A 72,089-nucleotide genomic window follows, 5' to 3' on the forward strand; every position below is an offset into this window, starting at 1 on the left:
GAGCACATACCACGCTGACGGCCCTGCCTGGCGGGAGGCTGGGGGCTCCTTCGCACTTGCTCGCCCTGCCTTCCGCATCTCTTCTACCTGGATCTTAACGAGGCGTCTCCAACTCTGCAGGCACAGCCTGCGCGACACTTGGCGCCGAGGAACGGGTGGCGGGTCGCAGCGCAGCCGAGCCGCCCCCCGCCGCCCCTCCGGCCGCCGGTGCGGGGCGCAGGGCTCGGCGCCCGCCCCCCGGGAGCGCCCGCCGCCGCCGGGGGCCGCAGGAGCCGCTCGGCCGGAGCCTGCGCGCGCCCCCGGGAGGCGGAGCCGCCGCGCGGGCGGGCGGGGGCGCGGGCGGGGTTCGGCGGCGCTGCGGCGAGCGGGACGGGCGGCCCGGGGAGGCTGCCGGCAGGCGGGAGGCGGCGGCTCGCCTGCCTGCTCCTCGGCCCGGCGGTTCCGCGGCGCTGCCGCCGCCGAAGCGAATGGGGAGGCGGCGCTGAGCGGGCTGCCCTCCGCGGGGGTCGGCCGCCGACGGCAGCGGCGCGGCGGGCGAGCGATGCCCCTCACTTTTCTGCTCGCGCTGCCCTTCCTCTTGCTCCGGCTCCTGGCTTTGAAGCTGTTGTTTTCCCCGGCCGCCGCGATGGCAGGAAACTTCCCGGAGGGTTGGGCTCAGGCCGGGCTTGTGCTGCGCTGGGCTCCGCAGGGCACCGGCCACGCCGTGAGGTGAGGCGAGGCGAGGCGGAGGCGTTGCGCCGCGGCCGGCGCTGGGTTCGCCGGCGGCAGTTCCGCGGCGCTGGGTGCAGCCGCCCCTGATCCGAGGGGGGCGGGGGTCCGGGCGGCAGGAGGGGGCACAGTTGCAGCGGGGACGGCTGAGAGCCCCGCACCGTCGCGCCGGTTCCCCCAGCCGGGGTCCCAGGGCCGGGAGGGAGCTGCATCCCCGGGGGGGACGCGGGGAGTCCGTGCCCGCGGGCTAGGCCGGTTCGGGGATCGGCGCCCCGCGCAGGCTGCGCGGGCCCAGGGCGGCCCGGCGCCCCCTCTCCCGGCGGCGGCGCTGCCGGAGCCCTTGGCGGGCAACGGTCAGCGGCGCGCGGGCTCCGCGGCGGCTGAGGGGAGGCGGCGGCGGGCGGGGCCCGGGGGCAGAGCGGGGCCCGGGGGCGGGAGCGCAGCCAGCCCCGCGGGAGCGCTTGGCCGCGTCCCCTGGCCGTGCGGCGGGCGGGGCCGCGGGGTGCCGGTGGCGGTGTCCTGCGGCGGCGGGGGGCCGGGGGCGGCGGGGGGGGCGGCTTCCGGGCTGCGCCTGACCCCCGCGAGCTGGCCCCGCTCCCCGGAGCGCCCCAGCCGAATTCCACCTCGCCCGTCACCGGCGCTGCGGGCGCCCCTCGCTCCCTGGGGCGGGACGCTCCGGTAGGGGGGTCTGGCAGCGCTCAGTCATCTGCTCCTCGGACTCCGAGTGTGCAAAACTCCCGGTCGGGGAGAACCTGCCGGTGCCTGGTGCGGTGTGCATGTGGCTCCTGATGTGCGGAGTCGCTCCTGGGAAGAAAGAAGTGCCTCACTTAAAAAATACCAGTTGTTTTTCACCTACTTAAACGAGTATGTAATTTTTATTTGGGTTTTCCACACGGTTTTCTTCACGCTCAGGTTTTAAAAGTAAGGTTGTACAATGCAGCCTAATATATATCACATATATGCTAAAAAAATCATGAAGTTTTCATTGTAAATCAGTGAAAACACTTTTCCAAGAAAACGGTGGATTTGCATAGATGGAAGCAACATACATATTTTAAACCTAGGTATAGCTAGCAAGTTAGATCTGTGCCCAAGTGGGTTGTTAAATAAAATTCTTTATCCTTACTGAAAACACGAATGCTTAAACAGTGCCAAATGGCTTTTGTAGAATGCATTTTCTGTGGGACATCTTATGCTTTCTAACACTACAGCAAAGGTGGCGGAGGCACTGGATTATGAAAGCGGAAGTTTTAAATGGCCATTTCTAGATATCTGAAACTGGAAAGAGATTTCAAAGGGTATGATAACACAGAATAGCCTTGTAGTGTCAGTTGTCAAATGTATTTTTACAGTTGTTTTTGCACAGTTATCTATTGTGAAAACGTATTTGCCAACATCGTTGTAGCTATGTTTCCAGGATAACATGAGACTTACTAGTAATTATATTCTTAGTCTACAGAAGCAGGTTTCGTACTTAGTAATAATTTCTAAATAACTAATTTGAAATATTTACTGCCAGATGATCAGCCCTTAAAAACTGAACTTCTTACACTATTTTGCATGACTCATTTATTAGAGTAGCCTTACTATAAAAGAGTATTATAAATCTATAGAAGATTTTTTTTTAGTGAGAAAATAAATGAGACTGTGAATATTAGTTGATGATATGCAAGGTCTGCCTGCTCAGAGGGAACAGGAAGAAGCCAAGAAGAGCTCTACTAATTTCTAATTTTCTTCTTGTATACTACATTGTGTAGATGACTTTTGTCAGGTGGTGCTGATCAGGCTATGCTTGTATGCTTCATTGCATTTGACACTTACAAAGTCTTTCTCTAAGAATAATAGCAGATAAAGCCTAGGAGAGGGTATGACCTCTTCTTTACCAGTTAATTAAATACACTCAAGACTGCTTTCTGGTCCTGAAGCCAACTGGCACGGATTAGCACTTGTCAGTGCTGCTAAACTCCTGCCTTCCAGAATGGGGTAGCTGAATACAAGCTCCTAGTTGGGACTGCCTCCTGGCCTGTGTTAAATGCAACATCGTGCCTCAGAATTGCATGGGAGAGCTGTAGCTGGCCTGGGTTAGAAGGATGTTGTGCCGGTCTGTAGCAGTTCAGCAGTCTGCGTGACTGCGTTTCGTTTCCCAGGAATGGCTTCTGGCATTGCTTGATTTACTAGTGCGAGCATAGTCTATCAGTAACAGTGTAAGTAGCCTCTTTTAACTCTGTGCTCAGTCATAGTGATCTAGTTTTCCTGCACTGGGTATCTCTGGCACTATAAAAAGCTGCTTTTCATAGTCAGCTGCTTAGAGTTGTCAGGGCTGCTTTCTTCTCCACTTGTGCAGGTGGGTGAAGAGGAAGTAGGTGAAGGCTTGGTGGCTCTCCCACTTGCCCATACGGGAGGGGTAAATAGGGAAAGGCTTACCTGACTTGTTCTGCTTGTCTGGGAATGTACTTCCAGAGCAGTGCATACCCATAACCGATGCTGATGGCTAGGTGTGAGCTCCATGGCCTGCATTCTCATGTTGTTTTGCTTTCTTAATTATTTTGCTCCAAGTAGCAAGTTGGGCAGAGCAAGTATTTTTTTTAGTGCCGTGAAGATTATTTACTTCTAGATGCCTGGAGAGGTTACTAGCCTGTTAAAATTATTAGAATAGATGTTTAAATCATTATGGACTGCCACCATCCTTACTGTCTTTTTTTTGTCACTTAAACTAATAAAGTCAGTGTACTTCGTAACATTTCTGGATGTGTGTGTTTTGGTTGACATTTTTGCAGTATCTCACTGTTCAGTTCAATAATGAAACTGTGCATGTGCATTGTACTTTATGCTGTGCTTGCATTTTGAGTATCAATATGTACAGCTAATCTCACATACTAGTCTCATAAATAAATTTTAAAGCAATTCTAGAAGATATCAGAATTAATTGTTACAGATGAGGGAACTGGGGCAAGAGGAAATGCAACGATCTAAGGAATCCTAGTTGTAGGATCCAGAAGTAAAATCTGAGATTGAAAATTGATCTGTTGGGTCGCACTGCCTCTCACAGACATGTAAAATACTTTAATAGAACGGTGTATTTTTTTCTCTATATTTGCTGGCAGCCAAAATTTTTCTAACCTAGCTAGCAGCACAGTTTGAACTGAAATAGAAAAGTTTAGTCACCTCATTTTCAGTTGAGGATAATGCTTAATACTTACCTAAACCTTATGTATATGATGGAACTTGGTAAAGGCTTTAAAGTACTTTTCTGAGCAGGCAGCTTGTATCAGTGAAATTCCAATCAATTTCATTTGAATAAAACCTCATGAAATACAAATCTTACACATTGAAATGTCTCAGTGTTACTTTAGCAGAAAGGTGAACTATCCTTTTCTTCTACCTGTATGTAAAAGCACTGATTCAGTAAGGTGTATTTACACTTAGGCACATGTCTGAGAAGTCCCGCTGGTTTGAATAGCACTTAGAAAACCCTCTTGCATAACTGTAACCTAATTTACCTCTATCTAGATGTGTATTATACACAAACTGTGTTTAAAAGAATATTAAGACCACATAAGCACAGAAGTGTCTGGAAATTTAAAGCTTTGAAGTGGTGATGGTGTGGCCTTTGGGAGCTGTGCTCTATACCATCTAGGATCTGCTTGGGTTTTTTTTCTTCAGAGCACTTAGCATCTCAAATTGGGCAACAAAAATTAGTAGATGGTTATGATTTTTGTGTCTCTCTTGATTTTTCTCCTCCTCGGAGTTACTAAAGCACTGTTTGAATTGTGTTGATTAAATATGACGTGGTGACACACAATAATTGTGGAGAAAGCAAGGTTTTGAACAGTTCGTTTTGGTGAGCAACGGGCCTTCTAAAGGAAGCTGGATTCTGTGTGGATAAGTAGTATTTAGTCATGTTGTTAAAGCCTATGTCATAGTGTTTAATTGCAGTTTTATAACTGCTACTTCTCAAGTCTTAAGAGCTTGACATTCAAACTTTAATAGCATTAGTTTTTTAATATAGTTTTTGGGTGTGTAACTTTCCCAGTGCATTTTTTTTATCCCTAAAGCAAATGGAAGCAAAATGAATATTTTTTTTTTCCCCTGAGGTATCTTTGATAATTTCTTAGGTCCTTAGCAGAGTTAGAACCTGTAAATACCAGTTGAGGCTATAACTGTCTGAGCTGTAGTAGTAGGTCATGATCCATAAACGGATTGACAGTGAAGGGAAAGGGAAATAGCATGCTTTATGCATGGATTATTGAATGACTCACATTATATTACATAAAAATTATGAGATAATATAGCTGACTTATGGAGGATGGGGAGACTTCAAGGCTTAGTTTCCATTCTGTTGTACACAGGCCAATGCTGTCTGGTGATGTTGTTTTCCCTGCAATATTTTACTGACCTGTTTCTTCTGGGCCGTCTTATTGCCCAGCTGCTTCCTGCATTTTTCTGCCAGATCCTTCTCGTAGTTGCTTTATGTATAATTTCTAGTTGCTGGTCATTTAGTTGGCCAGTTAGAATATTTTATCCTAACCTGGTTTGCAGCCCTCTAGTTGCATCAGTCAGATCAGCTAGCCAAGCAGATCAGGTCAAGAAAGCAAAGGGGAAAGAGGCTTTCAGATTCCCATGGTTGGATTTAACAGGCTGTGGTGAAGGAATAATCACTGTTGTAGCCAAAGTGGGCTGAGACGGGAGTGTAGAACTGCAGAATAATTGAGACTGGAAGCAACCTCAGGAGGTCACGTGGGCCATCACTCTGCTCAGCACTGAGCCAGACTGAAAGTTAAGTGAGGTTGCTCAGGGTCATGTCCACCTAAGTTTTGAATATCCTCAAGGATGGAGATTTGGCATCCTCTGTGACTAACCTGTTCCAGTGTTTGACTACTCTCACTATGAATTCTTTTTTCCTAAGGCTAAATCAGTTACCCATACTGTAGCTTGTGTGCATTGTCCTTCATCCTTTGCTGTGAACCTCCAAGAAGAATCATTCAAAACAGTGGATTTTTTTCAAATGCTTAATAACATGCTTTCTGTCAGGAATATATATAACTTTTGCCAAACATATAAAACCCAATTCTTTTCCAGCCAGTCTTGCATACCTTATTCAATATTATGCTGATCAAATCTGTTGAATAACTTTTTTTTTTTTTTAAATGTCTGCAAAATAAAAATATTTTGCTGGTCTTGCTTTTTGAAACAGGTAAGATGTTTGAAATTTCTCCTTTTTTTTCTCCCACATGATCATGCATTGTATTTTCCAGCAGGTGTCTGCCTTATTAGGTGCGATGAATGGATGCTGGTGATTTAGGAGGCAACTCTAAATCTTCAGTTTGAGCTTCTGAAAGCTAGCTATCTTGTCCTGTGATTTCATTTCTTCAACCTCATTAGGTGTATGGACCCCTGCATAGCAAATTTAAACCCGCTGGCAGCAGGCTACCTTTCAGGAATCTGTTAGAATAATCTCCAGAGGACTATGGTGACACGGAGGTATTCTCAACTAGCCCTCCAGGCACAGTCAATGAAGAAGAATAAGCTTGTCTGGAAAGTGGTTTATCCCACCTATAGCTGAATTACTTGCTTAGTAATTAGCAAACTCTCTGCTTTGTATCTAATGAGAGTCTCAATGGCTCTATTAGCTTTGCTATCCAGCTTTTAGGACAGCTACATTTAGGCAAGGTTAATCCATAGTGAGCACCTTTGCAGTCCTTTATTTTCTTGTCATTATTCAATATATGGTCACATGCTTTATTTACAATCCATTCTGAATGCTTAATAATTAACTTCAATGAGTGTTTCCTCTGTGGTTCTGTTCATCCCTATATCATCTCAGCTCTTTAGGGATGTTAAATATTTTCATTACCTTGCTATCTTGTACAAGATATCTTATAATTTTAAAAACAGGAAAAGGGAAAAAAGTGATAGGAAAAGGTCACAAACAAGAGGTGTCAGTTTGGATTGCTTTGAGCTCAAGGGGGAAACTTTGCAACAAAGTGGGAGAAAAAGCATGTATTTTTAATGCAAATTGCAAAACAGTAATTCTGTCTTTCTAAAGCTTAGTTAGACCTTTGAAACGTGATACTACTTAGAAGTGGTTATTGCTACAAGTTTTCTGCATGAGTAGCACAATTCACAAAATTATCCCTTTCAAAGGATTGTACAAGGTTCATTGTGTGTAATGATAGAAGAGTATGATATCTTGTGAAAAATAGAGATGACTTTTTTTTGTAACAAAGACTTGAAAAGCAGTTTGAAAACACATGATATTATAGGTTGATTAAATTCTTATCTTCAGTAGGTAATACTCTAACAATCCTTTTGTTACTTGATCATTTTGATTTAGACTTCTTTGTCAGTTGTCACTTCTGAATTTTCTCTAGGCATTTTTCTGGATTGTTACATGATATTTCTGGATGTGTTTAGAAATACATGTGTGTAAGGTATTAATGATATTTTGATTTCCTGTATCACTTAACTGTATGTGTATATGCTTTTGCATATATAAATTCCAAAGCAGAGATAATGATCTCAAATTGTATTTGTATCCAAATTTCCTGTGCTATGTCTTACTACCAAAACAATTTTAAGAAATAAAGTAAAAAAAATTCCAAACCAAAATCCAAACATCCCCCACCTAGCCAAAGATGTGCCATGAAATGTTGAAGGAATATGCGTGCTGTGTTTGCACTTCCATTCTCTCAACAATGTACACATGCACACCGGTACCCCAGACCTTTGTATGCTTGTGTTGAGTACTCTGGAAAGGTTTGTGTGTGGCCTGGAGAGGAACTACCTGTTTCTTTTTGGAGCAAAATCAACTGAGTACCAGTGGGGCCTCCCACCTCTTGCCTTATTTCTGATGTGAAGGGTTCATGAGTTGGTACAGTTGAGAAGTTAATTCCATCCTTCACGCTACTGAATTCATTCAGCATGTCTGCTCAGGCTCCAAGCGTGTCATTTATGATAAGGAGGTGACATTTGAAAGAAATTTGGCAATATTTAATACTGACTCATAAAGGCGCTGTTTTATAAACGCTGTTCAGAGTATTATAAAAGGGAGAGGCTGTACTATGCCTTACTGGTATCAGGACATCCGCATCTGCCATAAGAAATTTCCATTGCATTTATTATGAGGATAGGGACAGGGCTGAGTGCATTTGCTGACTGAGTTAAGCATCTTTTCCTTCCCCTTTCCCTTCATTTCGCTTAAATAAGAAGGCAAGTTCCGACTGAATTCATCTTTTCTGGAAATATGAAATCAAAGCATGAAATCTCAGGTAATGCCACTCTGCTGTTAAACTGCTAGATCCAAGTGAACTGGACTAAATGTATGTTTTCAAGGCCAGCACAGATGATAGACTTGAAAAAGCGTTTCCACAGTACACTGGCAATATGGTGATACACTTTGAGTGATTATCAGCAAGGCTGAAGATGTAATATCCCTTTTATATTCTCTCTGTTCTCTCCATTGTTTTCAAAGTCCACCTCTGTTCCTGGGTATGCAGCTATTCAAATAATTAATTGGATTCTTCTTTATGTGATGCCAATATAAATGAATACAAATTAGGCATTAGCTAAGGGGCTGACCAGTCACTTTGGTGATTTTTAAAGATGGTTCTAAAACAATGAGGTCTTCCTCAATTGGATGATCTCAATTCCATTATGGTGTTTCATGGCCTCCTGGCAAACTCCAGAGCATACTGAGGATCCCAGCATCTAACTCCAGGAAGAGGGGGGGCCTGGTGAATTTCTTCTGGGGTAGGTTGGTGTCAGGCATTGACAGGGCAATTTCTGTAGTTTTCTGAAACTACAGGATCGTGGAGTGCACTCGTAAAGCGTTATGCAGCTCTTACATAGAAGCAAGCATCTGACTGGATTGTTCAGGCAGTACAGACGTATGCCGTATAGATACGTAAAGGTGTGGAGTTGATATACAGTACTTTTAAGAAACAAAATAATGAAAATAGATATCTGAAACTGTTTAGATGAATTTCCTTTCCAGAAATGCATGTTCTGTCTGACTGCTGAGTAAGCTTATGTGATTACCTCAAAGCTGCGTTGAAATTAGGTGACATCAGTCTCAGTCCTAGTAGGAAGAAAGTGTGTGTGTGTGTGTAAAACCAGATGGTAATAAACAAACAGACTCCATTAAGGTCTTGAGTTGGGGCTTCATTTTGATGGGTATTTACTAGAGTTGCCAGACGTTGGCCGAAAGGCCTACCGAGTTCACTACTCAGCCAGTCTGGGGAGTGCAACACCACTGTCTTCCAAGTATTTCAAAGAGCTGTCATCTGCTTTATGAAAAAGATTAAACTCATTCTTTGAAAATGTTTTCCAAAATAGATGTATGTATCAGTTGATTAACAGCCTGTTCCCTGAGAACTTGCTGTGATCACCTATATAACATATGTATGGTTGAACGCAGAAGTGATTTTAGATTAGCATTTGTGAATTTGACCCATTTCTTCCTTCACCTGAAAGGAAAGACTTGAAAAATTGCTTCTTTCTGATATAGTCAGCCTGCTGCTTTCTTGGAACCAGCCATCACCATAGCATCTGAAAAATGTTGGTTGTAGTCGATGGCCAGGTGGGGCTTGTTTGAAGGAAGCATCAGGTGTCTAGAGTAAGCGCTACTGTATTAAGTAGTTCCTAAAGGGATGCTAGCCAGTGAATAGCAGTGAGAAACACTGCTTGATGCCTTGCCTGAGGAGACTCCTGATTTATGCAAGCTCAAATCTCTCTTCAGTTTCTATCAGCAAGTCAGGCAATACAGACTCATGTGCCACTGCTGTGCGGTGGAGTCAGGCAAAGCTATGTAGGTTTATCACTGAAACGGTTCACTGCATGGCAAAATCATTCTGTGGATTAAAGACTGGCTTGTTGTTGATGGATCTTTTGAGATGTAGGCGATGAGGAGGTTGCTCTGCTCTACACCAGCTGATTAATTCGCCTGTTGGATAAGAACTGAATTTCCTCCTGCCAGGTTGGAGTTGCCAAATTTGTGCAAAAAGGGTGTACGATTAAGATGCATTCTGGCATTTTACGTTGTATCCATTCATCCTGGTGGTACAGGGCCTGATTTTACCTAGTTTCATCTTAGCTTGGCTATGGCGTTGGGGAACTTCTAGTTAACCTTCCAGTCTCTGAACGGGCTTTCCTGAACGTTTTCAATTTGTGATTTTTATGCTCTTAACTATGTTTAGATGTTGCTGGTGGGGACTGGATTTTTATTTTAGTTTGCACAGACTATTTATAGTTTTAGATTAAAAAACCTGAAGAGTAAGTATTTTTAAGACAAGAGGCTCTACTTTGTAACATGATTAACTTTTGATGGGTGTTTCTGGCTGCCGTTAATAGTCTTGTATTTCCTGTCTTTCAAATAATTTCTCTTAGAAATGTCTTAAGAGAACAGATTGACCATGTGCAGTTCTGAAGGCTCCTTCAGCAGGGCATGGTGCAATAAACATGAGAGAAATGTTTTCATTTCTGAAACTCTTGGTGGAAGATGATATACAAGATCTCTCCCTCTCAGAGCCAGGACTTAGGTCTTCAGCAGCTTTACTTACAACTGTTACAAAAGCATTTCTTTCTTGACGCAACACGTAGAAGTTTAAAGTCCGTGTGCCATTCTCTGTACGTGAATCATATTCAAGCTAGAGCAGGGAGAGTTTGCGTGTGTGTGTAAGAACATTATTGCTTTTCCGGATTCATTTATACACTCACAAATTATGATGACTATATGCTGTTTAAAATATAAATGTTTTTGAGCCTGTTTCCGGTGTACAGGAGGATATGGTTTGGGAATTTAGGTTTCTGCAGCCAGATGGATTATAGTGTTGCTAAGGAAACAGACTATAAATGAAGTGGCAGCTAAGTGTCCTTAGAACATCAGACTGCTTGAAGCTGGTATTTTAAACTCGTTTAGGTGGGTAGATAAATTGATGATGCAATGAGAAGTTAATTTCCTGTATTTTATGGTTCATTAATTTTTATTGCTTTGTTAGTATTTACAAAGGGTACCTTAACTTCTCAACCAGACTACCTGGTATGTGGGTCACTGAACAAAAATTTGCTGTTAAAATTAGAAAATGGACAAAAGCTGTACAGTAAAACAGATACTAAAATAATCATTAAAGCTACCGCTCAGTGGATAAAGGTGTAACAAGGACCTGGCAGGAGTATGGTCCTACTGAAAAACTGGGACTAGGAAGCAAGCTGAGATTCTTCAAAGTACATGGGAAAGGATACAGCTGTTACGGACCTTGTGAAGTTACAGGTTTTGAACTTACTGTATAACCTGTTTAACGTCTGTGTTATACCTGTCTGATTTACATATGTGAAGTTGCTCAGAACAAGTGAATTGAATTGTGGTTTTGATAGTTGCTCTGCCCAAGAAGAGACTTTGGCTCTTTTTTCTAATGCTTTTGCTGAAAATGTATCGGGTTTCCAAACTAGGATTATTGATTGATATGCCAGGATTATTTTATCTGAGCCATTCTAGCTAAGCATGTGGCTATAGGGATCAAGACTTAAGTAAGCTGAGCCCAGAGGACAGACAGCAACCACTAGTGTTGGACTGACTGGATGGGACAAGGAGAAGGCAGGAAGGGTTCTGAATAGCCAGATTTACCTGCAGACCTCAGACTTTTAAAAGCATATGGATAGGATGTGGACCTTCTAAGTTCACCGATGCAAAAGTAACGTGCTTATTTCACACTGCTTGTTTTGCTTTTAAGTGCCTTGTGTTCCTGCAGTTAAAGTCCCTTTGCATCTTGATGGGCTTGGAAACTGAAATACCAAAGAAGGTAATGGTATCCATGTTCTCAGCATTGTGTGAGTTGTGGTTTAAGATAAGAGGAATGACTAGTCTGTATCTAGATATGGTATACTTAGAATGGCACCCACTTCCAAAAAAACCTGGTGGTAGCAGGTAGGTAGATAGTGAAGGGCAACGCAAAAACCCAACGCAGGAGTCTGCTCTGCTGTTTTGAAGTTGTATCCCATGCATACAAGAGTGTGAATTCAACCATACAGGCAAGCGGTTATAACTTTCTTCAGACATATTATTTGTGGGGCATATCTGCTCAGAATGACTGCCTTGGACTGAATACGCATGAGTTTCACAGGCTCTGTTTGCTTAAGAAGAAAAGGAGTAAAAGTGGGCTGGGAGGAAAACAGGCAACGGTTGAGCCTCTCGGAGCTTCATAGCTACTTCTGTAACAAAAAGGAGATCTGGAAAGGTCATTTGTAAGACTGCTTGGCAAGTTCTTACCATTTTCAAAGACAGGTTGTGAGCTAAATATGAAATGGAAGGCCAAAGAAGTATGTAATATAGAGAGAGTTGGTCAGTAGAATGGCCATTATGTGTTTTCTGAGTTGAAATTAAACTGTTTTCAGTAAAACATACTCTGGAAAATGAGTCATTGTTCTAGCAGCGTTAAACCTCTTCAACATGCAGTGTTTAAACTGTTCTTTAGAGTACATTGGAGAGAATTGTTTCTGGTCTTTTCAGCCAGGTAGGCAAAAGAGGTCGTTGTGGAGATGGCATTGTGCACTATAACGTTTCCCTCCATGTTTGTCCTATGACTGGATTTATTGCATTGATGTCAGAACTGTCAGTCTATATACAGATCAGGATCTGCCACTGCCTTGTCACTGGAAACGTTAGCCAGGAGCAGACTGTGGCTGTCACAGCGCGTACTTTCCATCTGTAATTGCGCCTTCGCTGAGAGACTTTAGGATTGAGCCATTTTAATTGTTGTGGTGGCTGTTTGCTCCCTGAAGGATGCCTTGCACTTTTCCTAAAAGTCACTTTCTCATCTTCTGACAAACTGTGAGCCTGTTATGTGGTGGAAGGAGCTATAGGACCCATGAGAAAGCTGGCAACAAAGATCATGCCCTAGATCAGATTAACCGTTGTTGCAGAGTGCCCATAGGGAAGGATAGTAGAAGGAAGACAGGAGCTGCATGAAAATGTTCTGAAGGATTCATTGTGGCTCTTGGACAATTGGTTGAGCCTGGATAAGAAATATTTGGAGGGAACTGAATTAAATGTACCATACCATAGCAATACTTGTTCCAGCACACCTGGCTAAAGTGCCTCTTTTTGTGTAAACAAAATAATAATAATGATGTAGAGGTTTTGCAGAAATATGTTAAATTCAACAAGTTTTTCAATGGAAAAAACAATAAGATTAGGTAGGCAAAAAATTCTATAGAAGTTATTTTCAGCAGCTCTGGGGAGTGTAAAGGAGCTGTTACCACAAGCTTGACTATTACAGCCAGAGTAGAAAAGTGGTATTGATAGAAATAAAGAGAAATTAACCTAAAGATTAGACAGAAATACTTAACTTTTCTGCCTTTCTTTGGGACTGATTTAAAGTTATATTTTTATTGACAATCAATATGTCTTTTGTAGTATCCTGATACAGGGTCCTTTAAAACTCTCTGCAAACCTTCCCCAGTTGTTTGAAATTCTTTTTTTAAACTTCTCTTTTTCTCCTGTCTTAGAAATACAGAAGCGTCACTTCTGATTTTGTAGGTGTTCTTTTTGCTGTCTTGTGCTGAATAATGTTAATTTCAACATCAATGGTATTTTAGGGTTTATAAAGAGATTTATAGAGAACACAGAGGCAAAGGCTTCATTTTCTGATCTCTCAAGGTGGACAGCGTTACGCTTGTTTTCCTATAAGTCTTGCTCATAAACTTTAAGTTGTTACTAGCTTTTTTGTGTGTCAGTATCTTAAAAAATGATACAAGTCTCTTGGTCTGAATTCTTAAGCAGCTGCTGAGTAGTTGCAATGAAATGAGAAATTATATGTTACCTTTGTTGTTCTGTTTAGTTATCCTGCATGCAGGATGATGCATTCCAGAAAGATCTCAGCATCAATTTCATATTGAAATTGAGACCAAATAAGCTTCTCTGTAACTGAAGAAACACTTTGATAGTATTTGCAAAATGAGTTAATTGAGAATACTTGAACAGCTTTCAGGTAAGTAGGGAAATATGACCTTGAGCTACCAAAGTGGCAGACAACACGAGTTAATGGGTGATTTCTTCTTGGTAAGGTAATGCTTCTCTTTGTAGGTTTGGGGCTGGTTTTTTTTGATATTTTTTGGTTTTGTTCTTTTTTTGGTGGAGGGGTTGGGGTTTGGTTAGGTTTTTTTGTTTTGTTTTGTGGGGTTTTGGGGTTGGGTTTTTTGGGGGGGTTGTATTATGGGTTGGTGGGTGTGTTTGTTTTTTAACATTAATTATTTTTTTTAAATAGTGTGAAAATCCCTGGCTTCTATTACTGAAGAAGCTTTTCCATGGTGACAAGCCTTTCTTAAATACGAGGTTTGTGAACTGGGAACTGCTATAAATCTTTCCATGTGAAATTTGATTTGGCCTACTATTTGTTTAATAGTTTCCAAGTAGCACAAAACCACTGAGTAGTGCAAAATCCCTTCAGTTAGCTGTCAAGTTATTAGTAACAGGGAATTACAAGGTACTTAAAGACTGTTCCTATGAAGGGTTTGAATCCTTCAGTTGATGCGCATTTGTTTGCTTTGCATTGTTATAAAAAAAACAACCAGGAAAAAAATTGAAATAGTACTCTCTTGTATTACATTAAAACAGAAGTGTGCTTTAAAAATCACCAGATTGACTCATTTAAATATTTTTGGCTTTTAAATTTAATCAATTTTTATCTGTTCACAATGTGTCTTCCAAGCCCTGCCTGTCATGTCTGTACAGAAATTGTTCATGCCTGTGTTGTGTAGGGTATGAATGTCTGTAATATGTCATCTCTCCCTAAGAATTGTCTGAAAGGGAACTGTCAATTTAACTGTTATTTTTTATCTCTAGTATGAATAGGTTTCTAACTAGGATTGTTTCTCAGAAACAGTTGCCATCTTGAAAGTGTTATTCCAGTTGGCTGGCGTGAGACAAAAATAATCCTGAAGCTGTTAAAACAATTAGAAGACATGGATAACTGTTAGGAAGTAGTTACTTTATTTAGTCTCAGTTTCTGTTATGAAAAATAGGTTACTATTGTAACATGTAGCGGATTTTTAATAGAGAATTTATACTAAGAACAAAGTATAGGGTAAATCTGGGGAAAAAAACAGATTTTAGATTATTTTGTTGCCTTAAACATGTTTATTTTTGACTGAATAGAGGTGCTAATAAGTATTGAAAATATACATAGAAATACAAGCATTAATGTGTATAAGAAAAGCATATATTACAAATACATAAATATATGTTTAAGGTAAATCTTACCCTTGCAGTCTTTAAGTACTCTCAGAGCAGGATGCTGCAAGCAGCCTCATTTCTGTTGCTGAAATAGTCACCTCATTTAACTTGCTACCAACATCTCTTCTCTGTGAACGAAGTCTGAAGAAGTAAGATCCATAACACCTGTATTAGAGCAGCAAGACTTTTGGGCAGCAGCAAAATTTGGCCGTAGCATGAGCTGAATCCCTGTAGGAAAAGCAGCATCAGGGCTGATCACTTTGCCCTGGGAGCTAAACCAAATCCCAGGAACATATTGTGGGCAGTACACTGTGTGAAAAGAGTACATATTCAACCATTCTAATCATTTTTTCCATTAGCATCCCTACATCTTTTCATAAGAAGATGAATTTTTTTTATTTTTTTTTTTTTTTCCAAAAAACAGGTATGTTTGTGGGAGAGGCAGTTTAGTAAGTTCCATTAATATAGAATGCTGTTGATGGTGGGGTTGCCACTTTTATGAGATGAATTTTGTAAGCCCTTGCATTTTGGTAGAAGACTGTGTGCTAATGGCTGTTGTCAAAACTAATGACAAATAAGAAAATTGATCTTTCCCTGTTTTTAGCAGAAAGCAGTGCAATAGTGTATGTTGGGTGTACTGGGCGCTACAAAGAAGGTAAGAGTTACGTAATACAAGGAGCCTTTAGATCTTTACCTTATGGTATGTGAAGGTGAAACATCTTCACAGAACTCGGTCTTCCATTAGACAATATACTAGAGAAGTTGCTCTAGTTGAAAAGCCAAAATAGCCTTATGACAACTCTGTTAAAGCTTTCTGACTTGAAGTAGGCTTTTTTACTTGCCTACTATTTTCTGATAGACTGACTTTTTGGTGCAGAATGGAAGCTTTCAGTATTTCAAGTCTATTTTTGCCCATGGTTTGACTCTAATATCCCAAAAAATGTTAAAAGAATTTGCTAAAAAATGGTGATGGACTAGGTAAAACTAGATGTAGAGGGCTGTTGGTGAAGTATGTAACAAAAGTTACGAGTCATTTGAAAAGCGATGGTGTGCTGAAAGCATTTAATATTTTTGAGATCTTCTCTTGCCTGTTGTGAAGATGTAATGTGATGTTTTTTTAAAATTTTTTTTTTTTTTTACTATTACAATAAAGTAATAAAGATTACTTTAATGTAATCTGAATGCTTCTGGGAAATATTTTTAAGTTTAATGGTGTCGAAGGTCTTTGTGATTTTAGTTCCACTATTTCAGTTCTGTGGAAAAGACAGTTCCTGGTTTGAGGAATCAAAATAGACAGAATAAGATGCAAATTCCTGTAAGATCATCAGTAATTCCAAGTTTTGCACTGTTCTTGTGTATAGCACAGCACTGTTTTGAATGTAAATACTTCTTAGTATATAGAAGCCAGATCTAGATCTTTTGCCTTGACTGGTGTACCCCAACATCTCACAGCTTCAGGTCAGAAATGTGAAGCTTTTAAATTTCCTTGCCAGGGTCTGTTTCAGTCCAGTCTCTTCTGCTTCAGGTCTGGGGAGCTGGGTTCAGGAACGAGTGAGTGAACGAGGAAGGGGTGAGGACTACCCTCTCAGTAGCTCTGCCAGCTCTAAGCTGATCTCATCAAGGCTGTAATCCCGCAAGTAGAACTCCTCACCAGTACAGGAATCCTTGCATTCAGATTTCATTGCAGAATTGTGAAGGGTTACAGAGCTTTCGCCCTCAGTTTTTACAAAAAAAAGCCTGACTAATCGTTTATAATGGTTAGGGAAAAAAGGAATGTCGTATGAGAACAGTATTAACCCCTGATTGCCAACAGAAAACTGTGTAAAGCAATCTTACCCAGTGCAAGAGAAAGCTCTGCAAGGTACTCAAATTTAGTAAAAATGTCAAGGTTTACTTTGAAAAAGTGCTTTTATTGTTTCCCTTCTTAGAGGCTTGAAGAACTTTCTAGTTTATGGTGATGTTTTGGATGCTTTTCTAAACTTATTTTAAAGATACTTTTAATGAGTTGGAAATACTTTCTATAAACGCATGAGTAGAGAGAAGAAATGGTTCTCATGTCAGGGAATGTGCTTGTCTGGTGGGAAGATCTGACAGGTTGTTGCTGTATTTAATCCGTCCTAGTCCCTGGCAGTTCTCTGACTGCTTGCAAACTTACTTGCTGCTTTGACACTTCAGAAGCCTAAGAGGGAAAGTTAACAGTTTATTAATACTTATCTCACTAAAGAGGGAACAAACCAAGTAGTGAAAGTCTGTAATAATCTAATGGCTACATTTTATCTCTTTTATACATAACAAAATCTGATACTTGTATTTTTGCTTCCTACCTTGTTCAGTGGAATAAATGTAAAGATTTTTGTGCTAATGGAAAACAATTTGTATTAATACGTTATCAGAAAAATCTTTCAGACACTGACATCCATTGTGGCTAGATAATGGGTTTGTTCTGCAGAAGGCAGATTTCTCAGCAGGCATCGGTCTGGCAGACTGGGTCTTATGTTTTGGGTGTTTGAAGTCTGTGTTAAGTTGGTTCTGGAAATTTCACACTGAAATGGTTGGAGGAAACGGGAGATTATGAGTGGTCTTAAAGTACAGTGTGTTCTTACTGATTGCCTTGTAGAAGGTTGTTGTAAACTCATTGGCTGGTTTGTCCTCCAACCTCTGTGTATGGCATTTTTTTAGAAACTTGCTCCTGAAGGATCCCAGCGTCTTTTCCTCTAGTGTGGAGGTGACTATTAGATGTTCCAAAAGCTGCTTCTGGCAGAAATTAAAAGTTGTGTAGCCTTTTAAAAACTGGCATGTGAAGGTGTCTGTGTCCCGTGTCTTTGTTCTTTTGATTTTTATATATAAACAATATTCATAAATAAATCAAGTCACTGGGATCTTTTAGTGTGACATAAACACGGCGTTCAAAGCTCAATGAAATTTTTGGGCTTCCTTCTGAGGCTATATTGAAAAGCTACACTGAAAATTTATGTTCTCTGTTAACGACAGGTATGTCATGCTGAAATATATAGCTTTTTAGCTATGTTAGCTAAAATGATTTCTGTAAACTGGGCCTACTTGAGGCATAATAGCGGTGTGCTGATGATTGATTGGGTGCAAGAGCACATAAAGGAAGTGCTGAGATCCTGCAGTGAAACTTTCACAGTTTATTCTTCCTCTTAAGACCCGTTTACTTGCCCTTTGTTTTTCTGATACTGTTATGCTGGTATCTTTGCCATTTGGGGAAAATTATTCAGCCTTTTTGTGATATTCAGTAGCACCCTGTGGATTTAAATGACATTTTTTTTGAGAGACTTTGGGGGTCTGAAGACCAGGATCCTGATGATAAAATACATACTAAGCACGTATTTTAATAGATCCAGTACGACTTAGGGAAGCTAACTCTGTGTGCTTGTCTACAGATTAAATAAATGGATATGAATGAGATCTAAAACAATATGTTACTCCAGTCCTGGCAAATGTGAATATTAAATGGTGAGATTCTTATGCTCCACAGGTGCGATAGCTGAGGATCTCTCTTGCTTGATGAAATGTTGATGCCTTAGTTGTGCCTAAAGTCTATACCTTCTGCAAGAAAGGGGCATGTGATCTGTCTTTTGTTAGGAAACATGGCATATTCTACCTCACCCAATAAAAATAAGGTTTTATTACAGGAAAAACTTCTGCGATTCTGGTCTTGTCCTCCCTTGTGTGTATGTCACCAACTTTTTTTGTTTTTTGACAGGTTATTTGGAAAGGTGCTGAACAGAACAGCACAAGATGACTTCTGATTCCTGCTTTTCATGGGAGCCTGTCTGGATTGGTATGCTATGCTTTTTTAATTATTTTTATTTGTCAAACTGAGGTAGTGATTGCATGTATAATCCAAAGGTCCACTTAAAATTTCAGAAGGCAAGCATTTAGGAAGCTTCCAGCTTGTATGTTAGTAATTAGGTGGAGACTATGAATTAAAAGAATGTGTTTTCAATTATGTTTTAAATAGTATTTTCAATGTTTACTGTTCTAGGTACTACAGTATTCAGTTAGCTCTTCAGCATGAATATGGTTAATGACCATTGAACAGTGAGAGAGTTAGAAGTAAGGGAGAATATTGTGACAGTACTAGAAATGAACCTAGAACTGCCTAAGTCCTTTCACATGATCTACAAATTGAGAACATGATTTTTCCAAGGAGCTAAGAAAATAGATTTATTCTTTACATTTTGCATATTTGTGGTTTAGAATAGTAATAATGGTTCCCATGGCTGACATTTCTCGACAGTTAATGGTGCTCTGAATTAAGGACAGAAAGAAATATACTCAAGAGGGCAATTAGTTGTACTTAATGACCCAAAGCAGAGGTGGCTGTTTCTGACAATACTTCCCTATGAAAATTGCCATAGTAGTGTTTATAGAGCGGAAAAAAGGAAAATTTCCTAAATTAAACTAATGCCTCTTGTGAATAGTTTTATGGGTCATCTACTCATGCAGTGTAGTTGATTAGTTTCAATTTAGGATATGTAAATAGGTATTAACACTGAAAACTGCTAGTTCCTTTTAGGAGGAACAGTTAGGTGAGTAAGAATGTTGTCCCTGCTGATTTATGCTCTGACTCATTCTTTGCACTGACTTTAGCAGAAAGGATTCCATTGCAATACATTCCTGCTTCTGCTTAATGGCAAAGGAAATGATGCTCAATTCATATTGAGGGGGGAGTATGTCCTGGACTGTTTTGAACAATAATGCGGTGTCAGAGAGCACATACTTGAGTATTTTCTATCAACACGTAATTTTTTTTGAAAACGAAATAAGTTCGTGGGCTTCATGTTTGTTGTTGATTTTATTATTTTCCCCTAAGCATATTTTGCTTTTTAAATGCTTTTTTATGTTGCAAAAATTGGTTTTGCCAAAGTTTACCTTCAAAATAAAACCATTGATAGTAGCTATAAAGCATGCAGAAGCTTCCCATTTGTGACCACTTAAAACATCCCCAAGAAATGCGATCACTGTACCAGGCATTGCTAGCTTCAGGTTTCTGAATAAGAATAATTTCTGTGTACTGAATACCAAATGTTGGTGCTGGGCAGTACTGAAAATATGCTTACTTCTAGCAGATCAGTTTAATAGATCATTAAACATTTTGGCAGCTGTTCATAGTGTGTTCTGATCTGCATTAAACATAACTGTTATTACAGCACTGTTTTGTTCCTTGTCTATGTTGGAGTTACTGGTTTTGACTGATGCCGGCTTTGCATCTAAGATGTGATCTTTTATTTCTGGTTGAGGTATCCAGATTTTGAATGGAAACCTTTTAGCTTCAAAAGCTGTTAAAACAGACACCTTAGTTCTAGCAATAATTATATTTGATGAATGAAATTTGTGTGTTACTTAGCTTTAAGTGTGTACTTCATTGAAATAATTGTGTCTATTACGTTCCATAAAAAGAAAGTTGCATATGAGTGATAACCTTGCTTGAGAGAAAATGTGCATACCCAGTAATTCTCAGCACTGAAATGGAAAAAAGTGATTGTGTGAAGCTTTTTTGCATCTGAAAAGAATCAGTGAAAGTACATGTTTCAAAAGTGAGAATGCTGTGACAAAAAGGTATCTGCCTCTTGCTTGAGTACTTTGACCATCAATAAGCTTACCTATTTAAACTATCAAAGCATGGTTGTCATTTACGAGCTATGTGATTGCCGTTAGGCAATGACTCTGGCTTTGGAATTACAAGATCTGTCTTTCTCAAAGAGCGAGGGAGGACTGGAAGGAAATTGCTGTGAAGTTATCTTATTGGCCCCCTTCTTTCAGTTCGTATTTCTATCCTTATGTAACTTTTAGGAAGCTGGAAGGATTGGTAGAAGGATTGAGGCACATGTTTAATAATCATGTGGATGCTAATGGTAGAAGCCCTTTAAGTAGGGGAAAAGGAAAAAGAAAAAGAAGGGGAAAAATGTGTATATGACTTCTCTTGAATTTATTGGCTGAATTGCCAATCACTTTTTTAAAAGATGATAGCCAAGAAAGGGTGTAATTAAGTTGCCTGCAGGTTAGATAATTGTAACTCCAAAACACATCTGAGAGTGCAGATTTAGTATGCGGTGCATGAAGATACTTCATACCTCGGAGTGATAAAGAGTACAAGGAAGGGTGCTACCTGGAAACTATCAGGAAGCAATAACCATGGTAGCTCAGTGAGAAACTCAGTGAGTTTCTTTCTACCCGGGTCGTAGCCTGCAGTCCTCTTACTAGGTTAGGTGGTATCTTTGCAACAGCTGGTCTCCGCTCACTCTTTCGTCCTTCTTGAAAAGAAGATATGACTGATGAATTATGCAACAGCCAAATGGCTGATGCTTGCTTCCCACTTTAAGCACTTGGCTATGTCCAGGAGCTTGCATGAAGTTATTCTTCTCTTAACACTGTACAGAAAAGCATACACGCTTCACAGAGAGGGGAGGAAACGTGAAATAGCAAGTAGGTATTCACTTAGAGAGCTGGGGTGGTGAGAGAGCATACATGAGATTATTTTTCTTAGTTGCTTTTTCTGGGTTTTATTAGGAATAGTCTATAGACACCTATAAGTCCTTTGTCCTTTGCTACATACTGGATGCTAACGGCTTGAGAAATGTAAGGTAGCACAATCTCTTTGACTAAATTAAGAGTGCAGAACACTTTTGTTCCTACTCCCCTTGTCTGGTTCCTTCTGTTTAGAAGGACAATTTGTGATAAATTTGTACTTTCTAAAACTTGAATTCTTTACCTTGGAACACTTGCAGTTGGTTTTTTGTGGTTTTTTGTTGGGTTTTGTTGGTGGTGTTTGGTTTTTTTTTTCTTTTGAGCTTTTATGATACACGTTATTATCTAAGGCTCTGCTGAGCTTCATACTGTAGAAAATTTTATGTCATAAATATGTTTAAAGAACTTTAAACTTAACCTAAGTGAGCAAATTCTGTTGTATATATTTAGTTAGTCAAGTAATTGCATGTATGTGCTCAAAATGTCATCAAATCAGATGGCCATGTACCCTTTGCGGTCAGCAGAGGGAGATAGGTGCTTCATGAGGGTGGTTTACCTCTTCCTGACATGGACATCTATATAAAGATCATGTGAAATACCTCCTAAGTTGCCTTCTAAATCCACAGAAGCTTTATTGCATCCACAGCATCCTGTGGCAAGTATTTTCACAATTAATTGTGAAATAATAATTTCCAGTTCTGGCTTCTGGGTTCGAGAGACATGAAGAGACATACTGGAGAGAGTCTAGTGAAGGGCTACAAAGATGATGTAGAGACTGGAGCATCTTTTCTGTGAGGAAAGGCTGAGAGAGCTAGGACTGTTCAGCCTGGAACAGAGAAGGCTCAGGGGGATCTTACTAATGCATAGACATATCTGAAGGGAGGGGGCAAAGAGGACAGAGCCAGGCTCTTTTCAGTGGAGCCCAGTGGCATGACCAGAGGTGATGGGCACAAACTGAAACACAGGAGGTTCCCTCTGAACATCAGGAAACACTTTTTTTCCCCCCTGTGAGGGTGACCAAGCATTGGCACAGGTTGCCCAGAGACATTGTGGAGTTTCCATCCTTGGAGATACTCAAAAGCCATCTAGACATGGTCCTGGGCAACTGACTCTCTGTGTTCCTGCTTGAGCAGGGGGTTGGACAAGATGACCTTTAGACCAACCTCAACTATTCTGTGATCTTGTGATTCCTTTGGCTTTTCCTATTCTTACGAAAGACAGCACTTTCCCTGAGCCACTAATAATTCTGTAGACCTCAATGATAGCTTTTTTTCAGTCAATTTTAAATAAAGAACAGGTGGAGCAGAACTGGACATACTACTGAAGATAACAGATGCCATGGATGTGTATTGTAGCAGGCAGCATATGTAAATATCCAGTGTATGTAGGTTTTCTTCTTGGTTTCTTTGCTAACGATTCTGAACACTTGGCTGATGTTTTCATAGAGCAGACTAAAAAAATGGATGGTAATCATTGGTTTAGCATCTGTTACTGTGCAGACAACTTTTTTTCTATACATGGACAGCTTTAACTCTAAACACCAAATTTTATCTGGCACTGTTAGCTTGTCGCTAACTGTCATGAGATCCCTCTGTACCTGTTTAGAGTTGACCTTTGTTTTTCTTAAATTGTTCTGAAAAACAGTTCATGTTCATCATCAGCAAATGTAGTGGTTTCACATTTCCCTCTTCTCCCCTATAGGTTGAAGATCGTGAACGACAGTATAGATTTTCATTGTAGGATCATTCCTAGTGACCTTTTTTCATGGCAAAACAAACTGCTCCTTTTGTTTCCTATTTTAAACTGATCATTGTTTGTGGGAGGGCTTTACATTTATCTAGTGGCAGATTAGGTTTTTTTAGAGCCTTGGTGAAGAGACCTTGTCAAAACCAATCAGAAATGCAAGTTACCTTTGCTGGCTTATTGCTTACAGAGCTCTAAAATATACTGCCCTGGGGATCTAATTTTCTGTACTTCATGATTTTAAATGCAGAATTATTTGTTGAATTAATGCTCTTTTTCAGTCCCTGCAGAACTCTACAGCTTCCTTCCCTCTTCAGTGTGCTTGGCTTGCAGAGTCATAAACCTTGGTGGAACTTTGGGTGAGATTTTCATGTTTGTTGTCTAAGTCCTTGTTTCTTTATCCTGGAAAGGTGTGTTAACCTTTCTGCTGTTGTTTACAGATCTTATTCTAACAGATATGTTAAGAAGACTAGTAACGGAAAGGTTTATAAAGACCAAAGAAAGAAGAGTTTTAGCTGCTCTATATGCTTTAGCCTGTAATTAACATTGAGGTTTCCTCTAGAAGAGTTACTGTAAAATAAAAATGAAAGGAAGAGAATGGAGAGAAAGTCTAGAAAAAGTTGACAGAAGTCAGCGTTTTTGCAAAATGTCAATGTACATAGCTTAGTATACTCTTGCTGAGTTTAACAATCTTTGAAATATAATAGGATAAAATAGAAAATTGTGACATTTCCTCCCATTTAAGCAGGAAGACCTCTAGAAAGTGGGTTTTGTATGACTGTTTTGGGTTTGCATGGCAGTTTCGGTGTGTGTGCATGTGCTACAGGGGTGTCTTCTAGGAGAAGCTGCTAGAAGCTTCTGCTGTGGCCAATAGACCCAGTTCTGTCCAGCTCCAAGATGGACCCACCACTGGCCAATGCTGAGCCCATCAGCGATGGTGGTGGCACCATGGGGATAACATATATAAGAAGGGGGAAAAGTTACCGCACAACAGCAATTGCAGCTGGAGAGAGGTGTGAGACCATGTGAGAGCAACAAGCCGCACACACCCGGGTCAGTGCAGAAGAAGGGAGGAGGTGCTGCAGGCTCCAGAGCAGAGATGCCCCTGCAGCCCATGGTGAAGCCCATGGTGAGGCAGGCTGTGTCCCTGCAGCCCATGGAGGTTAACGGTGGAACCCACCTGCAGCCCGTGGAGGACCCCAGACCAGAGCAGAGGGATGCCCAAAGGAGACTGTGACCCTGTGGGAAGCCCGTGCTGGAGCAGGCTCCTGGCAGGACTTGTGGCCCCCTGGGGAGAGCAGCCTGGGCTGGAGCAGTTTTGATGGCAGGACTTGTGACACCTGTGGAAGGGACCCATACTGAAGCAGTTTGTGAAGAGCTGCAGTCTGTGGGAAGGACTCGTGTTGGATGAGTTGATGGAGGACTGTCTCCTGTGGGAGGGACTCCACACTGGAGCAGGGGAAGAGTGTGAGGAATGCTGTCCTTGAGGAGGAAGGCGCAGCAGCAGCAGCAGTGTGTGATGAACAGGCTGCAACCCCCATTCCCCACCCCCCTGTGCTGCTGGGTGGGGAGCAGGTAGAGATTCTGGAGTAAAGTTATACCTGGGAAAAGGGGGTGGGGTGGGGGGAAGGTGGTTTTAAGATTGTATTTCTCATCATCCTACTCTGATTTGATTGGTAATAAATTGAATTAATTTCCTCCCGAGTTGAGTCTGTTTTGCCCATGAAAGTAATTGCTGAGTGATCTCTCCCTGTCCTTATCTTGACTCAAGAGGCTTTTGTTGTATTTTGTCTCCCCTGTCCACCTTAGGAGGGGAGTTATTGAGTGGCTTTGGTGGGCACCTGGCATCCAGCCAGGGTCAACCCACCACAGACTCGATATAATTAGGATATTTATTTATAATAATATCCCTTCATGATACCACTGAAAAGTAAAGGAGATGGAGCAGTTAATCCTTTTTCTCAGAAAAAATGCTGAAGGTGGTCTGGCACTGGGAAATCATCTACTGAGATTGAGCTTGCAGATGGGAAGGGAATAGCTGTGCTACGAAATGAGAGGAGCGGGTCATAATGCTGATGGTCCTCGATGAATCCCTGGCAGCAGCCTGAGCAGGCTTGCATTCTGATCGCTAGAAGTCCAAACAGGGGACGTAGGTTAGATTTTGTTGTCTTGCAGTTCATTTCTTCATTGAAGTATTAGCCAGGGAAGAGTAAACTTTTGATCCTTCACGAAGCACATGGTCCTTGTGTAAATTCATAAAAGCATTCCTTCCTTCCTTTACTTTTGTCCAATGTTGATATTAAACAGAACCTGCATAAATACTGCGGGCAGGATTTGTGTTACCAAACATAAGCTTCTCATTAGTAGCACAAGCTTGTCACCATGTGCTGAGATGGAGCGGATGGGTTGCCCTCTGAAGATGCCTGTATCCCTCTTGTGACTAAAAACATGGAAACAGCCTGAAGTGACTGTTACAGTGATCCAGAATGAATAAGGTGGATCTCACTTTATGTTTCTGGCTGTGGTGATCTGTTTTTTTAAAAGGGCATAGAATTCTGGTTTTCAGCTTGATCAGATGCCCCAGTAGTCTGGGAGTGTTTAACTTAATAGTCCAAGATAGAGGGGAGTAGCTAGGCACTTAAGAGGGGAGACAACTCTCAACTCCTTTGTGTTTTATAAATAAGAACAGCACGTGTGCTATTATTACATGTGGTATGTTATTACAAGAAGACAGTAAGTGTAAACTATAAAAACATTGTATCAGCATAACAATGAGGACGGGAGTTTCACAGAGCTTCTAAGCATTAGATTTACAAGGGAAAAGAGGGTGCACACGGTTAAGTTATGTGGGATACCAAGATGAATTAACAAAGACGTATCTAGACCAGTGAAAGCAGGAAAGCTTGCTGCAAGGGAAGTGTTGTAGTGACTAAAGAAGAATTAGTTGCCTGCACCTTGATATGAGTCAGTCACTAAATGAAACAAATTGAGAAATACTTTAGTCCTGTGGACGAGTTGTTTACTAATTAATAACAGGTTAGGATGTTTCACATGTTTTCCCTGAGGCATCTGCTGTTGCTGACTGATATGGAACCAAGGATTCTGTATTGTGTAGCATAGCTTAGATAATATCGCCTATCTGCCTGTTTGGTAAGCACTGAAAAGTCTACCTATTTAAGCTATTTGAAAATGTTATAAAAGTTTTCAGCCGTAGGCAATTTCAAAACAAAATCATGAAGTTAGTTTAAAGATTAGGACGTTTGAATGAAGATACTGATTTGATTTTTTTAACTCTTTATGCATAAAGTTTGTTTTCAAACACAAATGTGTTCCGGTCCTGGTTATAGTAGAAAAAGCTTGGTGAGTGAGAGTATTGTACAGTATCAGCAAGACTACAGGAACAATACCTATGAGAAAAAGACCACCTATGAGACTCCTGTGACTGGTGCTTAAGTAAATTGTGTCAGCCTGAAGTGTAATTATGTGTTCAGGATCCTTTTGTCATTAAGGAAAGAGAAGTGATCATTTGCTTCCCATTGGTTTCAAAGAGTCTTACTTTGTTTCTTTAAATTTCTTTCTTTTTCAGATGGAAATACTGACATGATTTTAAGAACTTTGATTTCAGACGCTGAATTTTGATTTGTTAAATGACCAGGAATAAGATACCGCCAGAACAAAATGAAATGCCTTGAAGACCTTTGGTTCTGCTTTCATTTTTCTTGAAGCAATGGTTTTCTCAGCAATGTTGACGCTGGCCCACTCTGGGACCTCAAATGCTACTTTTATTGTTTATGAAAATGCCTATACAAATTTTACCACTCCCCAGTTCTTGCTTCATAGTGGCACAACACAGCCATTGAGATATAGTTCAGGTGTGGTGCTCACCACTGAGAGAAGTACTTTCCTGGTAAACGCTACAGCTATCCTGCCATCTCAAGAAGTTTTCAGGAGCTTGAGTTTGCCACTCCAGATCATTCTTTCTGCTGCTATGATATTTATCCTTTTGGTTTCATTCCTTGGAAACTTTGTTGTCTGCCTCATGGTCTACCAGAAGGCAGCGATGCGATCTGCAATTAACATCCTCTTAGCAAGCCTGGCTTTTGCCGACATGCTGCTGGCAGTGCTGAACATGCCTTTTGCTTTGATAACAATCATTACCACTCAGTGGATTTTTGGGGATATATTTTGCAGAGTCTCTGCCATGTTCTTCTGGCTTTTTGTCATAGAAGGGGTAGCCATTCTTCTTATTATTAGTATTGATCGATTTCTTATCATAGTTCAGAGGCAAGATAAACTGAACCCTTACCGTGCAAAGATTCTCATTGCGATTTCCTGGGTGGTATCCTTTGTCGTTGCTTTTCCGTTATCAGTAGGGAATCCTAATCTGCAGATACCCTCGAGAGCACCTCAGTGTGTTTTTGGCTACTCTACAAGCCCAGGTTACCGAGCCTACGTAATAGTTATCTTGCTAATTTCTTTTTTTATTCCATTCCTGATAATGCTGTATTCTTTTATGGGCATACTCAACACCGTCCGCCACAATGCAGTTCGTATCCACAGCCACCCTGATAGCATATGCCTCAGCCAGGCCAGCAAACTTGGTCTCATGAGCTTACAGAGACCTTTTCAGATGAATATTGATATGAGCTTTAAAACTCGTGCCTTCACAACCATCTTGATTTTGTTCCTTGTCTTCATAGTCTGTTGGGCGCCCTTCACCACTTACAGCCTTATTGCCACATTCAACAGCCACTTCTACTACAAGCACAACTTTTTTGAGATAAGCACTTGGCTCCTTTGGCTCTGCTACCTCAAGTCTGCACTGAACCCGCTGATTTACTACTGGAGGATTAAGAAGTTTCATGATGCGTGCTTGGACTTGATGCCCAAATACTTCAAGTTTTTGCCACAGCTACCTGGCCATACAAGGCGGCGCATTCGACCCAGTGCCATCTATGTGTGTGGGGAGCATCGGTCAGTAGTATGAAGCTGCGGTTGTTTGACAATGATTGTTATTTTCTGGGTTTATTTGTTTTTAGGCTTTAGGTTGAATTTTCTTTTGTTTAGTGTGGCCTCTTCAGTGTGGCCATATTTTATAACTTGATTAAATTTTCCAGTTCTCTGTGCAATTTTGGGAGGAAAGACAGAGGGAGGGAAAGTGATTTGTTATAGTTAGGTTTACTACCAGAACACAATGTAAACAAAATAACAAATGTTACCTCTAGGATTCCATGGAAATCCATTCTTTTAAATGGAAACTGCATTTGTAACACTTTGTCAGGTTCATGCTTACTAGGCCTGCAATTGCATTGAATTGTAGGGACTTTTTATGCTGCTAAGATACAGTATATTTAGTTGGTGTAATTTTTCTGAAAAATGTTGCTGCTGTCTGCCAATATATTAGAGCCAAAAAGTCTCATTAGATTACTTCTATTTAATTTTAACAGAAGTTTTCATGGTAACACCAGAAAACTTTTTCCTTTTTTTTAATATTGCCATTAATATTTTTGTGCACTTTACAAAATTTACTATAGGCATTGTTCATTGGAATATTTTGTTCTGTATTGAAGGGGTATTATTATTATTATTAATATTTATTTGTTATATTGGTAAATTTCAATGAAAGACCCATGTAAGCTCTAGGAGGGCAATTTATGTTGGTATAACTACACGTACAGTCATAGATTTGCTTTTTTCTAACAATTGATCAGAAGTAATATTAACTGCTCAGTTATCAGGGGAGTTGGAAGGAGAAAATGGAGGAATGAAAGGGAAAGAAAGCAATGAAAATACCATGTCCTGAGTTTTAGGCTAACACAAGATTTAGAAAAATAGAGGTCACGTGAAAATTGTCACAGGGGGAAAGGGTGGCTGTAGCTCTTACTTTAGGCTGTTACAAGCTATCCAAACGTGATGGTGTGACTGAAGGCCTATCTGAAATTGTGACTTCAGACCTACAATTTACATTGTGTTGGTGTAATGGTGTTTCTGCTTGAGGCTTGTATAAGGCTAGATGTGCTCTACACTGCTGAAATCATGCTGTCAAGCATTCATTGGGATAGAATTAGAAATAGTAGGGTAAACCAGCAAACAAAAATAGCGCATGAATCATAGTTGGGTCTAGGACTTAGTCTATGTAGGATTTTTTTTTTTTTTCCTCCTGCAATTACTCAACTTGCTTGTTTTCCAGTTTAAGTATTAGACCAAAACCATAAACTGATAATCATAGAATCATAGAATGATTTGGGTTGGTAGGGACTTTAAAGATCATCTAGTTCCAACCCCCCTGCCACGGGCAGGGACACCTCCCACTAGACCAGGCTGCTCAAAGCCCCATCCAGCCTGGCCTTGGACATTCCAGGGATGGGGCATCCACAGCTTCTCTGGGCAACCTGTGCCACTGCCTCACACCCTCATAGTGAAGAATTTATTTGTTACATCTAATCTAAATCTATCCTTTTTCAGTTTAAAGCCGTTACCCCTTATAACAGTTGGCCAGCAGAATTTGCTAGATAAGTAAGGCAAATTCCCCTTTTCCTTCTGATACTACTTTACAGTGATTTTTTTTTTTTTGTTGCCCCTTTTCCCCTGTGGTGCCTGCTGCCTTAAGGGTTTACTTTGCTGTTCTCATCTATTAGGCATCTGCTTGTCTCTCTGAAATGCCAGACCACCTTTCTGATTAATGTTTATCTCAGCACCTGCCTGGAAAGCAGAAAGGCAAAGGTTTTCCTTGATGACTCAGATACTTTTATTTTATTTTTCAATCAGCTAAATGCATATTTAATGTGAGGTAAGTAAAATTAAGACTTAGGTTTGGGCTTTGAAGTGACATCTCCAGTTGCTCTTGGGCTGGGGGAGAATGCCCACAGAATTCGGGCATCCTTGCAGTGGGCTTTTTGAGGCTGTCTGTAACCAGGTACAGGAGGATTAATCTACAACAAACGTTATCAGCCAGGGCTAGGGTTTGGGCTTCTCTTGCTTCCATCTCCCCTTCAGTACCCAAAAGCACGGGGACCTCTTCATTGTTCTTGTACCTAAAAATAAAATAATATCAATTTTGTCTATTTCTATGTATCCACAGGGTATTTCCTTCATACACGTAGATAGGTGTATGAAGGAAATGGACTGTTCTGTATGGATATTGAGGGACTGCTTGCTTCCTGAGGCCAACTAAACATTTACACACCAGATTTTATTGAGGTCTTCAGCGAAGAACTTATTTAATAGTTACCTCTGTTGTTCTCATCAATAACTATCTGTAAAAATGTTGGCAATATTTAAATTTTAGGAGTATAAAAGGGACAGATTTTAATTTAGTAACTTCATTTTTTTTAAAAAAGCTGCTAGCTGAGATTGTGGGTTACATGTAAAGGCACCCAGGCAGTGACAATGTTACTGATGTCTGCTTTCCATTCCTTGTCAACTTCACTGATGCTTGTATGGATTTTTCTGAACAAAATGACAGACAGTAAAGGAGTTCCACTGTAAAAAAGTGTTTCAGCGTGTCTTTGCAGTACAGCTTTTATTTCTCAATTACATTTACATTGATAGCAGGACTACTGGTTAGTACATGTTTTCTGTTTCAGAGCTGTCATGCCGGTTTATCTCTGAAAGCAGCAAAATTGTGCTTAGAGCTAGTGTAATAGAGTGAGAGCATACACTGTCTCAGATGGCAGGAACAGGTATTTTTGCTGTCTTCCGGAGCTATAATGTAAGAGGTTTGAATGAACATCATAAAACATGGTAATTCGAGAAGGAAATAAGATGAGTAATACAGGAAAGTTAGTGAAATTACTTTCCTGAAGCGGGAGGGGAAAGCATTTTGTGGGGATTTCATAATCTCCAGTAAGTAAGTACTGGCTGCGAAGTAGAAAACTCAAACATCAAAATAAGTTAATTTGTCTTGATAATTTAGTTTGTTTACACTGACTGTAACAAGGTTTCTGCTCAGAGCTGCATCTACTGATACTTGGAGAAAAGAAACTCAAATTGTGTGGCCCAGACTCAGAGGTGACTTAGACGGTGTTACAATATTCACAGTTATCAGGCTTTAGCAGTGATGAGAGCGTACAGTGTACAAAGGAGCATTCAAAAAAAAAAAACCAAACCAACAAAAAACCAGAAACAAGGTGACATAAAGGTATCCCCACAGTAATTGTGTATTTACCAGAACCATTTGGGCTGTTGTGTCTAATATACTGTCTTTAGAGCAGTGCCTTGATAATGACAGCTGAAGTCCTAGGACCAAGTTGGAAGGCTGCTAAACTGCTCAGTCTTACTGTCTGTGATCTTGCCAAGATCAGCATAACCTTGCTAACATTTATAATGTTAAAACACATATGTGTTGGCAGGACTGGGGCTACTGAGGCATCTTACTGGGGTTGACTTTGAGCAAGACCAAGGATTTTACAAACTGAAATAGATCCTTCTTGATTCTACGGGGCAATTATAATTTTCTTCTTCTCCAGAAATGATACTTGTTACTAAAGTGTATCCCCTCGTGTTACATTTTCAGAAATCTTTGGTATGGAGGATTGAAATGAATGTATTTTGAATTATGTTGCAGTTTAATTCATTGTGTCAAAGCATGCTGCTTACACAAGTCTCATTTGTACAAATCTATTGCTAAAATGGTTCTTTTGTACTCAAAGTTGTGTATTTTTGACACTTGTTTCTCATGTAAGAATATTTATGTATATAGAGAAGAAAATTGTTTTACCTCTTACTGCTTTCTGTTATGATTTTTATTTTCCACTTATATGCTTAATGCTTTCATATTTTCTTTTATTTGGGCATATGCATAAACAACTGTAAGATTTCAGCAGTCTTTCTGCAACCGTTTGAGATTTGTAATTCTCAAGTCATTCAACAATGCCCTCCTTTAAAGAGAGTTTGATTTATTTTTGTGTGAAAAATAAAAATTCAGAGCACAAATTTGTTGTAGTTGGAATGGTGAAATTCTTAAGCCCAGTTTTCCAGGAGCCACTACTTTGCCATTATGAACTGGTTTGATCATTTTTTGAGGAGTAATCATTTTCTGATGTGGATAAACTTTGAATTACTGTTTGAAAACAAGGTGTTAAGTAGAATGGCATTGTCTCTTTTTTGTATATATTACACCTGTGAAAATACCTGAAAAACAAAAACAACAAAAAAAGAAAAAATAAACATGAACATTCTCAAAAAAAATGTAGCAAAAGTCTATAGAATTGCTCTATCTTTGTGCATTCGCAGGTTTCTTGGATTTAATGTCCAGCTTCATAGTTTCAAACACTTTGTTTATCTGTATATTAAATAACAAAGATTGTTTGCCTGATTTACATGGGTTTGTTTAATCCAAAATGTTTCTCATTTAAAGAATTTTTCAGAATGGTCTTTTCTGAGACATTGGGGTAGAGATGTGTCAGTATATCTAAATCAAAATGAAATAATATCCAGCAAAAGAGAGAGAAAGCCTAAAGAGAAAATAACTTTTCTAAAAATACTGCCTGAACTGGGTGTACTACCTTTTACCTAGGACTGAGTAATTAAGATCTTTTTTTGTATTGCACATCTTATTGTGCAATAAATAAAACAGGCAGTGCTACTGCATGGCATGATTCATTTCAACACAAGAAAGTGACCTTTATGATTCAAGTGCTGCATGTTTGTATGTGATGGATTATTCCCCATATTAGTAGAATGAAAAATGTTCAGCATCTTGGCTGTTTTGGGGAAGTTTTTCAGCTTGTTAATGATCTAGCAGAAATTCTGCTGGAGTAATTTCTTGAAATGAAAAAGAACCAAGACATGTCCTTAAAGAGCGCCTGAGAGGGAATGGGTATTTCCAGTTGGGAATGGCCTTGCTCCACTGCCCACCTGCCTCATCTTGAGACTCCTTTCCCATACCTCTGCAACAACCACTTTTTTTCTCCCTTCTCTTCTGGTCCCCCCCACCTTCACGAGGTAGCACCTTCTGTGCTGCTGTGTTGCAGCAGGCAGCGGTGGTGGAGGGGACACTGGTGCTGATGGCAGGAGGAGGTGGGGGTGCCTGGAGAAGCTGTGCGGCCCGCAAGCCTCTTGTACCTAGTGCCACTGCCTCCCACCTCGAGTGCAGTTGGGACTGCCTGAAGGGCCGAGGGGGAGTTTCACTGGCTTTGGTTAGAAGATAGGGGTGTGAGGGAAGAGCTGTTACAGGACCGTGTAGACTTGCCACTAGTGCAGGATTCTGGTTTTATCCCCAGTGGCATTACAGGTTTTATTCCACCTCCCTCTTTCAGCAACCGAAGTTACAACAGCCCATAGCTAATTCATGAGAATCCCTTAGCTGACTTGTGTCTCCCAGTCCCCTGGGCACAGGACCTGCCAGTGAGCATCCACCAGAACAAAAGTTCCTACAGCTTCCTCTCAAGCAAAAATGGCATTCGGGAAGGCAATCACAGCTCAGCTTGGGTAGGAGGTGGGAAAGAGCCCTAAGCCCGTGACTGCACTGTGTGGTGGAGGAAAGTGGGAGTTGTAACGGGTGATACTTCCTAAGCACCCCTTACAGAGCTGATGTTTGTTTTGAAAATGGAGTTATGGATGTTTTATGCACAGAATATTGGATTGTGCTGTCCTGCTTTATTGTGTGACAATGCAGTTTCATATCAAGTCCCTAACAGTATGGCAGATAAGTGACATAGTAGTCATAAATATCAAGTAGAACTTATTCCTGCTTTATTTTATTATCCTGTGTTGATAACTGGCTTTGCTGATGTGTGAGTGCAGAACATAGCAATAATGAGACGTACTCCTTGTTTAATTGGTGCTCTGCCTTAAATAGATTACTGTAATTCAAACCTCTGTGGTTGACCTGAAATAAAATTGAGCCTGTTCACCAACATGAGTAGGAATTCTGCTAACACTGCCCTGTCTGTTGAAAAAGGTCTAGTGAAATAAATGGCAATAATTCCTCCAAGAGTCAGTTAATCTGATCTCCAAAAGGGATGTAATCACAGCGGTGATCGTTAACCACGTCTCCTCTTGATGTACCAAGCCTAGGCTCTGTGTCAGAGGGAAGATTTTAGTAGCTGAGGGTGTTGCGTAAACACCTGGGATGCTAAGACAGAGCCACTGAAGCTTACAGGGAAATCTCAGTGCTAGAATAGTTTAATCCTCGCTGTTCTTTGGCGTGTCAGTGCTGTCTTTTTCTGAAAACGTAATTCCTTTCAAAGAAAAAGAGATGAAGCAGTGTTTCTTCCATCATCTTTTGCTTCTTTATTGGCACTTCAACTGTGAGAATAGTAAATTGGTTCCCTGGACTTGGATTTCCTTCTCATCCTCCCTGGAGGAGATTTGAAGCCGTCATGTATCAGCCTGTACACTGTGAGTGTTCTAGAGGAGACGGGAGGCACTGCCAGCCCTTCCTGTGGATTCCGACACCTAATACTCCTTGGGCCAGAGAAAAAGAGTAAGTGCCCTCACAAGAAACTGGGAGGCTGTGCTCCAGTCACCATTTGATACAGGGTGATACAGGGTGGTGTAGTTTCACCATTAGGCGGTGGGGAGAGCAGCAAGTGGAAGCAAGGTTCTTCCCATCACGTGCAGGAGCTACCCCAGACCAGGTGTCTCTCTCTTCCAGTGAATATTTAATTCTGTTCAAAGTCAAACAGCTTTTCCAGGAGTGAGTGAGAGTGCCCTTTCTGTTCTTACTTCAGATCAGTTAATTATCCACTGATTAAAGAATTCGCGAGAGACTGTTTAAAATCCTCTGGGATCCTGAGAGCAACTGAAATAACATCTCCTTTCTAAATATTTTCACTACTGAATTATTAGGTTAAGGGAGTGGTCTACCAAGACTTTTGGCTTAGTTTATGGAGTTTTCGCAGCCTTAGCTATTGGTTGAGCTCTGAAAATGCCTATGGGTGAACTTTCTCAGGTGATGTAGATAAGGTCAAGCCTATTTTGTAAATTCTAGTTTGAGACGGGCATTGCACTGTTCACTACTGTCAGTACTGCAGCACTGCTGGACATATGCAGAAGCAGATGTATGTGATGGAGTATATCTGTGATGCTGTAGCTATCTGTAGCATGGGCAGCTCCACTGATCACTTGAGGCTCCTTTGCAGTCAGCGGAGACGAGTGGATATTTTCAGGTATGATTTACAGGAGTTATTTTGGAAATTTACCTTTCAAAAGGAGTGAGGGAAACAGCCCAGAAGAGCTGGTGTCTCCCCACTGATTAACAAGGAAACCTGGAACTTTAAGTTGAGAGATAGGTGTTCGAAGTCAATGAGGTTAATTTCACCCCAGACCATTTAAGGAATTTTAATGCAGAAACTTAGGCACCTACGGACATTAGGGTCACATGCAGATGAGCAGGGCTTTAAGGCTCTACCTTTTGACTTTCTAAAGCATCTGAATCTTCCAGTAGTCTTTTTTTTGATTTCTGGTGATAACTGCACTGGAAAAAAGACAGTGCATTTTAGAACCTGATTCACTTCTCCCATGCTTTGTAGACAGGAAGCCTGGTCTCCAGGCACCAGCACCTTACTCATTCCTGTGCCCCACGTTCTGGCTCCGCAAAGCTTTTGCTGCTTTTTGCACCGAGCTGTGGCTCCCAGGTGAGTGGTGGGAGAGGCAGTCAGACCTCACTCAGACTCTTCAGCAGCACATGCTAACTGTCAGGCTAAGAGGCCAGTCCTTGAAGCACACCCAAAGGGCTGTGCTTTAATGGAGATGAGTTCTTTTTAGTGAGGTCCCTGCCTTCCACCAAATGGAGATGTAGGATTTCAGGTAGGTGCACAGCGGGATGGAAGCCAGGATTTCTGCAGGAAGGTGTCAGTCCTGTGAAGCATTTCCACTGAGCAGCTCTGCAGCTGCTTTCCTGTCGTGTGGGTGACCTGAGGCAGCCGCAGAGGTGGCAGCCTTCCTCTGCTGACAGCGCAGAGGGTGTAGGTCCCCATCTCTGACCCTCTCAAATGGGAGTCTGCAGCTCTTCTGGTGCCTCTCTGCTCCATAGCCCCCTTTCTTATCAAGCTACGGGGGTTCTTTTAACTTAAGCAGGCCTTTAAGGAAAAAGAAAAATTCGAAAAGCATTTTATATTTGATTTTTTTTTTTTAAGAGGAGGTGCTTTTGTTAGGTCAATAATTAACTCATGGTTTATATGACACAGGAGGCCAGACCATATGACCACAGTAATTCTTTCTGGCTTTATTATGTTTGAGAGGCTGATTCCACTGACATAAAACTTTACATTATTAGTGCCATTGTCAAGGTGAGCCTGGGTATTGGTAGAAAGAATCTCAAACATAATTTAAGGGGTACAAAGAGATGGCCCTTTCTACAGGGTAATTCATCTCAGGTCAACATCGGCGGTACTTGATTCTGGAAGGCTGGCTTTTCTAATCAACATTCTCAGAGGAATTCATTATCTGGAAACCTGTGACTAATGAAAGATGTTTTGTTCTTTTGAAGTTCAAGCTAATTTCCATGAAGGTTACTATTACTAAGCAACAGATTCTGTGGAGTGTCTCCTGAGGGGCTCAAACTACAGTACGTACGAAAGTAAAACAAAACACAGTGAAAAAATGATGAAATATTGTCCCCAGACAGAGAGGCCACAAACAGCACCGTGTACAGGGCCTGCTTTGGACTCTTCTTCCTTGAAAGCTGTTGTTTGAACAATGGAAAAGCTCCTGTGGGAGCAAAAGATCAGCATAAACTGTAGCACCACCTACTGTGAATGTAAAGCAGGATTCGGCCTCTGCTCAAACGCAGAGATACACCACAGCATGCCTAAGGAAAAAAAAAGAAAAAAGTCCGAAATATAATTCAGTATATTCAATTCTTCTGAGAAAAGCAATCATGTGCAATATATGTTAGCCGTATTAAAAGAAGAAGGGTTATTCTAGTTGTGAGGACAGAGTGAAATGAAATACAGGAGTGCTTCCTTAAGTCACAAAAGTTGGTATCATCTTTTCTTCTGTGCAGCTTTGTATCAGAGTAGAAATATATATTTGCACCTTGCTTAAGTAAAAAGCCACACCTGGATATTCGGCTTCTTGAGGAAAGAGATGTCACTCTGTCCACTTACTTTGGCCTTAGCCACTGGCTTTGCTAAATACAACCTATAAATGAGAGAAAATAAAGGGAAAAAACCACCAAAACTCACTATTACTTTCAATAATCTTTGAGTGTTTGAATAAGTTCCTTTGGTCTTGTCCTTTTCCTTTTTGTGTTCTGTTTGGGTAACTGTTCAAGTGATGCGGTTTTCTAGCATAAAATTTGCATGTGATGAATTTCAGTATTTGTTCAATAGAGTTTACAAACCTTACAGTAATAAAAATATTAATGTCATACAACTTAACTCACTAATCATAGTATGTATAGGATATGTACAATCTGGAAATAAGTAAAATATTCTAAATATTTGAATGAAATATTAAATGTATCTGTTCATTAATGTCAGACTCCCAAAGGTAAGGATAGAATGTCCAAAATCATTATTAGCATAGAAATCTCCCTACCTCTCCAAATATTTTTTATTTGTTCTGATTATTCTAGTCACATTCTCTTTAACAGTTTTGGGGTTTTTTTCCCCAAAATATACATACCTTCTGACACTACAAAGAAAAGATGTATTATTATTCAAATTTTTATGAAGTGAGAAATGAGACACGAGAGACATTACTTTAAAAAAAACAAAACAAAACCCTCCAAAAAAGAATTAGCAAACGAAATCTCTAGTCTGATGCTTCCCTGTCCCTGGAGGTGCTGGGGGCCAGCAGGTGTCTGCACATCCAAGCTACATGAGGTCTGTTTGTTGGGCATGCCCAGAAGCAGCGGTGTCCTCATCTTGCTGTGCTGTAGATGCCTTTGTCACACCAAAGCCCTATCAGTGTCCAGGCATTTCACACGGCTCTTGCCTGCAGAGCTAATACTGTAATCTCACGCTCACCCTTTGCCTCAAGAACCCAGGACTTTTAACAAAACACATGTATTCATTCAACAAGGACTTGAATTCAGGCCTCTCCTTTCCTAAAGAAAGCTGCTATAGCCATCACACCTGGGAGCAATGGTTGGTTTTGGACTAGCAGGTATCTTAGTGCTATGGAGTGAGTATCTGAACACCGTCTAGTACTGCCCCAGGAATCCTCTGCAGCTCGTGGTGGGGAGGTTGTTCCTCTATCCTGTGAGGACGATGTCATCACCGTGAAGCACTGTCTCAATACTCAAACAGATAAATAAATTGAAAATAGAATTGGACTGACCTGGAATTGCAGATAAGGATTATGTTCAACTCCAGGTCTATACTCAGTTCAGACCTTTTCCAGCGCACACTGTATCTCAAACGTAAACTTTGTGTGCTGGATTTTTTCCCAGGTGACTGATTCTGAATGCTAAACCTTACCTAATTTAAAGGGATCTAGCAATTTTAGAGAGGCCAAAGACCCCTTTCTTTAGAGTCAGTTTCCCCATGATTTCTTGGCCAGGATAAATGAAATAAAAATAGTGGGGGGAAAGTTCCTGGGAATCTGAACCCCTCGTATCTCTCATGTCCAGAGCTGTGTAGGAACTTTGCAGCTGAGTTTAAAGATCACCACTGTCTCTGTTGGATCTGCTTACATTACATGTATCAAGTGACTGGATGGCTTTAAAAAATTAATATCCTCTTAGAAATAGGTTCTCTTCTTTGATTATATCCTCATTTTATGTTGCAAGCTCTAAACCATTTAAGCAGGAGTTTGGAATAAATAAATTGCAGGAAGTCTGATTAATTGATTGCAGAAAGTATTGCTTTCAGTCTTGCAGCAATTAAGATTTTATGGTGTTGCCATAGGCCAATTACATATCTGGATTGATAGTTTTATTTCAGGGAGTTGAATCATAAACTTTCAGAAAATTACTGGGTTTGAAAATTTTGATACTAGCACTACTTTAAAATTTTGTGTTAGATTGACATACAACAGTTCCTGTTTGTACTGGCTTTTTTTTTTTACATCCCAAACTATAAGAAAGATAAGTTGAACAAAGGGAGATGTGTCGTTATTGTGGGTGAAGGTGTACAAATATGTATCATCTGTAAACTGGGAAGCCAGGATTCCTTAGTTCTTCTACTGTTGGAATAATTCATATTATTCAATTTGGCATTGAAAATTTCAGGTTATGTTTCTGCAGTAGGTCTGAGCCGGCAGAGGCCCACAGCTGGGTGCAGCAAAGACACCGGGAAAATCTAGAGAAAAATCTGAGTCTCAAAGTTTGGATCCCGTATGTGGAACTCCTGTATTGGCTTAAGGTGGATTGAAATTGTTCAGACGTAGAGATTGTCAAAGCCTAGATTTCCCTTCTGTGGGAAATTCTGGCAATTGAGAGTGTTTTGATTTTGATTAAGAGGGCAAGTTAAAGGTTTCAAAATTCTCTCCACAAACAAAGAAACAATTCCTTTAGAAAAACAGAAGGCTTCCATTTTGATATTTCTCACACAAAATGCTGCTGTGGATCTCTGTTTCAGAGGCTTCTGGACTACCAGTATCCCATGCAACCTCCAGAGAGTCAGACCGGGATGTGGAGATGTCTCATGGTAACAAGGAACATCAGGAGGCTTAAAATCTTAAACTTCCAACTCCCTAAATGCAAAGCCCTAGCCAAGCAGTCAAATCCCGGGTAAGCTGGAGCTCCAGAGACATGAAGCCTTTTATCTGTATATTAGGGAAGCTGAAGACCCAATATCCTTCGCCTCACAGCACCTTGCGTCAGGGCCACCTAAAGCTGAAGAGCATGAACACCTTAGGTCTCCTACCCCTGGACGCGGTGAGGGAGCTGTAGGCTTCAAGGCGATGCCTGCACTGCTAAATGGGCCATGGCATAGTCGGGACAACACAGCTGAACAAAATCTTTGCAGTTAAGTATTTAACCTGCCTAATTTTTTATGAACTAATAAACCACCTCCCAGGCGTGGCTCGCAGGTTAGTACAGGGCCTATGCTATTTAACAGTTTGGGTATGGATATTATATTTTAAAGGGGGACCTTAACTGGGTGAATATGTGCAGAGCCACGCCATTTGATCTGAGAAAGAAATTCCTGGCTTGTCTCATTTGCTTGTTTCATTCCTGACTCACGCAGGGATTTAGGAATTCCTACTAATTCCTGCCATCTAGGGCAAGTTCTCCCCTGCCAGCCCTTTTTTTGGGAATTGAGGGAAGCATTACAATTTTTCATCCACTTAATGATCTATTTGCAGCTTATCCATTGACATTTGAAGACATGATATGCAGAAATGATGTTTTCTTAAAAAAGCATGGACATAACATCATTATTTTCCCTTAAGCAATCATAAGGCATTTGAAAAACTACCTTTTCTCTAAGGTATACATTACCTGCCATGTTTTGATACAAATACAAAACTATATGTATTTAGAAAAGATGGCTTACAAACATGATAAGAAAAGATACTCATCTTGCTTATGTGTTTAAATTATTCATTCCAGGTCATTCTATAGTACCTCAGTCAATTTTTGTATGCTGCTGGTGCTGCATGAAAAACATCTTGGAAATGTTTCATATGTTTAAAAGTTATTGGACCGTCTTTCCCATATCTTCACTTCCAAGGCTGGACCAGCTTCATTACAGGGGGCTAATTTTATCTCTCATTATAGCAATTGTAAATGTGAAATAAATCCATTCATCTCAATAAGGCTGCTCACAACAGACTGTAATGTGATCCTGCAGTATTTGGCTCCACCAGATCAGTACAGAACAGATCTCTGAAGGAGAAAGAGATTAAATTAAGATGCTCTTTAAAATTAATATTAAACTTGCATGATCTGTGTCCATTGTTCCAAGTGCTCTCATTTTGAAGTTTGGGGTAGACGCAAATTCTGTGCATTCAGTTGAAGAGCAGGTATGCATTAGGTTTTTTCCTGGGCTTTAGCAGACACCAGTATTTACGGTATGAAACTCTCCTTTGTCCAGAATTAAATATTTTTTTGGATGAGTGTACTTTTAGGAGTACACATACACCATGTGTGTATGTGTACTTACATGTTGTTATCATCATCATTATCATCATCCACGTATACTTACAGACCCATCCACAAAGCTCCATATAATGAATGGTATAATTTGGAATTGGTCTTCAATAGTAGATGCAACCACAGCAGAAAAGTTGCTGCTATACATTTCTTTTTGCATTTTGAATACGTAAAAATGACAAGATCACTATAGCCCTTTGTACTGGCCTTCTTCCCTGTTGGAGTGGTAAATGACAAAGCTGTCATTTGTGGTGATGGAAAATGTGTATCTTGCCCAAACAAGGTGGTACCATTCTCGAATGACCAGTTTTGCAATACTCAGTTATTTTGGGGTGGAGGGTGAAGAGTCTAATCATTATATCAATCATTATCGTACAATATTATGATACAGACACTGCTCTTTGAGCCATAGAGCTGGTCTTCTGATTGAGGGCTAACCTAGACAGAGGGGGAAAAAGAAGCATGCTTACAATATAAACCTGGGTAAATATTTGCTGTGGTTTGACCCCAGCCGGCAATAGAGGAATAAAACCCAAAGGAAAAAAACAAAACCAACAATTGATGCACAAAACAATTGCCCACTACCTGCTGACTGATGCCCAGCCAGTGCCTGAACAGCGACTGGCAGCCCCCGGCCAACTCCCCCCGGTTTATATACCAACCATGGCATTCTATGGTATGGAACACCCCTTTGGCCGGTTCGGGTCAGCTGTCCTGGCCCTGCTCCCTCCGGCTTCTCGTGCCCCCGCTCACTGGCAGAGCATGGGAAACTGGAAAGTCCTTGACTTAGGGTAAGCACTACTGAGCAACAACTGAAACATCGGTGTGTTACCAACATTATTCTCATGCTAAATCCAAAACACAGCACTGTACCAGCGACCAGGAATAAAATTAACTCTATCCCAGCTGAAACCAGACAGTGTTTCAGACAAGAAAGTATAATGGCTTTTGTAGAGCACCAAGCCATCGTATTTGTAATGCACTGATAACCCATATGTCATTTTTCTTATCCAGAATTCATTAAAATTGCTTAGCGAGCAAGTCTTGAGAAATCAAATTTTGACATTTTTTTCCAATGAACTTATCCAAGCCAGTGTTTTTTTAATTTAACTTATTTCGAATCAGGAATATTTAATCGTAGTCTTCCATATGAGCTGTGCCTTAAAGGATAAGGTACCCCGCTGAGCTCATGGTGCAATAGAAAAACTTTGGTTTACTTGACTCAAAACAAGTGTGTGCACGTGTATAGTAAACTCTGGTTTTATATTGCTTTTCTGACCCTTTCATTCAATACTAGCAGTGCAATCATTCACTACAAATGCAGAGGAAGTGCAATTATGGCTTAGTCAGTAATGTGCTTAAACCTCTGAAAAAAGAAACTATTTTCTAAATACGCCTGTCAGAACATGTCGTTGCCCAGAGTTTCATGCTATTTCCTAATATTCCCTTGTGTCTGAGGAAATAGTTAAAATGTGTTTGCCAGAAATCGGAATTATTCTCTTTCAAGGGAATATTAAAAATAACAAATGTGTGATTTTTTGACCTGGCTGATCATTCCTTGCCACCAGGACTAGTATAGCACGAGGGCTGCGGCAGTCTCTCGCCGGCTGTTCATTCACTCCTGTCCCACTGAAAGAGTTGCGTGGCTGTGTGGGCTGAAACCTCTTCCAGCTGAAGAAATAATTGGAGACATATTACTATGAAATATCCTCATGTGAAAGTAATACAGAGGATGCTTCATTTTGAGAGTAATGGTCCATTACTTCCAGTTTCTATGTATCGTACGCTGAGATGTTGTAGAAAAAAAGGCACTCTAGCTGCAATCAGGATTAGGAACTGGGAAACATCTACCATTGTGCAACCTGCAGGAGGTATATCCAGTTCTACCATGCTGAAACAGCTGTTTAACAAGGCAGTGAATTGAGCCTGGGTTTTGTTTGTTTTGGTTTGGTGTTGTCTGGGGTTTTTTTGGGGTGTTGGTTTTTTTTTTTGTTTGTTTGTTTGGGTTTTTTTGTCTCCAGTCAATATAGGCTGGTGGGTTATAAAGGAAACAGGCTGGATGGTTTTTAATGTTCTTAGTGTCAGTGTCGTGGATCAGCATGATTTTGTGTGGGTTTTTTATGTCTTACAGTGAAATGCACATTGCTTTAACAGGTTTGTATTTGAAAGGTAGTAATGGGCCCCATTATGACTTCCTGAACGTAACTATGCTTCAAGATCACTTTGTGTCTCCTTGCTGTAATAGCGATGTGAGAAATAAAAGGAACAGTAAAATGGTACTTTGTACTGCACTTACCTGCTTGGTACATGTCTTTTAATGGCATTTGCTTTGAATTATGTCAAGAATAAACTGTAACTATTTGTCAGCTTTTGAAAAGCGATATAAGTCTCACAAAGTGAGGCAGATTCATGCACCTTCTGTTGTAATTTTTTTTTTTCCTGGATTCTGAGAAATATCAGATAGTTACTGTATTAGAGATTCATTTTGCCTAAATTTCAGCACCAATAAATTAGACATCTAATGTAAGCTACTCTCATGTGCTCTCTAGGTACCTTCAGGTGGTGAATCACCCCTTCTATCCAAGAAACTTTAGGAGGATGAGTCATTCTCCAGAAATGCCCACCTACTTCCAGTGACTCTGGAGGAGGGTAAGCTTAGACTGGGGGGCTAACTTTTGCATCTCTAAAGTGTGGTAAGATGAAGCTCATTTTTTCCTTCCCTTTCCAGCTGTGACTTATTTATTACCATGGTCATGCTTGTTTTAGAAAGAAAGAAGCACAGAATCACACCATAATTATTCTGTGGTACTTATTCTCTAGTTTTGCTGAATCAAATCCTATGTGGGCAGTGAAATGAGGTATCTCATATAGCATTCCTGCTGTGTTTTGAATATCTGCAACAATCCTCTCTACTCAGAGGTATAAAGAGGCAGTAGATTGCTTTAGTTCAAATTTTGACTGACCAGTGTTGTCTCATTTTGCTTCTCTCTTGCTTCTGGTTGAGCACGTAAGCAACAGAAATAGAGCACCTTGTTCCTTTCCTGTATGACATTGCTTAAAACTCACAAATGACCCCCAGGTGACAGTTCTCAGACTCTCCAGTGTCATTCTCATGACAGGCCTTGCCAGCACTGACCCTCACCCTTTTTTCAGGACTAATCACCTTTTACTTTCTTTCAGTAACTTGCTCCATTAATTTTGCCTGTAGCTAACTTACTGTATGTATCATTACCATGAGGTTTTGACTTTCAATTGTTAAAAAAAAAGTCCAAGTTTTTGTTAAGGCATATATGCCATTCTTTCTTCTTCTTCTTCTTTTTCTTCTTCTTCTTCATTATTATTATTATTATTAATGTTGCTATCATCAAATCCTGAATCTAGTACTTGCATTGTTAGTTATATTTAGTTACTATTAGACTGTTCTATACCACTCCCTGTTATGGTACAGGTATATGATATCATTTAAATTGATGTTATTTTTTAAAATGAATAATATAAAGTACAGCACAGATAAAAGCTTGCCTAAAGGTTTTTCTCTTAGCTCCAAGCTGTGTCCAGGAGAATTTCTCTCTTTCATCCGTCTTCTCTGAGGATATTTTTAATATCTTCAGCAAATCATCCTTTCAATTCCACCTACAGAGAGTTGTCCTCACAATCTGGGACCTAAATATAGGTACAACAGAGCTTATAATGTACTATGGTACATGATTACTGTAATAGTCACTGTAATGTACTATGGGACTGTGGTACACCGTCCAGGTTGCTTTAACCTAGTGCTGCGTTAAACAGGCAGAAGAAATACTGTCAGAAGTCATGATGGTGTTCCCAGTGAGTCTGTAGGGTAGGTGATATGAATTTCTAAGAGCGTCTAAGAGCTCTTTCCAAGCCTTAACAAGCTGCTATCAACACTGGTGCTAATTGGCATTCATGTTTGCAGCCTCGTCAGAAGGATTTTCTGCAGTCTGTCCAGGGCACTAAACTAGTTCCTTTTGATCCTGTCTGTTGATTACAGGTCAAAATGGGGGTCGCTAAATGGGCAGGGACTTCTTTGCTAGAGATGCTACAGGACTAACCACTTTTAGCCCTTGCAAGAACTGCTAAATTTGTTTGAAAACTGTTGGAGCTGCAAAAAGACAATTGTTTTGAAAACTGCTTCTGTGTAAGGAGGCGTTTGTTATCTGTCAAGGTAGCTTTACTGCCAGAGTAAAGGTAAAAGTGCAAATGGACAGAAATACAAACAAATATTATGTCACCCTGTTGTATGGATCACAGTAGAAAGGATTACTGTGTTTCTGTGGTCACAGTCCTATTAATGAATGTCAGCCATGGGAACATGTAGGCAAACTCATTTGTGCTCAGATATCGCTGCGTAACTCCCACTGAAGCCAGCGAAGTCACGCAGCTGAATTCATACCCCCAGCTGTAGGAATGCAGTGAGGAAAGTTTTGCTAAATTCCTTAGCAAACAATTACATCTGAGTAAAATCCTTGCCAGCACCCCATCCAGGGTCTGCTGTGTTTCCAGAGGGAGAGAAAAAATGAAGGGCATCTGCTGTAAGGCAGCAGGCTGAGTCAGGGAAAGAGCCGTCGCCCGTGACCAGCCAGGGGAGCCGGGCTGGCTACTGCAGGGAGCTCAGCTTGCCTCTGGGCAGGTAGCTCACCCCAGAAACAGCAAGACAGCAAGAAAAGGAGAGATGTCTCAGCTACCTTTCCATGCATTCCACTTCTTCATAAGACCATCTTTCTGTTTCTTCATAAGGTAGGGTGCCAATGGCTTCTTCGAAAACTTCTTCAGCAGCTCTTTCCTTATCCTAGCTAATAACCTCACCTGGCCTAAACAACCGGTGTTGGAAACATAAGGATAGACGCGAAGTATTTTACTTGTCATTCATTTTGCTTCTAGGTATGAGGAACCAAAACACCTCATTAGTCAACCCCGCTGCCATTCTAACTCACTTTTTACACTGGCTCATTGTATACATTTCCATTGGTTATAGTTTCATCAGTAAATGGTGACTGTCCTTCTGTATGCTTGAAATAATCAGGCTTAAAAAAATTTAATAATTTTCAAATGAACTGGAGTGGATTTGTTTCATGGTTTCAAAGTAGATTTCTAAAGTTATCATATAACAGGTGGTTCTTCAGAAATTTACATCAATCCGTATTTGATATTCAATTTATATATTGCTTTTTTTAGCCAAGTAGAAAATACAGCAGTGAACTTGAGATGTACTCATTTACTACAAATGCAGCAGTTTTATTTTAACATTAAAATTGTCATTGCCTTTGAGAAATCCTGGAAGTTTTGGAGAGTGACCAAAACTCTAATCAGGATTACAGTTTTGAATCCATGCTGATCATTTTGATTAGAGGCACTGAAGTCCAAGATTAGGAGGGCCTCCAGCAACCACTGAGATACTATAGATAGTAATATCGAACTAATCTTATCAGAAAAATCCTCAAATGGAGCTTTTCTAGGGTTTTTCTCAGAACTTGATGCGGGCAACAGAATCAACTCATACTGTTACCACCCTTTAATGTGTTTCTCTAAGTAACATACTCATCACAGGCTTTGCCTGGAGACTGCAGATGATCACAGATTCTTTAGCTGTACCATAAGGTCTCTCAACATTATTATACTCGCAGTCTCCATTGAGCACAAGAAGTGCAGAGCTTTCTGTACCCTGCCATGTAGCACACCATCATTTGACATCTTGCCTTTTGAATCCTTGTGGAAAAGTATAAATGAGGGAGGGAAGAGTTTGGACTGAAAGTTTTTATCTTTCGCCGAGTTGTAATATCATTCCTTGTCTTTAGTTAACAACTTCTGTTCAAATTGAGAACAGAGCTGCTTGTTGCCTTACTGGGAATGTACTGGGCCATCTTTGAGATGGGAATAAAGAAGTTTTACAGAATTTTGAAAAAAAAAGTGGAGGGGGCAGGCAAAATTTTGTCCTTAGGCTTTGTGCAGGAAAAGACCTCCCTTCTTTCAAATTGTCCAGGCAAATTTACCCTAATGTCCACACTTGTTGGCAACTCTGTGAATCAAAGCACTATCTGCCAGTATGGAGGAATGTAGCAAGCTCACTCCAGATATTCTCAGAAGATGGGTGAAACGTTTTCTTAAGCATTTCTTCTTGATAAAACCTGATACGTAGTGCAGATCTGATGTGGGGTTTCACATGCTTACAAAGCCAGCTGAGTTGAGGCACAAGGTGGACTGATTTGAAGTGAAGAAGCAGGGCTTTTAGAAAAATCTGTCAAGGTTTGCACTTCAGGGAAAATATTCAGTCAATGTGCCATGAGGACGCTAGAAACATGCAGATTCACAAGACTGATGTAACCTTAACTCTATATCTCTCAGATGTTGTATTTTCTGATTAGAGTTATTAATAGGTATGATAGATAAATGATAGAGAACAGATATTAAAGAAGTCCTTAATTTTTTTTCTATGTATTCAACAGACTGTGGCATTGTGTGATGCTTTTCTAAATGATGATACCTTAAAGCAGTTTGCCCAGCAGTTAAACAGAGGACAGAGTGTTTACACTTATCTGCCAAACAATGACTCAAACACTACTGTAGACAAGGAGCAATATTTTTTCAGAAGTATTAGGTAGGGCTCTAGGGAAATTTTTTCAGAAGTATTAAGTAGGGCTGCAGGGAGATTTTCTACTCTTTCCGAGAGCTGCCAAACAGGAAACAAATTTTATGCTATATTAAACCTGAAGTGAATACATTACTGTCAAAGTAGCTATTACTGGTTTACCTCAGTGTACTTCTGAGCAGAAATTGGCACTATAGATTCTGTCTGGGTGGGTGCTAAAGATGAACAGATGGACGCTTTTTGCCACATTTTATCTTAAGCATTGAATAAAATGTTAATGACGTATTTGACTACGACAATTTCTCTAACTGGAAGTCTCAGAAACAAAAAAAATGTTAAATCAGTGCATATCTCTTCCTAATTTATAAGCTATTCTGGTTTCCCTCTTGATGACTGGACTTTTCTGCTTTACATGCAACTCTAAATTTACTTGTTATTAATATCACCACCTAAGCTAGACTTGGAAAGGACTATTTATTCCTCTGCCTGAAACCACAGGCTATGGTTGGCATTATGCTGGAGTGATTTCTCTCTCTGAGATTAAATTGCATACTCTGGGTGAACACTGGATTGTCATGAGCATCCCAATCAAATAAGCAGCCATGCTGTTCTGAAAGTTGGTGGGGTTTTGTGGGTTTTGTTTGTTTGTTGGTTTTTAATAACAAGTGAGAGTACAGAACTTCCCAGTGCAGGAATGAGAAAACCAGATGCTGCCCTGATAGGGAAACATTAAGTGAAATTTCAGGAAGGCTGAGCAACTTTTAAATTGGATGAAACTTTTCTCTGTTAAAGATTGTTATGCATAAAAGACTTTCCAGTGCCTCATTTGCTTATTTTTTTATAGCGTTGTCTTCTAATAAAGCAAATTAATGATAAAGTAAAACTATACAAATTCTTAGTCTGTTATAGTTTTTCCCTAAAATTGAATTCATTATTAAGTATGGCTGCCATCAATTTTTGATGATGTCTATTTATGTAATCTTTTATGATAATATTCATTAGGTAGCCTTTAATGGTTGGCTTCCTGTACAGTCAGGAGTGTACACAGCACAACAGTTGGATTACCAGCACAGTCTCTGTATACACTGTGTGTCAAAGTGTCAGACAGATGATACAGATGATGCAAATTGTGCAAAAACTGTGAAGCTACAAAATTAGCTAACCTCTGCTCTTGGTATTTTTATCTTCCATGTGTCGCATTTTTTAAAGAGGTTACTAGTCTTGTTAGAATTGGCAATGACAGAGGGTGACACCATCACTGAAATAGAGGCGGTGAAAAATATCTGCTTATTTTAGCTATCTGACTATGTTTTTTTCTTTTGACGTCCATCTGCTACCACTGGCTCAGAAATCTGATTTAGATGCACCACAATGCCCTCCCATTCCAGAAACTGCATAAATGCAGTAGTGAATCACAACCTTAAATCTAAGTGGGTGGAAAGCGCATTTCATTACACTACAGCTTGAATTCTTCAATTACCTTTCCCTTAGCTTCTGGGAAGCTCGAGTGCTTTACTATCCTAGCAGTGGGAATAGACATAAACCTTAAAAAGCCTTCTTTCATTGAAGGGGGCACTGTGGGTTGTCTGGCTTTAGCTTTGGTCCCCACTTGCTTTAGACACAGCCATTCATCTCCAGCTTGCTTCAGCTGAGTGCAAGATTTGGCAGAAGTAAATTCCATCTTGCTGTGTCACCGGCTTTTCGTGTCTCACCAGCATTGGTTTCTCTGCCCACGCTTCTCCCCCAGCTTGTCTGCATCACCTCTCTGACACTTCTTGTATCAACTCTGCCTGCTCTTGCTGGCAAGGATTGCAAAATCCTGTCATCTTTGACACACCGCTTAGGGGGCTGGTACCCAGCTACAAGGCAAAAAAGCTAATGGGCATCCTTGGGGCATCCGTTCAGATTTCCAGGGGCCTGCCCTTATTGTCTGGAGCTCAGTGTCTGTCCCCTCAGGGTAAGGAAAAGAGTTGTCCTACAAAGTTTCTGTAGATGACCAAGGGCCACAGGTGCCAGTACACACCAGTCTCCTCTGGTGGGTGGGTGCCTCAATCATGCCAGCAGAAAGAGCTGCTATGACAGTGCTACCACAGGAGCTGGGGGAGCATCAGGATCAGCTTGCTTATGAGTACTCAAATCCTTTGGCCAAACACGAGAGTTCCATCTTTGCAGATTCAGTGCCAGATTAACGACCTCAGTTTAACTACCAGCAGAGGCTCACCAATAAAGCCAGGCTACCAGCTTGTGATGCCTCATACTTCCCCATTCCTCTTCCCTAGTTTCCTGTTATAACAATAAGGGGTCCGCAGGCTCCCTGGGTATCAGCTCCTCAGTGCGGAATATGCATTTGGATGCTTACTTGCTGTTTGGAGGTTTTTCCTTAATGTCCTGGATGCCTGGCCACCCTGAGCATTACACAGGCCACCGCAGAACCAGCCCACAGGCACAGGGCGCCCTGTAATGTCAGTATCCCATGAGGGTCCTTTATCATAGAAACACAGAATCATTTGGGCAAGGTTATTCTCTTGTCCTTGCTCCCAGAACCAGTACTGGCTGTTATCACAGATAGCGGTACCACAAGGCAGAGCTACAGCCTGGGCCACAGCAGAGGTCTGTGCAGGAGGGCTGGTGGAAGCAGACAGCTGGCCCCTTCTGTGAATCTCAGGGAGAGTGAGCTTTGCTGGCATCCGGAGGGGCTGCAGTGACCAAAACCTGGCTCTCTAGGAAGAGTTTTAAAGGGAGCTTGTAACTGAGAGAGGTAAATACAATGTGCAACCTCAGAATGGGAAATGTATTCCTAGCCCTTGAGATAGGAGTATTGATTTTTTTTACAAATTAAATCCCCTTTGCTGCTCTGTCCTGGTGTGCCCTACCTGGATTTATCCCAGATGTGACCTCATACTGCTTTCCAGTCACTTTCTGAGCAGGAAAAAATATGTTCTTGATGGATTCCTTGTTGGCAACTGGAAAATAAATGTGTTACTCTGTGGCTCTCCTCAAGTGGCAGGGACCTGGGACCAAGTAAGTGTGAAACCCTGGAATTCGCTGGAGCCAGCTCAGGACATTTGGGTGCTGACACCTCCCCTTTGTTTGAAGTGTCCGGTCTAAATGCCACCCAGGAGTATCCTGGCTAAGCTGGAGCTGTGCATGGGAGCTGCTACCAGCCCATAAAATGTAACACATCTGAGCTCTCCTAGTCACCTTTTCAGTGGGGTCTCTTTTTCTGGGTTTCTTTATAGCATATCTCAGTGCTTTGCAATATTTTAAGTCTAATTTGAGTGCTTCTTCCTAAAAAAGCCCTTCACATAGTGAATATAATCTGACAGATCGTGTAACAGATTTTCTGACATAAAATGCTGATGCTGACTAAAGCCAGCCTAATCCTTCCCAGCAAAAGTATTATTCATGAAGTTTACCCCAAACAAATGGTGCTTGCCCAGTTGCTGTTTCAGTTCAGGCAGCTAACTGGTTTAATTAGAAACTGAAAGATTGCGGTAACAAAAGAAGATTGTCAATTTAAAGGCTGTGTCCTCCCACAAACATTTAAAAACACTAAACCAACACCTTTGTGGGTGGAAATGAAAATAAACATGGCTTCTTCATGGAAGAAGTCCACTAGAGAGATGACCAGTCTGAAGAATTAGTCGATTAGAGTTTGAAAGCAATTGAGAAAATCTTTTAAATATATGCCTGAGTTCATCCAGCCTCTCTGAGAAGCAGAAGACAGTGACTGTGGCAAAAGGCCACCAGACTAATTATTTGCATTTCCCCTGTGCTCTTCTGAAAATCAGAGGCATGGGCCCATGGCCTCCTTCAATTTATCTCCAGCTCAGTCTTTCATACTTTTTTCTGGTCCTCACCTTCCTGTGAAATGAGAGCAGGTGAAATTACAGATGCTGTACAGTAAGTCCAAAGATAAATTGTGATTCACTTTCTGTTATAATTCTGGCTGCTTCATCCCCATTCAATCAACAAATGAATGCCTTTTTTTTTATTCTTCTTTTTAAAAACCTTTCCCATGTGAAATTGGCAGGTAGAGTTGAGCTGTAACCAGAAGTACATTTTCCTGGAAAAGTTTCAACATAATTGGACAATGTCACTTTTGTAGACAAGGGCCTCTAAAAAAACTTAGGTGTTTCATTTTTTGAAATGCCTTGTGATATTTTCTATAAAAATCTTATCTCAGAACCAGCTTGACCTAGAAATGTCAGCATTTTGGAGATCCTTGCTAGTGTGGATTTTGGCAGTCCAGAGTGTCTCAGCAGGCTTTAACAGCATTGCCAAAAGTCCTGTGGAGAAAATGAATCTCTAGCAGAGCCAAGTTGCTGCAGAAAATAAACCAGATGATTTGCTTAGATGATTTGCCACCATGAAACATCTTCAGCAATTATAGATAACCTGCCTTTCTCCCTCTCTCATGCCTTTCTGGCTGTGTACCTGACTCAAGAATTCTTTCCTAGGTCTGGAAACCCATGCCACCATCATGTCTCTTGTATGGCTGAGCAGGTGGCAGGAGGTAAGACCATGAAGATTTTTGGTTGATAGGACAGCTTTCACTACAGCAAGGTTACAAAACCAGGCAGCCAGCTTTTATCATTTTGTGAACTTCCTACAGTAAAAACGGAAAGGAAGAAATGTAGGTCCTGTTTGCCATCACTGGGCTTAGGGAGTAAGGCTGAGCAAGTCAGTAGTAAACAAATGGGGTATGTGGCAAGACAACAGGTGGCTCTATCAGCAAGAATATACGCGACCTTCTGTTGTTCCTCCAAGCTTCAGTTTCACAGAAAGCTCTAATCCTTTTGGGTAAATAGAGCTATAAGCTACAGATAGACAAAAAGGCATAAGAAGGAAATTATTCAGTGGCCAGAGAAAGCAAGCGTGCTCTCTTCAGCATTTTTTCCATCTGTTGGTCTCCATTGAAAAACGGAAAAGGCAGCTGCTGGGGAGTCCTGATCCACTGGCAATCCAAACTGATTATTTGATTTGCTTTCACACAGTTGCAGTGCTGAATCTCTGTTCCAGCAGGAGCTGGGCTTATTTTTTCAAGGCTTTTTTAGCCTTCACAGCCATTGGTTTTCTCCCAAGGCTTTAGTTTTCCAAATATGCTGTAATCTAACATAGTGTAAATCTAAAGATAATCCAAATATAGATAACTTCAAGCTTCAGTGGGGGAGGAGAATGATACAGCAGTTTTCAGTTTGTGCTAGTTTTTTGTAGCTTTGAGTTGCAGGAATAATAACAGCCTTTAAAGGAGTCAGCAAGGGGCTGTATTAAGAACACCTTTCATGGCTGTGAACATGCTGTCCATGTAGCGTTGTGTGTGGTTCATTCGAATTCACCATGTGAGGCATTTTTGTCCTTATATTTGTTACAGTTTGCAACTGTTCTTTGTGTCAGAGAAATCCACATATTTACTTCTCCTGAGGCCCTCATTTCTGTGGACCTCTAATATAGAGTTGAGGCAGACCAAGATGATCTGATGGATGTTAATTTGAACTTTCTATGCCCATTTCTTACACTGTAGTACTTACAACACAACCCCATCACACACGCCAAGCAAAGGCATATGAAAGAGAGCCACTTAGAAGGAAAATATTGCCTCCCTCTCCAAGGGATGTCTTATCTCCTGGATTCATACTCTTCAAAATCGGAATGAGAACAGAAGCAAATACTGCCCTCATTTTCACTGATAATATGTGCAAGTCTCCAGAATTCATACTAGAGGTCACTGATGTCTTGGGGGACCTCCCATCAAGCTGATGCAAACATCTCAAGCCTCAATGTTTTCTGAAGACTTTTTGAGGTACAGGTGACTGCCACAGCACCTACCTGATCCTGCCTCTGACTCTGCCCCCAATACCTGAACCTGAAGTCAATATGCAGATGTCCAACATGTGGGATGAGCTGTATCACTTTGAACAGATTATCTTGCTGTTAAGGCAATGACTGACCAGGACAATCCAGGGCAACAGGCAATGGCTATAATGCTGGATTATTGTTGATATACACCTTTTGAAGATAAGCAAAGAAAGAATAGAAACTTGAGAAATAGGTAAAAAAAGGGGAAAAAAGCTAAGGAAAAGGTTGTTGCAAATACATGCAGTACATTTTCAGGCCAGCATATCATTCCTTTTAGAATCCACAGATTCTGCCAAGCAAGCTGGAAAAAGAAAAACGGAGGAGTCGTACTGACAGATGTTTAAAGTTGCAATAACGTGTATAGTATAAATATTTTAATAGCACAAAATACAGTAGGGATATCACTTATGGACCAAAGATTCTTCTACTTCTGTATTTTCCTCATGGTCGGGACACTGAAACCAGTGCTTCAGCTAAATATATTGTCTTTTTCAAGGCAGATATGAAAAGAAAGCAATGTGAAAAATGAATAAATAAAATATTTCAAGCTTTTCTCTGAAAGTGAAAATCTGTGGTTTTTTAAATGTACACTAATATATTGTGAAAGGAATTCAGTCACCAAATTAAGCGGCTTTGGTGTCAGCATGATCAGCAGTGTAATGCTCCAATGTGGTGCACGAGGGGTTTCCCAAACCACGGGAGCCTCGAGGGGAGCTGAGGGAGCCACTGGGAGCCCCCAGCTCATGCCACAGCAGCTGACGGGACCTGGGTAGCGCCAGGAGCAACGGTGGCCAAGCCCCCGCCCCCGCATAAAACAAGCCCTTAGGGAGCACTGCACACCAGGGTGGGCAAACAGGGCATGATGTGGCAGTGGGCACAGAAGAGCAAGCGGGAAGGGTGCTGAAGCCCTGCCAGCTCGACCAGGGAGAAATGGTGTCCACCCAGTAGCAAGCCCCGGCCTCGCTATACTCTGCACCCACCACGACTGATGCAACTGCCCAGGCAGAGCTCCAGTGGGAACACAGTGCCAGCCAGGTGCCAGGTTGCAGTCTGTGCCCCGCTCTTATGCCGGTACCAGATCGCAGCAGTGACCACAGCTGTGAGGCCAAATAGAGGAACTCCTCCGCGTGGTGATGGAGCTCCGGGAGGAGGTGAGTAGGTTGAAGAGTATCAAAGAGTACAAGAGAGAGATTGACTACAGAATTGCAGGAGCGGGCTGGAAACTGGGACCATGCGTGGCAATCAGTTAGCTGAGGGGAATGTGCTCCAGCTTGTCTGGACAGCAATTAACATGATGGGGCATGTTTGCAGAGCACGGGGGAGTGGGAGACGGATGGCGCCAAGGAAAGGTAACACCTTGTGGTTAATTGATGGTGGTTGACCACCAGTCAGGGATTGCCTGGTGTGCAGTGCTTGGCTTCAAAAGCCAATTAGTTTGAAGCGCGCAGCTTCTGAAGGTGTATGGAGGCGCGTGCTTCTGTACAATAAATTGACATTTGCTTGCATCAAGCTGCGTCCCATCTCTTCATTCGCCGCAAGAATTGCACCCTACCTTCCCTGGGACAGGCCTGACAGGCTGACAGGCTGCACGATACAGAGGACTCCCTGTCCTCTCTCTGCTTGGCTGAACACAGCGACTTAAGGGACAGGGGCAATGGGGACAAGCTCCTGCCTGGCGCAGCATGTGCATCCCCTCTGTGACTACCCTGCCTCCCCGGGTGCCCGGGCATCCTAGGTCTGAGGCTCGGCAAGTGGAACCGAACAATAACGAGGATGATGTTTCATTTAGCATGGAGGTGTGGCCGAGGTTAAGTTGGCCTATGCCCTGCATCAAAACTGCTTCCATGAAGAAAAAAAAACGTGAAGACAAACCTTCCTACCCCGGAACAGCCCTTCAGGTTATTATCCATTATTGATTTTTCAGGTAGTCAGCAATGAAGTTGCAACAAGTCTGAGAGCAATCAAGGGAGACTTCAGGCCCTTGGAGTGACTGGTTAAGGGATCAGGAGGACAAGTAGTGTTCTCTATCATCTCAGTTGCAGGGAATGATGAGGGAAGAAACTGGAAGAGCCACCAGCTCCATACGTGGCTCTGAGCCTGGTGTCACCGGCAGAATTTTGCATTTTTTGATCATGGGTCAGTTTACACCCCACCAGGCCTGCTGGCAATGGAGGGGGTACAGCTCTCTCAAAGCAGGAAAGGATCTTTGCGCAGGAGTTAGCAGGGCTCATTGATAGAACTTTAAACTAGATCTGAAGGGAGAAAGGGATAAAACCCGGCTCAGTAGAGACAAACCTGGGGGCAGCACACCAGTGTTTGAGGGGTAGTGTGCTAGTGAGGCCCTTTGGTCTGCCATCTTGGTGGAGGTAGGGGATGGAGATCGATGCAGCAGCAAAGACACAAGGGTGATTGATGTCTTAGAAACCACAGAAGTGCCTGTGAATGGTCATGTAGGAACTAGGCCTTCTCCCTCCAAGAAGGCGGCAGGATCAATAGCCCAACTGAAGTGCATCTACACCAATGCACGCAGCATGGGCAACAAACAGGAGGAGCTGGAAGCCGTTGTGCAGCAGGAAAACTATGACGTAGTTGCCATCATGGAAATATGGTGGGATAACTCGCACAACTGTTCTGCAACGGATGGTTATAAACGCTTCAGAAGGATAGGTAAGGAAGGAGAGGCAGTGGGGTAGTCCTGTATGTTAGGGAGTGTTTTGATTGTCTGGAGCTTAATGATGTTTATGGGTAAGAATCAGTGGAAAGGCCAAAAAGGCAGATATCATGGTGGGAGTCTGTTATAGACCACCCAATCAGAATGAAGAGGCAGATGAATTGTTCTATAATCTGGGAGAAGTCTCACAGTCACTAGCCCATGTTCTCATGGGGGACTTCAACTTACTAGATGTCTGCTGGAAATAAAATACCGAGGAGAGGAAACAGCCTAGGAGGTTGCTGGAGTGTGTGGAAGATGAATTCCTGACAGTTGGTGAGTGACCCAGCGAGGGGAGGCACCTGGCTGGACCTGTTTGCAAACACAGAAGGACTTCTGTGGGATGTGGTGGTTGGAGGTTACCTTGGACATAGGAATCACGAAGTGGTAAGAGTTTATGATTCTTAGAGAAGTAAGGAGGTGGTCCGGAGGTCTGGCCGTCCGTTTCGAGAGGGTGGACTTTGGCCTGTTCAGGAGCCTGGTTGACAGAGTCCCTTGAGAGGCAGTCCTGAAGGGCAAAGGAGTCCAGGAAAGCTGGACATCCTTCAAGAAGGAAAATCTTAAAGTGCAGGAGCAGGTGATCCCTGTGTGCTGAAAGATGAGCCAGCAGGGAAAACTGGCCTGGCTGAATAAAGAGATTTGGCTGGAACTCAGGGAAAAAATGGAGAAGTTTATGACCTTTTGAAGAAGGAGCAGGCAGTGTAGGAGGGTCACAAATATGTCATGAGGTTATGCAGGGAGAAGAATAAAAGGGCCAAAGACCAGCTAGAACTGAATCTGGCTACTGCTATAAAAGACAGTTTAAAAAGTTTCTATAAATACATCATAGAAATACATTCTATAAATACATTAACCACAAAAGGAGGGCTAAGGAGAATCTCCATGCTTTATTGTATGTGGGGAAACATAGTGACAAAGGCTGAGGAAAAGGCCGAGGTGCTGAATGCCTTCTTTGCCTCAGTCTTTGATAGTAAGACCAGTTGTTCTCTGGGCACACAGCTCCCTGTGCTGGAGGACAGGAAGGGGGAGCAGAATGAAGCCCCCATGATCCAAGGGGAAATGGTCAGTGACCTGCTACACCGCTTAGACACACACAGGTCTATGGGCCTGGATGGGATCCACCCAAGGGGTACTGAGGGAGCTGGCAGAAGTGCTCACCGAGCCCCTTCCCATCATTTATCAGCAGTGCTGGCTAACCGGGGAAGTCCCAATTGACTAGAGGTTAGCAAATGTGATGCCCATCTACAAGAAGGGCCAGAAGGAGCATCCAGGCAACTACAGGGCTGTCAGCCTGACCTTGGTGCCAGGGAAGGTTATGGAGCAGGTCATCCTCAGTGCCATCACACGGCATGTACAGGGCCTGTACATCAGTTAATCAGATGATCAGGCCCAGCCGGCATGGGTTTATGAAAGGTGGGTCCTGCTTGACTAACCTGATCTCCTATGACAAGATGACCCACTTGGTGGATGAGAGAAAGGCTGTACATGGTGCTGACCTAGACCTTAGCAAAGCCTTTGACACCATCTCCCACAGCATTCTCCTGGAGTAACTGGCTGCTCATGGCCTGGGCGGGTGTGCTGTTCTCTGGGTAGAATCCCGTCTGGCTGGCTGAGCCCAGAGAGTGGTGGTGAATGGAATTAGATGCAGTTGGTGGCCGGTGACAAATGGTGTTCTCCAAGGCTCAGTATTGGGGCCAGTTCTGTTTAATATCTTTATCGACGATCGAATGAGGGGATCGAGTGCACCCTCAGTAAGTTCTCAGATGACACCAAGTTGGGGGGAGTGTTGGTCTGCTTGAGGGCAGGAAGGCTCTGCAGAGGGATCTGGACAGGCTGGATTGATGGGCTGAGGCAAATTTTATGAGGTTCAACCAGGCTCTAACCCCAAACTGAGAGGATATTAACTATCTCTGGATTAGTTCCCCTGTCTGCAAAATGCAGGAAATGACATCAATGTTGGATTATATCTAGACTTGACCTTCTGGGTTTGTTTCCTATTTGTGATGAAGACTACTCAATGTGCCTGATGTTGATGTCTTTGTCATTCAGATCCTCTGGCAAGCGTAGTATCAGAAATGGAGGATGCTGTCTCTTGCTGAGATCTTGGAGGACTTAACCTCTGCTCTGTCTAATCAGCTGATAAGGTTTTCTGTTTCTGCACAGAACAGCCTGCTTTCCTCCTTTAGGCCCACATTTCCCAGCTGGGGAGCATCTATTCATGAAAAGTGTAAAGCAGAGAGCATACATGAAGTGATTCTTCCTGTTTATGTCCTCCCAGCTGTTAGTAGCAGCAATTGAAAGACCACCCATGTTGGAGGCTACATCTCCAACATGGTCTTCAGTAGCACTAGACAAACCCAGTTTAACCACACAATGTTAACAAGTGTTCCCTTCAGAGCGATTGTTGAACAGTTTCAGGTAGCGCAGTCTGTATTCTGAATTATGGGATACGATGATTTGGTGGGTTGACTCTGCTTGACACCAGGCGCCCACCAAAGCCACTCAATCACTCCCCTTCTCAGCTGGACAGGGGAGACAAACTATAACAGGAGTCATGGGTCAATGTAAGGACAGGGAGACATCACTCAGCAATTACTGTCAGAGGTAAAACACACTTGATTTGGGAAAAAATCAGTTTAGTTTATTACCAATCAAATCAGAGTAGGATAACGAGAAATAAAACAAAATCTTAAACCACCTTCCCCCCACCCCACCCCCTTTTCCCAGGTATAACTTTACTCCAGAATCTCTACCTGCTCCCCACCCAGCAGCACAGGGGGGTGGGGAATGGGGGTTGCAGCCTGTTCATCACACACTGCTGCTGCTGCTGCGCCTTCCTCCTCAAGGACAGCATTCCTCACACTCTTCCCCTGCTCCAGTGTGGAGTCCCTCCCAAGGGAGACAGTCTTCCACAAATTCCTCCAGTGTGAGTCCTTCCCACAGGCTGCAGTTCTTCATGAACTGCTTCAGTGTGGGTCCCTTCCACAGGTCCTGCCAGGAGCCTGCTTCAGCACTGGCTTCCCAGGGGGTTACAGCCTCCTCAGGTGAATCTACCTGATCTGGTGTGGGGTCCTCCACGGGCTGTGGGTGGGTATCTGCTCCACCTCTAACCCTCATGGGCTGCAGGAGGACAGCCTGCCTCACCACAGGCTTCATGGGGATCTTTGCTCCGGTGCCTGAAGCACCTCCTGCCCCGCCTTCGCTGGCCTTGGTGTCTCGGGGGTTTTGCTCTCCTGTATTCTCACTCTTCTCTTCAGCTGCAGTTCTTCAGGGTTATTTCCCCCTCTTCTTAAATGTGCTGTCCCATAGGCGTTACCACTATCACTGCTGGGCTCAGTTTTGGCCAGGGTGGGTCTGTCTTGCAGCCGGCTGGCATTGGCTTTACTGGGAAAAGGGAAGCTGCTGGCAGCTTCTCACAGAAGCCACCCCTGTAGCCCCCCTGCTACCAAAACCTTGCCGCACAAACCCCGTGAAAATGAATAATTGTTTCTGATTCACCCACTCTGTCTTAAAGGCTAGTAATTTGTATCCTCTCTCAGTTGTGTCCTTTCAACCAAAGCGTCCTAATTTAGTCAGCATTTCCTTTCAGCATTTCCTTGTCAGGAATCTGTTCCAAAGCTCTTAGGCAACCATTTCCTACCCTCCATCATCTTTGATCTCCTTTCCTGCACACTTTCCTGTTATTTTCAAGATGAATTGACCAAAAACTTATGCAGCGTTCAGGAGGAATTTACTAGATTTTTTTCTTTTGTTCTCAGTTCTTTCTGTAGTGATTCCTAATATTCTATTTTCCAAATGCTGCATTGTTTTTAGGAACATATCTCAACTGATTCCTAGATTTCTCTGATTAGCAATAGTAACTTACTAGAGTTCATCACTATTTACAATTATGATTACAGAGAAACCACTCCACCCTTCATGCATTTTTGTCAACTCCTGTAGCATTCATGTATATTCGTCCTAACAGCGATCTTTATTGTTTAAACCAATCTTCTCTACAAGTCTTAAGTCATGGATTAAAATATTAGACGTACATTGTCTTTAGACAAAACCATTCATTCTGTAGTAAGGTTATAAGGTAGGCACATCAGAATGCTGACAATTCTCCAGTATACTTAGGTAATTCCCCAGAAAAAGGAGGATAAATTTCCCAGTCCTTGAAAAATAAATCTAGAGCATCTTAATATACAGAACCAATGTCTAATCCCTCAGAGCCTCATTTGCTAATGCAGAAAAAAAAGGGGACACAGGCAGGACGTTGCAATAAGCATCCGTGTAGGCTAAGCTGAATGCTTAGGTTTGTGTGACAAATACAGGTCCTGCAATTTAACAGCTCAGCCTATTATGGGGTATTTTAAGCTACCTCAGTAGCTCTCCAGATGTAGTTCAGGGAACACTTGGTGGTTTTAACTTTTTTTTAGAGTTTCAGTCTGGATGCACATATCTCAGTGATCTGTAATTTGTGAGTCATTAACATCATTGAATGATATGGGCCTTTTTTTTGAGGAAAGAGTTGTGTTTCTCTTTGTAGGGCTTACTTGGGGCTTACTTTGTCTTTGCCCAGAGCTCCTGTTTGCCTAGCAACAACACCTATAAATTGAGAACTGAGTGTTGCCTTGAACATGGGCTTCCCTCTTGCATTTGAGTTGATGATAAAGTCCAAAACTTTTAAAGTGCAGTAAGGTCTGGGCTATGGAATCAAATGAAGAGCTTTCCAGGACATCCCAGGGATTCATGCAGGAATTCAGAGTCTGTTTTAAGATTTTCCAATTTCTAATACATCTTTCCTGAACCACAGGAAGGTTTATCTCAGTCATCTTCTTACTGCCTGTGAACCACTTGGCTCTATACAAATCAGTCCACTTCATGAGCAGACACTGAACTGCACTATTTGTGGTCCAGAAAGCTGACTGGAGCAATATTATCAGCAAGGGTTTGATATAGTCAGACCTAGAGTAGCTGCTCATCTCAGGAAGCTGTTTCACAGAATGTAGGTGAACAGTATAAGCGTCACGAAGAATCATATGAACGTAAATTCAATTCACTCAAAGTTTCATAACCTTTGGAAATCAAAGACTTGGATAACCACTCTGAAAAATAAAATTGGAGAACCTTTTAATATTTAAATCCTCCTGCTGCTCCAAATCTATGACCATACTGTGCAGTGTTACAGTATGAAAATTATATAGAATATAGAAAATAGAATCTTTATTTCTTCTCCTGTGTGGTTTTTTTGATTGCCTGGGAATATGAATATATACATTTATTTTGTCATTTCCTTATTATTTTTGCAGTTGTTCTTTGGCATCTCATGTTAAAAATGGGTTAGATGATAGATAGCAAAACTTAACGCATTCTGGCAAAAAGCAAGTCTGCTACTAAGATCCACTGTATCTAGTATCTAGTAGATTTATTTTTTTTTCTGCTCATGGTCCAAACAATATAGAAGCACTCACCATAAGTAACTTGACTAAAGTGAGGCTGGAAAAATGAATGAAACATACCCAGGGATCTGAATCACAGATGTAATCTGGTGTAATCACAGCTAGAGAAATATTAGCGTCTGGTCCAGACAAGTATATCAAAACAAATAAATTCATTTATTCCACCTGAAATTTCACCACTGCAGTATTTCACCTGAAATTTGTACGATATGAAGAGTATCTTCTTGGTATATAGTAATATTTTCCAGGGCAGGTTGATCGTACTATTTAGGTTTATTGCTTGTGCACCCACAAAATATATGATTTGGAAGAAATTATATGGTACAACAGAATTGAGAAACAAGAGTTTATTTTTTAAATAAAAAGTCATCTAGTGCCATTAAAACAGAAGTTGTGTTTATATGCAACTTTTGGCTTTGAAAAGTAAGAGTCTATTTATGTCAACGTAAATACTTTAAAGTCTCTCAAATTTTGTTGAAAATATCATATGGTTTTATTAATTACTTTTAAAGCAAATTGCTTGTTTGAAAATATTTTCTGTCATAATATTTATAGGCAATACCTACGTCTTAAAAAATAATCCCTGTCTGTTGGTCGTGTGTGATTTGCAAACACTGAGACAGGCTGTTGCAAAGATACTTTTCTCCTAGCTTGAAAAAGGTGTTCCTTTAGTATAGTGTCTTGCAGCAATAATCCAGATACCTGGATTTGGAAAAAGCAGAAGAAAAAAAATTCAAACTGACCTTTTGAAAGTTAAGACATCGGAGAAAACTGGGCATTCTGATGCCTGTGGTGGCTTTGTCTTTCATGTAAAAAGGTCCCAGAAATTTTTACAGTGATCTTGTGAAGCATGCTCTGAGGATTTCCTTGATGCACGCCCCTGGCGGGGACACTGAACTGTCGTTATTGCAGGTTCAGCAGCGAGTAGATACTAACTCTGCGGTTCTGTCAGCCTCCAGATGGGCAGCAGAGCAGCCTATCCATCTGGCATGTCGGGACAGGTTTTATAGGCATTTATGTAGCAATAGGTGCAGAGAGGCATCTGCCATAATTCTTGGGAGGAGTCAGGCACTTAACACCTTGATTTAAAAAACCAAAAGATTTAGGTGTGTCTGAGAAGCTCAGTAGGTGCCTGTCTCTACACTTTTAACCTTTAAAACCCAGCCCTTGGTCAGTGTGTTTCTTCCCTACCTGTGCAACGGGGGTGATAACAGCTCCCCAGCTCAGAAGACGGCCTGTAGACGGGCCTTTTCAGGCTTTAAGCTGGATAAACAGTGAAGCATGACACTGCAGCACAGCATCAGCTGTTACACGTGTCCGACTACAACAGGTTTTTCTCAGGCTCTGTTTCCTTTACTGAGATCTGTGAGCAATCACTGACATTTAATTGAAACTGAGTCTGTGAATTATGTGAAGTTTTTCACAATATAAAATAACTTTTTCCTTTGTACTTGATGTAAATACAACCACATCTCTTCTGGCAGCTAAGCACAATTCCCACTATGAACAATTTTTTTGACATGGAAACAAGAATGGTGCTGGTTTTATGCCCCAGAAGCATGCACTATTCTTCTTCTCACTAGATGGAGGTCCAGTGCCATGAAAACTAGCTTTCTTGATTCTTCCTGCTAGTGGTGAAGTCGAAATGATTGCTACAGCGATCTAGACAAAGCTTCACAGTCTGTGTTCTCAGCAGAGGAAAGAGATAAAGGAATGCATATTTATAAATCTGTTAAAGCCTATAATACCCTCTGGTAATAAAACATTTAGAAAAGGGAACGTAAAAAAAATGCCATAAAGCTGCAAAGATTTAGATGCGGATGTTTAGATGCAATGCAGATTTTATAAAATCCAGTCGTATTGAATGAATTTCTTTTGGCAAATGCAGAGCTATTTGATAGATCACATCTGCCTGGCTGATGCTGCATTAATTCTGACAGTAAATTGCTGTAACTAATCTGTTTTAATTAGGGAGAGTAAGGACTGCCATTTATTTGGCTTTTCTTTTTTTTTTTAGTAATCATCCTGCAGTGCTAGTGCATTTAACACTCATCAGTCCTGGCAGCAGAACTAAAGGAGATAAGACCTTTCTTGAGTGGTACTTTCCAACTGCATAAATAAGTCCTGCTTAACCTCCTCCAATCTTCCAGTGGCTTTGCCTTTCACTTTCCGGAAAGTCTGTACCTCCTTTGTTCTTTTTAAACTTACCTCTTCAATGTCATGTTAGGCTTCTCTGAGAGTAATTTCTAGGACAGAAAATACAAAATCAGAATAAATAATCAAGCAAGTAGGGTCTGAGTTGGGATTATTATGTTACTCGTTTGCAAACTGATGTGCTGTAAGGATGGATGGGCCACCAGAATTTCATTATGACAGATCAAATCATTTCAGCTCAAGCACACAAAGGATGTTAAGGCCTAAAATATCATTTATGTCTGGTATTTAAGCAGACAAATTCAAAATCTAGATCCTGAAGATCAGATGTTTCCTAGCCTGGCAGTGACTGTAAAGTCTTACGAAATTCTTCACATCTACAGCTGTCAGTGCAGGCAGTATCTTCCTGGTGAATGATGGATGGAATACACTCACTTCATGCCCAAACCCTAAAGGATTTCACAAATTTGGCATCCTTCAGTATTTTGTCTAATGCTCCCACCTATTCTGGACTTGTTCATTTTTTTAAAGATGTTTCAGTCTCATCCATGTAGAGAGTGCTGGGTGTTGTGAATTCCCTTGTAAATTCCCCATCTTCGGTGTGACTTAGGTGCATAAACATATGTCCCTAGTGCTACTGGAGATGCCCTTGGTTACCAAGTCATGGGTAGTGGGGAGCAGACAGATATGACACAATACGTTTGGAGACTGCGTCTTCCTGGAGTGGCATCTGGAGGAAAGATGGGATACCCTAAAGCATCTATTTAGATGCATGTTATCTGCCTGTTTGGCATAGAAAAAGAGCTTAAATTGCTCTTCTTTGCGCAATAAAAGAAAGCAAAGACCTGATGAAGAATCATTTGTTCTGCTTAGGATCCTGGCATTTGAAAATTTACTGCAACAGTGCTAAATGCTTTTTCAGTCACCTCCCTTGGTGGAGGTAACTTATGTGTAAACTAGGGGCTCCCATACTTCACAGAGTTGAAAATAAATAACTTGCAGTTTATGAGGTGCTGAGCTATCAAGGAAATATTGGCTGAGTAAATATTATCATTAAAACAACCTAGGCAGGCAGCTCCACGTCTCTATCCAGGACATTTCAGCCCCATTGAATCCTGTGGGGCTTGCAGCAGACTCAGTGCTCACTGCAAGATCCAAAGTTTGAGTTATGAGTGGTGAAAAATCTGTTCACTTGGGAAATTGATGAACATTTCATTTTGCTGAATTTGGGATGGGTAAAAAAGCGTTTAATAATAAAAAGGTGGGTGGATGCTTCAACTTACAGTCCATTTAGATCTGAATTCCTAAAAAGAAAAATAATAAAAATGTTATATAATTTTTGCATTGATCCCATTGCCAAGTCTCTTCCCTGTTATATTTTTGATGCTGGCTAATTTTAACCAGGTTTGGAAAAGGGTGGAGTACTCAAAGATGTTTTCCTACTAGTCTAATGGAAATAAATATCAGGATAAAGGAGAAATTTATGACTCTTCTGAGGGAGGCACAGCTGACTTGTAATAATTTTTCATAGCAACCTCCTGGCTAATAAGGCATGCACATAACCGGCTGGCCTATCCACATGGACCCAGATCCAGATGAGTCATAGCCACCGATTTCTTTTTCCCAGTGGGTGTGTTACAAGTGCGTGTGGACAAGCTGGGGTGAGAAGCAGGACAGGACAATACAGATTCATGTTTCCAGGCCTCTTTTGTTTCTCTGCTCATGCAGAGTTTTATTTTGCTGTTGCTTCAGCAATTACTCTCATGTTTACTCATAAAAGTTCTCTCTTGCTGATTATACTGTATTTACTTTTAAACAGTGGATATTTTCCATGATTTAAAATGTAAGCCTTCTCTCAAAAATGCAGATCACACATGAGCTACTTGACTATGAAGGCAGGCTTAAGAGTTTTTCTAGATAACAACACAGTTATTAGTGCTATATGAATTATCTCTGGCCTGACATATGCAACACATGTTTATAAAAGAGCAAACTTCTGAAATTTTTCAGAAATAGTCAAGGTATACTATTTTTTAGGACTCATTTCCAGCTGATAAGGTTATATTTTTCAGAATTTTCCTGAACACTTTATGTCTTTCTCCAGATTCATACTTTAGCCAATTAATGTGAGTTATAACATTGTCTTTATTAAATAAATACCTTGCCAGTTATTAATTGCAAAAGAATCAAAATTTATGAAAATCAAAGTCTTCAATGTTTTTGACTCTGCTTAACAAATCACTTGCTCAAATATAAGAACTATGAAGTGGGGTAGCGCATTTTTAGGATTAATATTAAAACCATCACTTTAAACAACAGTAAACAAAAAGTAAATGTCTGCACAGTGGAGCAAATGCTGATGATGCCAAACATGGGATTACAGGTTTGTTAATTTTAAAGATAAAATTTCATAATCCCTTTAGAATATACACCCAGTCTGAGGTGTCTGCCAGCTGTTAGAACTATCCCAAAACTCGGATGAAACGTATGATAAAAAGTGGGAATTATTTCATCAAAAGCCGTCTGAGACAAATACACACACCTCCACAAAACATTCTCTATAAAAAGTGTTAAAAGGCTTAAAAGGCTTTTTTTACGCAAGAAGGAGTCATTGCACAGGACCTGTGTGGAATTTACATCACCATCTTCTGATATCTGAAGTCCAACAAAAAAACCCAAGCACTTAGCTCATATTTCTGGAAACAGTTGGACTTTTTTTCTTTTATTTTTTTTTTTAATGGTGTAATTGCCCAGAGTATTGCGAAGCTAGAGGGAATTGCCAGAACAGTGAGTGGAATCCAGTGCTGAAACTTGTATAGCAATAATGGAGAAAACGGAGGTGTTTTTTCTTCAGATAGATAGTGCCACTTTGTAGCATACTCTCTGTCACGTAAAAGGGAAATCTGGAAATCTGGGGTTTGGGCCCTAGTCCCAGGCAGTTTTGGAGTCCAAGTATCGAAATAACCCTTAGCACACTCTTTTTGACAGACTAAATTCTCTTAATTGAACATAGTGCATTTAGGTGTATAAAAAAAAAAAAGGAAAGGAAAAAAAATATTGGGAATTTAACATATAAAAATTGATATGCAATCAAGTAGCACTCCATATCCTGTGCTCCTTCAAACACCTATCAGGGAAATGTTAAAGCTGGAAAACCAGAAAAGTTCGGCATTCAGGTCTCCCTCGTGCTTCTTACAATGCTGTGAGTTACAGTAAAAAACTATGAAATGCTTCATTAAAAAAACAAGAAGTTATATGATGTACATTCCAAGAGTGTTTTCATTATACGCTCTGTCGTGCTGTTTCCTACTCTTCTTCAGTTCACTTTAGGACAGAAAGGTTTAATTTTCTCTGTTGACACAGAAAGGGAGCTAGTCTGCCAGTGAATGTGCAAGGTGAATCTCCAGGGAAGGAAATGCAGTTACGTTGGGTAACATTTGTTTACTTTATTTGTAATAAATATAAAGGCTTATGATGCTAAAGGACTGCAGTATAGTTGTGTAAAGATTGAGTATGAATGATAAAAGAAATAGAAAATATAGCTGGGATAGATACAGAGCCCATGTTTTTCTGCAGTTGCTATAGTAATGTTTGGCACCTTTGTTAGTTATTCCAGCAAGCTCTCTCACGCTACGTCCATGGGAGATTTGTCAGTTCAGGAAGACTGAGAACAATGAGCCTGCCTCAGATCTGGAGACAGACCTCATTAGTTTTGAGGATTAGGCACAATACCTAGCACGGACATGGGTAATCAGCATACAAGCATGGGGAGGAATCCCAGGATGCTTTTAATGAGGCCACCCAGCCTGGATATTGGATTGCTCTTTGGCACTCCAAAGACAGATGGTTGTAAGGCTGGTGGGTGACCCTACTGAAACTGTCATTCTAGTAATAGCTGTTCATGTTTAAAGCCTAGACTAAACCTGCTCAAAGGCTTCTACAACTCTGGGGGAGTTGCATTGATATTCAGAGGACCACAAAAAAATGTAAGTACCAAAAGGTTGCTTTTTGCTGCCAGATCAAGTCTTTTTTACTGTTTTTTTGTTGTTTTTGTTTTTTTTTTACACCATTTTTGCTCTGAGGAGTGCAACTTCCAGAAGAGTTCAATGGGAGCAGCTCTTTGCTGGTGTTGATCCTTTTCTTTTGTCTTTTCAATGTCAAGTAAATGGTCAATGTTTTTCTGCTGTTCTGGGAGGGATGAGAAAGACGTGGCATGCAGCACTGCCACTGTTCTCCATTTTGCTGCCTGGCCTGTGGTGTAGATTTGTTATTTTAATAACCAAATGTTTGGCTGATTCAGTAAGAATATTGGGTATTTTACAAAAGATAAAAGCATGATACTGTGCTGCGGGGAAGCATTCCCCCAACTTGAATCAAACTGCTGGAGACTTTGAAATCTGAAAGCTAACAAAAGCTAAAGTAGTAACAAAAAGGATCTTTTAGTTCTGGCTGTTGTTTTTAACTTTTTTTAATCTCATGACCAAAATTGTAAGACTCCCTGACATTGGCCATACTCCCTAAATTCCTATTTTTTAAAGTTCCTTGGCAAGTTGACAGGAAGATCAGTGAGGGAAAAGGTATTTTTGAAACCTCTGCTATCAGTCAGCTGCAGTTCACTTGTTCCACACCCACCCCCCACCCCCCACCCCCGCCCCGAAATTTTAGTCCCTTTTAATGTTTTTTGTGTGTACACACAGACCTACCAGGAGTCCTAGTAAGTCTCTTGAGAGTGCTGTATTTATAATAATTGCACTATAACTCTAAATTAATTAACGCTGCACATGTGAACAGGTGAGAATCTGTGAATTCACAAATGACAATTTGCAAACAGATCATTTTTGTTCTTGAGAAGCCTGTGCTCAGTGAGTAGGAAAGTTAGAAGTTTGTTAAAAATTTGATAGCTTTAGGTTTCCTCATGAAAGCCCTAACCAAAGATTTAGGGAGCAGTTGAATTGAAACCAGAGATTACAGGGAGGGCTTACGTTCCTTTCTGAGTGTGGTTAGTGGTAACTGCATAAGGAACTGTTTTAAGAGTATAAGTTAGCAGTGAGCTGATGATTAAAACCCTTTTTTAGGAACTATGACAACCCCTAAGATTTCAGGAATGCAAAACTGACTTTAACTTGGACCTGTCCACTTGGATCTCTCTATTATGGATCTGGTTTATGTTGTGCTGGCCTTTTTCTCTTGTACATTTTCTCATAAGGGATAGTCAGTCAAGGGATTAGTACAAGTAACAGCCTACAAAGTCTAATTTAAATTAACTCTTTTTTTTCTCTTGCAATGATTTCAGGTGGATGTGCTCCATGATATAGCTGTCCAGTGACCAAGAGGGGTTAGTACTGATAAAAGGAAAAAAGGCAGGAATGTGGGGTTGGACCTTCTGGTGGGGTAGCACAGACTGTAAAGGCTAGTTACATAGAACACCACAAGGAAAATGGTCAATGAATGAAGACCATCAGGAAGGAAACTAAGTAAGAGGTCAGATGGAATAAGCTTTCTTCACTTGATGAGGATGATACAGACATTGCATGGGAAATAAGTTATGAAGAGTTGTAAAATAAAGTGTCTTAGCTATGTAAGGGAGGAGAGGGAGTCAGCGAGATGTTTTGTAAGATGCAGCACTGGGGAGTGGATTATAGTCCTGACTGCTCCAGATCAGCATTTCTTAAACTGGGAGTTGCTAGAAACAGCTAGCCATGGACAAAACACCTCCTGCCATCCTAGGCAGCACTTACAAATGGAGGCAGGAAAGGTTTCTTTACCAACTGAAAGGAAACAGTCTCAGAAAAATGTAATCAAGTCCCAGTGAATGCTTCAAAGTAGTGAAGAAGCTGAGATGTTCTATCTGAACAGCTTTATTTTGTGTGCTATAGGTTTTGGATCCCTCTTGCATAATGAGTATCGTTTGTTTTGATGAGGGCATATTCCTGCAGGAGGGGATAATAAATCAGTTCAGTCCAAAGCATCTTGCTGAGGTAGAATGGGCTTATGGTGTTCTGGAAAACTGGGGGAACTACCAGAAATTTAGTGGGCCTTGTCAGTTAGTTTGGAAATTTTAGGATAAATATCCTTGCCAGAAGATACTTAAGCCTGTAAATTTGTACCAGACTGGAAAAATTATGCTTTTGCAAATATGAGATGTCTGACAATTTCACAAATATCAAAACAAATATGCTGTGCAGGTATCCAAATTACAGGGTGCTCAGTGCTCTTGTCAAGATCCTCTGCTGTGCTTTCGGCTTTATGTGGACTGAGAGCAGTCTCAGAGGGCAAGCCACACAGAGTGAACAAGGGCAGAGGTAAACATCCAATATCTAAAACTCAGACAGGTTTGCAGGATTTTCAGACAATTATAAATATACAAACTTTAAACTATTCCCTACCTGCACCTCTTCCCTCTGCTCCCCATGATTTCATGTTTTTACCTGAACAAGTACCTGTGTTTAAAACTGGCGCTGTTTACAGTCTTGAACTTTTTATCTTTAATCTGGTAATATTAGAAAGCTTTTCCTTTCAGCATTTGCTTTTTGAAGTTGCACAAGTTGAACAGATGTTGTCTTTTTTTCTTGCTTTAAAAACAATTGCCAATTACCTGCACATCTGCAGCCAATACTGCCTATAACCAGAGCCTGCTCTCATCTTGGCAAGCAACAGAGCACAATGTAGCCCAAGGTAGAACACTTGTCTGTGAAGAAACTTAATTTACTCTCCAGAAAATGTGCAGTAAATTCTAAGACTGTAGGGCAGATGCACTTGGAAAGCTGCTCAGACATTTTTCTTAATAGTTTACTGATTTCATTAATGAAGATTTCCTGCTTAACTGCCTTCCTTGTGCTGGTATTATGGTGGAGAGAGTCAGATCATCTTGCTAATCTGGCTGAAAAATTGGTCAGTTGATGTCTTTTACTGCAGAGCTGCATTACGCTGCTGCCAGCAGCAGGGAGACAGTGAGAACAAAAGGCCTAAACTGGAAGGGGAGAAGGCAACATAAACCACTCATAAAACTGCCCTTTGTGCTCTTTAAACACTGCCTCTGATACTCCATCTATGCAGCAACCAATTTGTAATGGAAGCTGTTTATTATAATGTTCATAATTTGTTTATACCCACGGATGGTGTATAAAAGGCCATACTCTGTGCAGCTCTGTTAACTGTAGCTAGATCTCATAATCTGAAGGGGAGGAAAAAAGAAGAAAGTCTGGTATGCATTCAAGAAGTGAAAAGCCTGCTACAGAAGAGCACTGTGGCTAGATCTAAAAAGCCATGCCAAGTCTTGACTAAGCAACAGCAGCTTGTCCTGTGTCTCAGGAAAAACGCCTAACATGGTACAGGTCAAGCCTCTCTGCTTGCACCCAAGCTGAGTGATGAGCGTGAGCTGTCCAACTTGAGCCCATGGATTCCCTTCTGGTGAAAATGAAAGGGCAAGAAGAAAGGGTAAAGGGGAGGTGGGAAGAAAGATGATGCATGTGTCTGGATGTCGTCCTGATATTTAGCTGGGTACAGATGTGCCTAGAACTGAGAAACTGAGAAACTGAGAAGCTCAGGGTGTTGCCTGAGTCTGCTCATTTAGGTAGAATTGCTCAGGTCCACGGGGTGGTTTGGTGACTGGGCTAAACATAGCCATCTCAACAGAAATGTTTGTAAAAGAAGAGGGGTGGAATTAAGGGAGGGATAGCATCTGCCTAAATTTGGTGCCCAACTTGTGCCTTCATTTCAGATGCCTAGTGGTTCAGTGCTCCTAGGGCACATGCATAAGGTCCTCAAGTTATTGGCGAAGTATACCTCTTGGAAGTTCTCCAGACACCAGCTGGGGACCTACAAATAATACTGGAGATTGTAGCCTTAGATTGCCAACAAGAAATTGCTGTATATATTAGTATAAGTTTTAGACCTGTTCTAATGTATGTTTGTTCCCAAGAATGAAAATAGAGATGAAATGTGGGGAGGTAGAACTCCATAATCAGACAGAGCTACTAAGCATCCTGTCATTCACAACACTGAACTCTAAAACCAATGCACCTTTTACAAACTGTCTTCTGAAATGTGATTGCTGCTTGCTGCACAGCCTGTTTATAAAAAGAAACCCAGTTTGGTGACTGAATACTTCACATGTGTTGAAATCAACTAGCTTTGAACTCTGGTAACAC

General features: G+C 41.2%; 1 protein-coding gene across 5 annotated transcripts; it reads left to right on the forward strand.

Moving 5' to 3' along the window:
- The first annotated feature begins 316 nt into the window (after window positions 1–316).
- On the forward strand, window positions 317–30,823 carry GPR63 (G protein-coupled receptor 63). Of its 5 annotated transcripts, XM_055713030.1 has the most exons (6): window positions 318–708; window positions 18,663–18,740; window positions 23,455–23,532; window positions 26,760–28,147; window positions 29,812–29,963; window positions 30,255–30,823. In XM_055713030.1, exons 4-5 carry the CDS (start codon window positions 26,901–26,903, stop codon window positions 29,960–29,962), a joined length of 1,398 nt encoding a protein of 465 aa, XP_055569005.1. In that variant the 5' UTR covers window positions 318–708; window positions 18,663–18,740; window positions 23,455–23,532; window positions 26,760–26,900; the 3' UTR covers window position 29,963; window positions 30,255–30,823. The 5 variants fall into 5 exon arrangements, with proteins under 5 accessions (XP_055569008.1, XP_055569005.1, XP_055569004.1 ...); XM_055713033.1 differs by having other exon boundaries at window positions 317–708; window positions 27,874–28,147; window positions 29,812–30,823; XM_055713029.1 differs by having other exon boundaries at window positions 23,614–28,147; window positions 29,812–30,823.
- The last annotated feature ends 41,266 nt before the right edge of the window (window positions 30,824–72,089 follow it).

The sequence above is a fragment of the Falco cherrug genome, chromosome 6, assembly GCF_023634085.1.
Source record: "Falco cherrug isolate bFalChe1 chromosome 6, bFalChe1.pri, whole genome shotgun sequence".
Taxonomy (NCBI): Eukaryota; Metazoa; Chordata; class Aves; order Falconiformes; family Falconidae; genus Falco; species Falco cherrug.

What these genes read in the sequence shown, in the direction of transcription:
- GPR63 (XM_055713029.1), top strand. Translation starts at nt 26,901, where the DNA reads ATGGTTTTCTCAGCAATGTTGACGCTGGCCCACTCTGGGACCTCAAAT. An exon ending in TATGTGTGTGGGGAGCATCG is followed by an intron (nt 28,148 to 29,811) that starts GTCAGTAGTATG and finishes CTCATCTATTAG; the next exon opens with GCATCTGCTTGTCTCTCTGA.